A 72,089-nucleotide genomic window follows, 5' to 3' on the forward strand; every position below is an offset into this window, starting at 1 on the left:
TCTATTAGTTCTAAATTTGGTTATAAAGTACGGATCAACCACTTATATCACAAAAAATCTTGGTCCTGTAAGGAGTTGATTGATTGTATTTTCTTCTATAAAAGGAGCACCTTTATTTATAACATATGACAACAAATATTACTCTTTACAATAAGATGTTCTATTAGTTCTAAACTTGGTCTTAGAAAGTAATAAAATGATTAACTTACTACCACAAACTAAAACAGTCATTTTAAAAAGAAAATTAAACTAGAAAATTCTAGTGTATGTAAGCTGCTAGTTTATCCAATGACAACTTAGAACAGACTGGATTAGGAAAAATCATTCATATTCAACCCAATTTTACTTCCCACTAGTTCAACTTTCTTTCCAACCTTTTTTTAACTAATCAAGCTATGTGGCTGAGCACAGCCGCACAGATGCATGCAAGAACACACTGGTTTGACAAGAATGGAATCTCAAAACAAAACTGTAGTGCAGGTTAGCACAGGTGCACGCAAAATTAGATATGGTGATTATGATAATTAGACAAGATTGCTAGTTAAAGGTGAGAGGTTAAGCAGTGGCCGATAGAAAGCTGTGAATAGAACAAGGTCTTCAAAACTCAGTTAGGAAATTGTAAGGAATCATTTTCCTCATCTATCAATTTTGCGGTGATAGATACATCATTCTTTCTTCAATATTTCCCAAAGACTTGCTCTACATTCTTTTATATTGCATTTTGCTTCCTATAGATTTTCCCCAGGCACTTCAGAGAAATAAATGTGTATGATCATAAAAGAATAGCGTCCAGTCTCCACTTCCCTTTGATGCAATGCAATACAATTGTGCAATGTTGAATAAATCATAATAACTTTAATAAATTTTCTATTTTGTTTTTTTAATTCTGATATCCAACAATGCTCTTCCCTCTCTATTTTTCTGTCCTACCAAAATAATCATAGAGAGAAGGTTCAAAATTTTCTTTATTTTCTCTGCATCCAAACTATATATAGAATACACCTATTTGTTACTCTCTTTCCAAATTTTTCCTCCTATTTTCTTCTTGCAACCGAAAAAACCAAAAGGATAGCGAGCCAAGATTAGATTGAGTTGCAGTTGAACACAATATATTCGTGCAAATTCATATGATGCCTTAAACTCCCGTAGAATTCTTATCAACATTTTTATACATGAAAATTCTAAAAAATTGTTGCCCATGAAATTTCTAACCAAGAAAACCTTGTATCTTTGAATAAATAAAGATGAGAAAAGCAAGACTTTTATCTACAACCAATGACTTAAACTCCCGTAGAACTCTTATCTACATTTATATACATGAAAACTAAAAAATTGTTGCCTATGAACTTTTTAAACAAAAGAACCTCGTGTCATTGAATAAACAAAGATGAGAAAACCAAGACTTTTATCTAGGGGTAAATTTCTCTGAATTTCATGAAGTCTTATTTCCAATGCTTAAGACTAGAAAACATGCTATGCTTACATGAAAGTTCAGCAGTGTAAGTGCACAGTTGCAAGTTTGCATGTCAAATCAAGATAAAAAGCTTTGGAAAGAAGAAGTTGCAACTGCGAAGTTTTAGTTGAAAGACTCAATTAATGGACAGCCTCTCCTTAAATGAACTGAGAGATCCTAATATTTTCGACCAATAAGAAAAAAGCAAGAAATGTAGATGTGTATTATCTTTCTATCCTACAATACAGAGAAAGAGTGAAACTAGAGCACTAAAAGACACAATTAATGGGCAGCTTCTCCTTAAATGAACTGAGAGATCCTAATATTTTCGACCAATAAGAAAAAAGCAAGAAATGTAGACATGTATTATCTTTCTATCCTACAATACGGAGAAAGAATGAAACAAGAGCACTAAAGACACAAATGATCTATTCTTGAGGAGACTTCCCTGAAAAACATGATTACAAATGATTTCCTTGCACCACAGGCCAAATCAGAAAATACTTATGATGTTTTCTTCACATCAAATTACATGGCAACAATAAGAAAATACCCACAGCTAGGGGTGTTCGCGGTGCGGTTTGGGCGGTTTTGACGAAAAAAATCATCCGAACCGCAAGAGAAAAAATTGTGCGGTTTGGTTTGGTTCGGTTGGGTTTTAAAAAAAATCCGAACCAAACCAAACCAAACTAATGCGGTTTGGTTCGGTTGGTTCGGTTTTTTACAAATATTTTATTGAATCATACATATACATATAGATGACAACATAACTTTGTATTTAGACATTCATACACTATCAAATAACAACAAAACTCGTCATATTTTGACAACAACTTTCTATTTAATATGTAAAAATTAAATTAGACAAAAGTGAAATAATAAACATAAAATAATAGTATAAAACAATATAAAAATTATTAGAATGAAAAAAATAGAAGAGACGAGAGATTAGTGAATGTGAAAAAGAAAAAACAAAAGAGTTGAGAGATTAGAGAAGAAGATGTGCGATAAAAACGAAACTAAAATAGGGAACATTTGCATAAAAATGAGAAGGTGAAGAAGAAAGAATATAAGAGAGTAGAGATTATAGAAAATGAGAGAAGATGTACGTGGAAAAGAAGGCGCGATGATGCTATTAGAGATTTAAGAAGATCGGGACTAAAATCATATGTTTAAGTTTGGGTTGGATGTGAGATAAGTAAAAGTTAGGTTGTAACATAATGCGGTTTGATTCGGTTTGGTTCGGTTTACAAAATACAAACCGCAAACCGAACCGAACCGTGCGGTTTTGTTAAAAAATGACCCAAACAAATCCGAACCAAATGCGGTTTTTTGCCGTTTCGATTTGGTTTGGTTTGGTTTGCGGTTTTCTATTGGGTTGGTTTGGTTTTGATCACCCCTACCCACAGCTAGATTGACATAGAAGCTACATGGAAAACCCAATTCCTCTTGGGCAACATTATACAATGTCAATTTTCAAACATAAATATTGTCATTTAGAAATTGTGAACAGTCCTAGAAAAAAGTTTTAGATGCCATTTTTAGGTGGAGGGAGACGTGTTGATGAGATTCAAGCTAGGTGGATGAAGTGTAAAACATGTTCAAGTGTTATTTGTGATCAAAAGGTGTCTCCCAATATCAAAAGAAAGAAAATTATTCTGTGGTACTGAAAGCAAGGCAATAAGGCGTAGACAAAGCAAAATCTAAGTGTTGCAGAGATTATGAAGTGGTTCATGTGTGGACATACAAAGATCAAAACTGGAGTAATATATTGAGTAAACAACGATAGAATCTTGCCGATGATTTGGTCACACAATAAGATGAAAAGAAAAATAATTAGAAGCATTGAAAGGCCAAGACAAATCCAAGTGAAATTATTAAGGAAATATATCCAAAAAACCTTTACAGAGAATTAGCATGAAATATGAGGAGAAAATATAAGTGTGGATAAGGCATCCTTCAAAGTTTCAAAAGAAGCTATTCGAACATTCTAAACTCTAAAGGCCTCTCCAGGATTTACGTTTTCACCCTCCGAAAGCATTACATCCCTTCAATTCAACAGCTCAACTTAAAAAATTATCATGTACATTTTCATCTCCATTATATATACAAGAACATTCATACTTAAAAGGAAACCACACACACGGTCAAGGGTAGTCAACATGTTCACATTTGTACAACTGGTTCAAAACCAGTCAACTTGGGAACAGTTAGAGTAGTACGAGTACACTAAGTTCCCACTCACAATTATTGTAGAAACAAATTGCTAGAAGAATGATGAAGAACAAACACAAAGTTCACACTCACATTTATCATTGAAACCAAACGCAGTTGAAATCAATTCGACCTCCATAGATACAACTTCAAGAAGAAACACTCAACATAACCGCAACACAAAAAGCACGACGATACAAGCGACTAATGTACCCAATGAAGTAAGGTTAAGGTAGAGTACCTTTGGTGGCTTGAAAGGATAGTCAGGAGGAAAATGTATCGAAACAAGGAAAACACCGCCCGTATACGGACTATCAGACGGTCCCATGATCGTGGCTTGCCAGTGAAACATGTCTTCAGCCACAGGACCTGATATAAACAACAACAACAACAACAATTATACTTTTAGAGGAAACATAAACATTCCAAACCTAATTACAAAGAAAGTTACAACTTCCAAAATCACCAAATAACAAAAACTGCAGATAAATATATCATTAATGAAACTGATTATCGAAGAGAACCCTAACAGATTGGAGTTACAATCATGATTATAAATTAATTGAACAAATTCAAATAAAGTTTATCATAATCTTAGCTATAATTACGCTTTAAAATGAAATTTAACAGAAAATGAAACTTTGAAATTCGTTATACTAAAGATACAAAAAATTGAAAAGAAAAAAAAAAAGAAAGAGAAATGGATTGATGAAGAAAACCTGCACTGCATGATGTTGGAGGATCCTTCTGCAAATCCTTGAGCTCCTTCAAGATACGTTTCGAAGCCATGATAACCGAAACTTGAAAACAGAAAAACGCGATAAACGTTGTATAAGCAATAGATCGTGAGAGCGATAAAGAGAATTGAAGAAAAAAGATGATGAAAAAAGTTACCTGAGTCAGAAGCGTGGAAGAAGAACGAATGATTGAGAATGAGGGTTGAAGAAGAAGAAGAAGGGAAATGAGAAAATGAGAGATTTTAGAAAAAATCGGAAAGGAAATAGATGGTATTGAATTGAATGTTAGCGTAAGATGAACGTTGTGACGCTTTTTTTATTATTTATTTATTTGCGGTACAGAGAATAATGGTATAGTGAAAATAAAATGTCGTCATAATAACGTCACAAAAATAATAGTAATATATCGAAATAGAAATTTCATCATTATATAAATATTTTTATTTTAAATAAACTGTGATTTTATTGTATGTTTTCTTTCTATTTAAGGTTTCTTTAGGTATTATTTTTTATACATTTTAAAAAAATTTAGAGGACATAGAAGAAGATCCCTAAGATGTGTTTCGACGATAGTAAAGGTGATTTAGGTGTTAAGTGTTGTGTACAAGTGTGAGTTGTTAGTTTCACATTATTTAGAAAAGTAGAGGTTGAACACTTTATAAATGAGATGACTCACATATCTATCACCTTAAGATTTTTGGTGAATATGTGATGTCTTTTTCACTTGTGTGTTGCTCTTGCCCTAACGTAGATGCTCTTCATGATGACCCAACAATTTAGGTGTTAAGCGAGGGAGAGAATTTTATTTTTGTTCTTTTTGAAAAATGGAGATTGAGGTTTAAGATTAATCGGGAAATATGATTTAAGGTGGTGTAGGGTGAAGATCATTTTAATGATGGGTGGGAGGAGAAGAATACCTATTTGAAGGAAGAATTTGCAATTTATTAAGAAATATATTGGGTTGAGCTCTATTAGAAATTAGAAATAGAAGATGAAGCTGTGGAATTTTGTCTCTTTGCGGTGGATTAATACTTCTTGAGATTGTTTTATTATTTGTTATGTAATTTGATGTCGAAAAAATGATTATTTCTATTAAAAAATGATGTTACTAAATGGATGGTGACGAGGATACCCGAACCCGCTTGAGATTGGTTAGAGTTTTAATTCTTCACTCTTGTTAGAGATCGGGGCGGAGAACGAGGATTGTTTGGGTTTGGGGGAGGTAAAATCGTCTTCGTCCCTCCCTATGGTCATGCCTAGTGTGAAGTAGTATGTGGGCCTTCCATAACGTTTGAAAACTGTGATATCCCTCATGTGCAATGTGTACTGGCTTTTATGTTGTTAATGTGATGAATCATATCCACCAGAGGTAGGCTTTTTGATGTCTTATGCTTTTGTTGCATTACTCCTTTCCCCTTATTGTAACATTCAGCCTGTGCCATTATTTCAACCATGGAGACATCGAGATTCTAAGCGAGAGACTCGTTGAAATGTTTGGCTCTTAAACCGTTCTAGAATGCTTCCACGGACATCTCATAGTGTGAATGTATCACTTTGATAGTCTAATCGTTTAAATGGGCAAGGTATTCCCTTAATGACTCGAAGACTCCTTGGAAGACATTAAATAGGCTACTCGTTGAAACCTTTAAGTGTTTACTCATTTAAAATTAATGAACCAGTTTTCTTGAGAGGTTTTGATAGCTGGTTACTCAAAAGCATGAGAAGTTTATGAACCACCTCATGGCGGCCTCCTTGAAATTGTTGGGCAAGAGCTTGCATTTAAAGGAGTCAGAGGTGTCTATGATTGTCATATGAGTATTGATGTTGACTATGTGTTTCTTGGGGTCGCTTTTCCTATCAAAATTCACAAATGATGGTGGTTTGAAGTTTTTTGGTACTAGAGCGCCCCAAATATCGTTAGAAAGACTAGAGGAGGGGGTACATGACCTCTTCTTTGACCTGGATATCTTCATAAGTCTCTCTTGAAGGGTTATGATCTTCGCCTTAAAAGCTTGGTTGGAATAATGCAAGTATTCTATAACAACTTGTATCTCTGCTAAGGCCTCGTTGTCACAAGTGTTGCTAGTTGTTATGGTGCCTCGTCGTGTCACCGTGTTGAAGAAGATGATTGAGGAAAAAATCAAAGGTAAGTGTGACCTAGGTTAGTTTTACCAATGCCTCATGGTAGGCCCCATGCTTACAAAGGTGATAATAAAGAGAGAAGGAGACTGGTTCCCTCATTAATAGGAACCAAAAGACTAATTTTCCATGTTAGTGGGAGGAAGTAATTTTTCCCTTGTGAAAGTGACAAATAATGGTCTTTTCATGGACAGTGGTTTGGCGTAAGAACCAGAAGACTAACTTTCCATGTTAGTGGGAGGAAGTGGTTTCTCCCTTGTGAGAGTGACAAATAATGGTCTTTTTGTGGACAGTGGTTTGACGTAGGAACGAGAAGACTAACTTTCCATGTTAGTAGGAGGAAGTGGTTTCTCCCTTGTTAGAGTGATCAATACATGTCTTTTCATAGAAAGTGGTTTGACACGACCATTCAATTATTTATGAATGAGTATGTAAATGGGTTAGACAACCCTCCCTATGGATGCTATGGGTCGAAGAAGACGACCCATGACCTTGGCCTCAGGCCGACTAATTTATGGGTCATGCTCTTTTTAAACCTCAATCAAAGATCTCCTAGTCCACATCCTAAGCAGTTCAAAAGCAAACTAAACTTTTTTAAATTGGATCATTTTAAAAATTTCTCTTTTACATCAAATATGTGTTTCTCCCGGCACAATACAACCATTATCTCTTCTCAAAAAAGAAGAATGTGGCAACACTTCTTTCTCTATAAAACCCCATAGTTCTCTCTACCAATTACTTTTTGTTGAGAAATGTGTCCCCATTAAAAATTATCTATAATAGTCGTGAAAGGGACACTCAAACTAAAATTTCCAAACGCATTGAAAGCTATTACAAAACAACCAAAACTTTTGGATACCAAGAAATAATTATTAGCAGACAAATTCTTGTTTGCTATGGTTGAAGAATGAATAATACATAAAATGGTTTAAGTGATCTAAAAAGGCCAAGGAGACGAGTAATATTTATCATTTCATTAGATGAAGATCATAAATAATTGAACCACAACTTTAATACAGCACAATTCCATAACAAATCTAACTCAAATTCAATAACAGAGAACTTTTATATCCCATTGAATGTTACTTCCTAAAGAAACAAGTTCAATAAATCAATAATGTTTGTAACACAAGAAAAAAAAAACAGCATAGTTAATCATGGAGTTTGAACATTTAAATCCTTGGATTTATTCTCGTCAGAAGACGGTCGGTTGTTGTCCGAGTCAGATTGTCGAATTTCTTCAATCATTCTCACTACTTCCTCCATGTTAGGCCTCATATCTGGAACCTTGGCAACACAAGCCATGCCAATTTGCAACATTTGCACCATTTCTTCTTCAATATTTTGGTACCTCATTAGCTCCACATCGAAAACCTCGGCGGTCCATTCCTCCCTAACGACAGACTGAACCCACCTAGGCAGATCAACCATGTCATCGCGTACTGGAGACTGTTGTGGTGCTTTACCTGTAAGCATTTCCAAAAGGAGGACACCGAAACTGTAAACGTCTGATTTATGAGTGTGTTTCCGAGTTTCGATTACCTCGGGAGCACGGTAGCCTGCAGTTCTGGAAGGGGTCGCAGGAACGTTCATGATTGGTGTCAGGCCGAAATCTGAAATGCAGCCATCGTTATCTTGGCTTATGAGGACATTGGAGGATTTCACATTTCCGTGTGTGAATTTTGGACCGCCAACTGAATGTAAATGCGCAATTCCCCGAGCAATTCCGAGAGTGATTTTTACTCGCATGTTCCAATCTAAGCAAGCTCGTCCGCCTGTCCTAGTACCTGTCAACAAATCAAATTATAACAAATTTCATCTCTTAACTTTAGTATTCAATTTCATAAGCCTAAACTGAAACTAAGAAACAGAAATGCATACCATGCAAGAGTATAGATAGATTGCCATTTGGGAAATAGTCACAAACCAAAAGCTTCTCATCCTTCGAATAATAATAAGCGCGAAGTGGAACGACATTCGGGTGATTTCCAATGCTTCCAACAATTTCCATCTGCTGTTCAAATTCCCTCTTTCCTACCACAACTTCTTTCAACCTTTTCACTACAACTGTTGTTGCTTCCTCCAAGATAGCCTTATATGCGGTTCCATAACTTCCCTTTCCCAGAACCTCAGCCGAAGCTCTCAACAAATCCTCGAGATCGAAATTATAAGAACAGCCCTCAAAGAAAACCAATTTGTTTTTCTCAGATTCTTGCACGCCACTTCCAAACTCTTCTTTCGGTTTTTCTGTCCTTCCACCACCACCACCACTAGGTCCCTTCGCTTTAACAACTCTCGAGTTTCCGTTATCTTTTTTCTTTAAACAACAAAGAACAATGACAAGTACTACAAAAAACAACAGAACAGCTCCACCAACAGAAATTGCAATGATAGCTCCTTTACTAAGTTTTTTTTTGGAGTTATGTTTTACAGGAGCCGATGCAGGAGGCACCGATGAAGGAGGGACTGATGAGCACGACTTTAGAGGTAATCCACATAAAAGAGAGTTCCCTTCAAAGGATGAACTTGGGAAAGTATGTAGAGATGAAGGGATAGAGCCATTCAAATGGTTGTAACTTAAATTCAACTGTTTGAGATTGACATGGAGATCAGGTATCGGTCCAGATAACGAATTGTTCTCGAGGCTCAAATGGGTTAGTTGTGTTAAGTTTTGTAATGGCTTCGGAATGTTACCGGTGAATGAATTGTATGACAAAACAAGTGCATTGAGTTGCGATGACAACGAGGTTGGTATTTCACCAGAAAGGTTATTATGCTGAAGGTAGAGATATTGTAGAGACGGAAGAGAAGTAATATCCCGAGGTAGATTTCCACTAAGTAGGTTCGAGCGAAGGCTAATAGTTTTGAGCGAGTCAATTTTGCCGAGTGTATCGGCTGGAATGGTGCCTACTAGTCCGACTCCAGGGAGCCGGAGAGAAACAACACGAGTAAGGTTTGGATTGCAAGTGATGCCTATCCAAGATGTACATATTGAGGTAGTTAGGTCCCATTTAAGGTTCCGACGATGAGGGACGGAAGTAACAAAATCAAGAAGGGCTTGCTTATCAGAATTCAGGTCAGCAATAACTAGAGGAGAAAGAATTATAATGATCAAAATGAAAGCTTGCAACGGAGATGAGTAGAACTTCATGGAATGTTTGCTTATAGTAAGGTATAAGATATTGACAATTGAATTCAATGTAACCGCTGCCATCGTTCACATTTTCCTGCTTTAGCATCATAAACACAAATCAATGTGAGGATTCAGTATCATGAAGAAGTGAACACTATATCACAAAGTTAAAATATGGAAATTACAATAACAACATTTAAGAAGATATTTAGAATACTTTCAGTAAATTTAAAGGAGCATTCACATAAGCCAACAGACAAGTAGGCAGCTGTAACAAACATATTTATGATGAACAGCTTAGTTAAGTGCTTGTAGCATAAGCGCTTATCATTTAAGTGCTTATGTATAGTCTATTTATTCAACAAAAGATAAATTGAAGTCAAATTGTTTTTATCTAAAATATATGCTGTTTTCATAAGTTATCCCAAAGAGCTTATGGAAATAAGCTGAAACAGTTTATGAACATAGCATGAATAATCTTCATATGCTCTCCAAAATAGTCCTATAGGTGTATGTTTATATGTCAGCAGATAAGCTCAAATAAACCGTAAGTAAATACCGGATAAACTTATGTAAAACACAAAATATGTATAAGCCTATAAATTAATGAAGCTTTTCTATAAACGGCAAAAAATATTCCAAGATCTTGGCTAAGTAGGAAAGGAAAATAACCAAAAGATGATATTCAATGCAAAAATTAAGTCATAGGATTATGCAATTTTAGCATGCTTATAGATTCAATGCAAGCTTTTACCTTTCATAGTAACCCTTCATTAAAGGCAAAAGATGAACTACTACAATTTCAACATCAAAAACAGAATGATTGAACTAACCCTAATTTTTTTTCAAACAAACACCACAATTAATAGACTAAGTATACTTATAAATACTAATAACAATTAAAGTAATTCAAAAGTTAATTATTTTGTTGTAAAAAAGAACAGCTAAAAACAAAACAAAAACTCTCCACACCCCTAGATCCTTAAAAAAAAACATAACCCAAATGTTAAAAAATTAAACACCAAACCACAAAACCTAGAATCATAACTATGAAAAATTGAAAACCAAACACACAATGTGGGACCCATAATACAGTTAGAAACCCAGATTTCATCATTCATGAAAATCACTGTAAAAAAAAGCTAGATCTGCACAAGCTTAATTGAGTAGTCACCTGATAGGAAGCAAAATTGAAGCAGAAGGATTCATAAGAGAGAGCTCAGAAGCAGCTTATCCAAAAGTGCTTATTCACTAAATAAGCTACTATTAAAATTGCCCTTTTGCTTAAGTGGTTAGAATTCTCAAGTTTGAGATTCCAATGAATGTAGAAGAGAATTTTTGCATGAAATTAATGAGCAATTTTGAAGTTTAAGATTCCAATAACAGCAACAACAACTACTACAAGAAGTGAAGATAGAGAGTTCAAAAATTTAAAAATTACGTATTAAAAAAAGCTTGAGATTCAGGAAGTGAATTATTTTTCCTTTTTAAAAAAAAGAATAATAATTAGCAATGAGTGAGAAAACAAAAGGTTTAGTTATGAGAGGAATAAAGAATAGAGTGGCCAGCGAAGCAGTGAACGGTGTGAAGAAGTCAGAGGACAATGCAGACGTAATAAGACAATGATACTCTCTGATAATAACTTGTTTAAACGCTTAAAGATAAAAGTGATTCCACCTAGTAGTGTTTGGCTTTTTCTATAATTGATTCTTCTTAAAAACTAGTCAATTATACCATTATTTATCAAACGTCTATAAATCTCAATTATTATTTATTTTTGTCTAATTATTTACTGGTGAATTTTACTCTTTAAAATAAATAAATTTTTAGTTGGTCCTGTGGTTCACAAATACGATTTAGTAGGAAGCTCTTACAACTGCGATCGAGAGATGACTGAAACTACTTGATCTCAAAATTTATTATAATTGGTATTACAATATATTATCAAATATTTTTACTTATATAAAATAAATTCATTTCATATGCTAATTTTATTGTACCAATATATTTGTGCAAATACTTTTTTTTTTCTCTCTCTTTTTCTCAATCTAAGTCAAATTTAGGGGTCTTATGGTTCTACAAGGAAAAAGACATTCTGAAGTAGACTTTTTGGGTTTGAATTGCATGCCCTTGAAAATTCAATTTCAATTTCAATTTCTCTAATCAATTTTGTTTGGATATATGGAAAAAAGAAAAAACTAACTTTTAAATTAAGAGAGAAGTGATTGCTTTTTTATCTTGTTATTTGTATTTTTTTTTTCTTTCAATTATGAGCGTTCATTCTCTACTTTTAGATGGTATATTGAAGCCACATCCCACATGATGCCTTTATGTCTTTATTAAAGTCGTAAAAAATTGTTGGTACCTAACTGCATTGACGGATTGGTCACCACATTTAATAAGAAGAATGTTGATGTTTAAGCCATTTGTAATATTGATGTTTATAAAAATAATTTTTACCTTTTTAGTCTTTAAAATAGTCATAGAATTTTAAATATTGTGGAACAAAAAATTAGTGACATGTTGATGAAAATTGTGGTTGAAACTCTTCAATAGAACAATATGAGTTTTCAACAGGGGTAGAGGTGTACTTGTAAAATTAGCACTCAAACGTTCATATCAGCGAAGTTAGAGAGATGTAACTCGCAATAGTGAATAGAATCGTACCTTGTGTGATGTGTAATTGCTTTTAGGTACGTGTGATGATTAAAACTGTTCTCGATAAATGATGCATGGAATAATAAAGGTCGTTGGACTGATTCCAACAACTGCAATGAGGGTAGTATAGTGTTGTAGTGTACTGCCTATTGGTGAGGGTTTACCTATTCTTAATCTTTTGACATGCAGAACTATGAATTTGACCTTCGAATTAGGCTGGTTTTATTGGGTCGTTTAACTAGCCTGTAACTGTTTCTCCCAAAGTCTTTGCTATCGAACATCGGGCTAAAATTGTAATAAAAGTGTTAATATCGGTCTCCAAAATGCTCTTCTTCCTCATTTTAAGATTCCCGACCAGTTATGTGAGTTGGGGGAAAGAAATGGAGTGTATTCAGTACGAGTAGGTGTTCTCTGAAAAATACACATTAAATATTTGTCTTGTAACTAAAACGTTTTGCAATGTAAATCTTCCACATGGCACTAGGCTTCTAGGATAATGAATATTCTTTTTAGAGTGTTCGAGTGTTGCTGTAAGATCAAGGTCACATTTAGAATGTTGGTCATACTTTGGTGTTTCTTGGCTGTAGATCATATAGTCACCAATTTTGATATATATATATATATATATATATATATATATATATATATATATATATATATATATATATATATATATATATATATATATATATATATATATATATATATATATGAGGAGGGATATATTTACTCCAGGAGTAAGTTATTATAACTTACTTCAAATCTAGACCATTGATTATTATCAATCTAATGGTTAAAAATAATAAGTAATTAAATGTGGAGAGAGAAAATTATTACTTATTATTTTTAACCATTAGATTGAGAAGAATCAATGGTTTAGATTTTGGAGTAAGTTATAATAACTTACTCCTGGAGTAAATATAACCCTCATATATATATATATATATATATATATATATATATATATATATATATATATATATATATATATATATATATATATATATATATATATATATATATATATATATATATATATATATATATAAGGGTGAGATCAACCTTTCTTTTCATCTTCTCTATTTGCAAAGTGTTTATTCTTCTGCACTTCTAGTTGCTTTGAACCATCGCCCCTTTTTTCTTCTTCGCAAACTTTTTTCTTCCTCTACATCGCTCCTCTCAAAGTTCTGGTGATTTAATTTCTTCATATCTTGAAACTCGTGGGTACCTTAAGGTAACAATATTTTCTTTTACAACATTGTTTGTTTTATACTTGTTATCTAGCTATGGGTGCAATGGGTAAACCATATGTCGATACTGTCATGGATAGGGAAAGTGTTCATGTTGGTATTGACCTTAAATAAGTTGCTTCATTCTTTTCTTCCCTTACTCTGCCTTTAGCTAATCGATAATACGTAGATGACTTCAGGCAAGAAGGGAAAGCTTAAAATTATATTAGGGAACATATAAATGTTTTTTATTGTGATCCAACTGATTATGAAGTTAGGTGGTGGATAGAATCACAATTACATTTTATCTTTTGACAATAAAGTGGTAATAGACCGAGAGGACCAATAAAATTGTGAGGCTCATTACGTAGATGATTAACTTCTTTTGGTGGATAAGAGACGTTGGACACAATCTTCATCTTTTCTAATGACTGGGGCTTAGATAATGCCTTCACCAAGGTGGACCCTCCCTCTAATTGAGGGGTGTTGCCTCTTGATAGTTATAATAGGTTGTGTAGTCGAGACGTTGGGTGCGTTCTTCCTCTCCATGATTACTTATTTTCTTGGATGGGATTCTATCACCCCTTCAATGATTTAGGGATAACCCTTTCGTATCTACACCATGTGAGTTAGGATTATGCCAAAGTTTTTCCATACTGGTGTGAATACATGAAATGCTCTCTAACTTTAACACTTTTCTTCCATCTTATCAACATCCAACGTACTTTGGCCAACTTACATTAGGGCCAAGGTTTACTTTCTCTCAAGCAGGGTAAAAAGATGTTCAAGGTATATATAGATTGTTTGATGAATTTCAAGTATATGAGTTACCTAGTAACGCCCTTTACCCATACTGCTCGCGAGAGTGTCTATGAGATTCAGATCGGGGTCCCATCGATATGTGTTGATAAATTCCCTAAATCTTGGCGACAAAAGAACTTTTTGGTGGGACCGGAATCGTACAAATATTAGAATGATGATTTATCCCACGAAGAGAAGTATTTAAAGAATAAGTTCACCATTTTTTGGGAAGGCCTCGGCTTTGTTGATGGTGTCACATCTTCCAGCGTTAATTCCAAGAAGTGGAAGAGGTGGTACATTGAGACTCGTCTTATAGTTAAAGCATTCACTAAAGATGAGAGGTGTAACACCTTTGGTAAGGATGGAAACATCTTATATATATTCAGTTATTTTGTATCAAGGGTATTTCACTTTGTCTTTCCTTGCCTCGTCTTGTGCATAAAATGAGCAGCTTAATGACCATGCTTCAAATGAGGAGAGTGTTGAATAGTATATCTATACATTTATTATTATTATTGTGCAACGTCTAGGGGGTTCTTCTTGGGGAAGATTTTGTAGTGAAGATAACAAGTGTAATTTTTATTGTCTTCACAAGGATTGGTAGTGTTTCAAAGACCATTTAGTATATTCTATTTATTTAAGGTTGGTTTATCAGAAGATTGATTGTTTGGTGACTACTTGAAAAGTATAATAACAGAAATTAAACTTTCGGTGTTTCAACAGTGAGAACTTTTTTTTGGGGTTAAACCTAATTGACACGTTCTTATGAAGCATTCTTGACCAATAATATACAATTCTAATCAATTATTAATATTACCTGCTGAGGCTTTCATCACAACTCATTTCATAGTCAACGACGTGAGATCATTTATATTATGTTATAGATGATCTCTCAGCATATTAACCAATACGTCAACATTAAGTTTCAATAATAAATGCATATATTAATGTCCATTTCACCAATATCATTATTCGTGTTGATATTAAACTCAAATCTATGTCTAGACTTTAACATCCAACAAATGAAAAACTTGGATCTAGTAAAGACCAATAACTTTCGAATATCAAGTCATATCATGAAAACATATTTTAGATAGATAATCCAAAATAAGCATTAAGAATGAAGAATTCGTCGATATTAAAACTTAAGAAGAATTACACAAAACGCCATGGTTGGCATTAAAACATAAGTAACATGACAACTACATCTTAACGCAACAAAAGAGAGATTTAGCTACACTTACTCATTGTAACTTTAGAATCAATACCTAGAACAAAGAAGTTGAAAAAGATATGTTGACAATTCCTCGGGAAACGCTTATGCCCTTAATTTTCCTCTCATATTCTCTCATGTTCTGATTTATGGTGAGAATTAAGTTTCTCTAAGGAACCGCCTTACTCCAATGACTTCTAATCTCTCAAATAAACCGATTGGAATCCCTATTTATAGGGTTGTGAAAGGTAGGCTTGCTAAGTGTGTTGCTCAAGATCACTTATTGCGCCTACTTTATTTTAGATTAAGTAATACTAGCTATCATAGGCATATCCTTGTCACATATGCTCACCAAGAAAAATTCCCATCCTCGATCAGCCATCAAACCCTTCCTTCACCTTGAAGTAGCTTAATCCTGAAGTTTTGAACTGCCTTTGCCCGCTAAGTGTGTCGGTGTTTCTTGGCTTAGTGAGGATACACCCTTTCTTGCTAAGCACTCTTGTACTCTTGGCTTAGCGAGAGTTGATTTGTTGGAAAAGTCATTGGATTGATATCTTGTGTTGTTTTGGTGATTTGTAAATCCTTTTTTTTAATAAATGCACACGTAAAATGTCCAAACAAATTTTTTATCACTTTTCATTAATAAATCAAGGGTTTTTCATTTGATTTCTTGTAAAACAAGTAAATAAGTGCCTACGTATTTAATGTATTTTTGAAATTATCAAAAGGCCCTCAAAATCTAGTCCTCATAATAGATTTTCTACTAAAGTAACCTAGATAAAGAAGTATTTTCTGGTCTAGAGGTGATAAAGCACAAGAGTGTCCCTATTGATTTATTTATTAGACTATTCTTAGGCCTCTGCCTAGGGTATTTTCATAGGGTTCCCTCAAGAGGTCATGAGAAATAGGGCTAGGGGCAGATGGTGGGTTTACCTTTGATGAACCCTCATTTAGGAGACCACAAACAAAATGGAGTGCCAATATTTGATAGGTTAGATCTTTGAGGAAGTTATCATGCACTCCTCTTTGATAATCCTGGACCTATGACGACTATAGAGCTTCAATCTTGTTTCTGAAGAAGATTATGCACATTTTACGGGTAAAACGAGGAAAGTTCGTGAAGAGGAAATGGAGAAAATGTAATACGAGATGTGTAGGGCCACTACCTTGCTGGCTTTTGGAGTTGTAGGTAAAGGGTGGGGCTTTATCACCTGGGATTCTTCTAAAGGAGAAGGAAGTTCTCCAAGTGCGTCTTAATGCACTTTTATTGAAAGGGATAGACTTATTTATGAGTTCATTAAATCAACAAGACTCTAGAGAGAAGGGGCGATGAAGTGAAAATTAAGGGTGTTCATGGTGCGGTTTTGAAGAAAAAACTCATTTGATTCAAAGATAAAATTACCCACGGTTCGATTTAGTGGTGACTAGTTAAAAACTTTGATTCGATCTGATTCAATTTCACGCGCTTTAATTTGGATTGGTTTTGGGATATCAAAATTACAAATTACAATTTTTTAGGTTTGAAGAATATATAACATATAGTAATATATTAAAAATTAAATTTATAAAATGAGAATAATTGATTATGTTTGAAACAAATAAATTATTAAAAATAACTTAATAAATTAAACTAATAAATAGTATTAAAATCAATTAAATATCAATAAATAATATACTAACATAATATATCATACTAATAAAAAATAAGTGTTAAAATATATGCATGTGGTCCGGTTCTGCTTGAACCTATTTTAAAAAATTAATATGAAATCATATTTGATTTGAGTGGTTTTTATAAAAGAGAATTCAAATACATCTGAATTTTTTTTTTTGTAGTTTTTAATTTTTTAGATCGATTTGTGGTTTTTATTTGAATTGGTTTAGATTTGAACACCCGTAGTGAGATTGTACGAGTATCCCTCATTGATAGATAAGAAGATGAATGAGTTAAATTTGGAGATAAGAGAAAATATATGGTATTAACTGCTACTTAAAACACATTGTTTAATACAAAACCTGCCCAGGTCAATGTGAGTGGGACTCTGGATTCTTCTCACAAGACACATATGAATTTATGAATAATGTTATGTTTATTGGTGAAGTTAGAAAAGGCGTGATTGACATTAAGGGATCGAGTGAAAAGTGGTCATGGATCAGAAAGAGAACCGCAACGTGAATAATTAAAGAATGGTTGAGCAAGACTCTGACATATAAGGTAGAAAACTCAAAGTCAGCAATTTCAATGCCTCCAGAGCGATTATTGTAGTTTTGGGAGTCTAAAATAGAAAAAAAAAATCAGATGATTAGGATGTGGTCAATAAAAATAAGGAATACTTTAGGAGACTAATGTAAAAGGTTTGGAAAAAAGTAAACAAAAAGAAAAATAGTAGAATGGGAGGCGCAAAATTTTACCAACGACGGTTTATGGAGAGATTTAACCTAATGATTAGGCATGAATATCTTTAAATCAATTGATGAGATTAAAAGTACCATTGGGATAATCAAATCGGTATAAGTTGAGTATTTTTTCTACTCATAAGTTGAGGCTAGCTTTATAATGACTAGGTTTTTACTTTTACGGCACAATGATTACATTTTTCACATGCAACAACAATTATTTAGATTGCATCATCTCACAATTCAAAATTAATCTATAAAGCCGCAAATGATAATTTATTTACACTCAAAACAAAATAACTCGTTAACCAATATACAACTTTTCTTTATGCGGTATTCTTTCAACTGATTAAAAGTTAGGAGCATGCAAGCACAACCGAATGCAAGGTAGTCAATTTTTTCTCATAACTTTGAAGGTAATATGAATGTTTGGTTTGGATTAGTCAATATTTGATATAACTTGATAAGCGGACAATTTATCATGTTTAATATTTATAGGACTAATATTTAGAATAATATCTAAATGCAAAGAACCATGTTTTGAGGGAATTGGTCACACATAATAAATATGGGAGAACGATAAATACTAAAAAATAAGAGAATCGAGCCAAACATGGGACGCCATGTACCATGTAGAGGAAAAAACCACACACTACCTTGTATAAGGCAAATTTCTATAAATCACTCGGCCAATAAATTTAGTAATTTTATCCTATAAATATTATACTTCTAAAATTTTTTAACATACAAAATCAATTAAAAATAATAATTTATGCATTTTTATCTTTTAATCTTTATTTTTTTATACATTTCTTAATTTAATAGTTAGTGTCATCAATCATTAATTCAATCCATAGGCTATTGCTATACAATAAATTAGTTCTTCTTCAAATCAAATAAGCTTTACATAAACTCTCCTTCCATGTTCCCATAAAACATTGGATCCAACAAGTTTGGATTTTATAAGTTTTAAAAAAGCTTGGATTCTACTAACCAAAGTAATCCTGGTTTAATATTTTTAACATAAGCATTGGCTCATTTGTTTAACATAGTCCCATGTATACACTAACAATAGAAATATATTATTTATCTCCTTTCATGAAAAATAAATGACAATGCATTATTTATCCGAATGATGCTAGTGTGTAAGACAATCAACATCTAACGGCTCTAACTTTATTTTATTTTATTTTATTTTCAACTTCTACCCGGTTGTGGATCTAGATCGTTTTCGTCATAGTTTTGTTTGGTCACATGAATAGAAAGTTTTCAAAATAATAGCTCATAAATATTATAGTGTGAAAATCTGGACTCAAAACACACGAATTAGGTGTACTAGACAAAACAAATTAAATTAATAGAAATATAAGAAAAACCTTATAAATAGCCTTAAAACATAGTAGTGTTCAAATTTAAAGGAAGTTCTACTATTTAAGGGAAATATTTTATTGAAGTCAAAATATTTAGAGATTTTTTTTTCATTGGTAAAACTTCTTTTATATATAAAAATGGCATTTGAATTCTAATTATAGTTTAAATCTTTGTATTTGAAGGTGTCTTATATATATATATATATATATATATATATATATATATATATATATATATATATATATATATATATATATATATATATATATATATATATATATATATATATATATATATATATATATATATATATATATATATTAATTTCAATAGAACAAACGTTGCCACAGACCACTTTGGCTTTGTTAACAAGGAGACACTAATATCTTAGAGTGAACAATTATGTGTATTTTTAAACTACATAAAATATTAAAAACTATTAGATATTATTTCAAAAAGTTCATCATCTCAAGCTAGTATTCCATCTTTTCTCCACAACAATAATTTAATTTAATAATTTAAAATGAGCACATATTTTAATAAATGAAAATAAAATATTATTGTATAAATCATACATATTCTTAGCTTTTTTAAATCCACTTATCACTTAGTTAAAAGATAATTATCTATTTATGAATTAATTAGTTAAAAGAAAAATGTATTTTTAAAATTAAGGGCCATTGTAGCCCAATCTTCTAAAATTAACAACTAAAGTGAAAAGTTGGGCCTTTCTGTTACCTAGACTTTGAAGCAAAAAACAAGAAAATTTTTTTATAGACCAACTATATAGGATGAAAAGTTCCAAAATATTTTTTGGAGATGCATCTCGTAAAATATCTAAAAAATTGAGAATTTGGTTAATTCGAAGATGCTCTCCGAAAACATCCGAAAAAATTGAGATTTTAGTTAATTCGGATATGCATATCTGAAAAAATCCCAAAAAATTAAATTTTTTGAGATATTGATAAATTTCATGTTAATAATTACTAAAATTATAACTAATACACAACAATTATTATTATATAAAAAATAAATACAATATTTAATTTAGTGAAATAAATACTATTATAACTAAAATTGTCTTAATTTTATTTAATGAATAAACTATATATTTAATGTTATTTAATTTAAAATTTACTTATGAAATATAATAAAAATATTTTTCATTTATATAAGTTAGTAAAATAATTTTTAACTTTAAAATTATTTTGGAAATTTTGTTTATAAAATAATTTTTTTTAAATACAAAATTGTTTTTGAAAATTAATTTATGAAATGATTCTTTTATGTATCATAAAAAATAATAAATAAATAGTAAATAAATATATTTTTTATTATTATTATTATTATATTATTATTAAATATGTATATAAAAATAAGGTGTTGATTTAATTATTTATTAGGCTAATATTATTATTATATTTTGATTATAATGATATATATTTAATAATATATTTTAATTAATACTATTAATTATATTCATTCACCTTGATATTAATTTTTTAATAAGTAATGAGTTATTTCGGTTATGCATATCCGAAAAATCTCAACACCAAAAATTGAAATATTTCGGATATGCATCTCCGCAGACATTCCTTTCTAAAAAAAATTTGACTTCGAAAATGCTTATTCGAAATCATATTTTTTCTGAAAAAAAAGGTGTCTTCGAATATGCACATTCGGAATAATTTATTTTTTCCAAAAACAAAATACCTTCAGAGGTGCACTTCCGAAATATAGAATGTTTTGGAGTTTTTTATCACAGATTCCTAAGAAGGCTAAAAGGTCTATAAGAAAATTTCAAAAACAATAGTAGTAAGCAAATCTAATAAATTAATAATAATTAATAATAAAATAACAAAGTAACACAATCAAATAAAATATTATTATTTAGTTATTGAACTTGTATTTGATAAAACTCAAATAAAAATAAACCAATATACAAGATTGAAATGTAAGAAATAATTAATGGGCCTATAAAGACAAACCAAACCCAAATAAACTTAATAGGGGTCACAATAGATTGGGATTACTTGAAGGATATTCTCATTACTATGGATTTTAATAAAAAATGAAATGGGTGGATTATGCTTTGGGTAGAAACAATTGATTACTCTGTACTCTTAAATGGTAATTCGGTTGGTCTTATTAATCCTGGTAGGGGTCTGAGACAAGGGGATCCCTTATCCCTATATTTGTTCACCCTTTGCTCTGAAGGCCTATCAGCGCTCATCAAACAGGTTAAATCCAGGGGAGATATCCATGGGATCAAAATCTGTAAGAATGCTCCTCAAGTGTAATATTAACGCTTCTTTCTCGACCAACAAGGTTGGTACAGGTGCTTGTATTCGAGATGAAGACGGTTCTTTTATTGCAGCCCAAACATAATGGTATTCTCCCATCACGGAAGTAGCGGTTAGGGAAGCACTTGGGTTGTTGGCAGCTTTAAGGTGGGCTCAAATTCTCGACCAACAAGGTTGGTATAGGTGCTTGTATTCGAGATGAAGACGGTTCTTTTATTGCAGCCCGAACATAATGGTATTCTCCCATCACAGAAGTAGCGGTTGGGGAAGCACTTGGGTTGTTGGCAGCTTTAAGGTGGGCTCAAAATCTCGGCTACTGCAATGTTGATTTTGAGATGGATGCTAAAAGCGTTGTAGAAAGTGTGTATAATCAAAAGTTAAATCACACAGATTTTGGCTCTATAACGCGAGAATGAAACCGATTGCTATCTCAGTCTTTTATGAACTCTCATGTTAAGTTCGCCAGAAGACAAGCCAATGAAGTTGCTCATGTTTTGGCACGGGTGGCTCCATCTTATGCTAGTTTTCAAGATTTTACTGTTATTCCAACATGTATCCAATCTCTTATTATTAATGAAATGATATGAGTTTTCTTTTGTAAAAAAAAATTAGACAATTTCTTAATCCACTCCTTATACTCTTAGGCGCAAAGCGCAATTCCACTAACGCCTCTGCTTCCGGAGATACATATTAGGAAGTATCTTTAATTGGTCAAAATTTGATTTTTTTCGGAACTACATTTACGAAAGTTTTTTAAACTGGTAAACGTTGAGAAAAATAGCAAATTAATTCATTTAAGGGAAAGTTCCGTAGATGCATATCCAAAACCTTTGAGCACTAGAATTTTTCGTAGATATGACTCTGAAATTTTCTGCTATATTTTAAACCAGATATATTTCACTCCATAACTTCAATGTTTCCGTGCAACAAAATAATACATCAAAATATAGTAAAACAAAATAGTGATATGTCTACTCAATCTTATATAGTACATCAAAATAATACATCAAAATAGTCATATGTCATAAACATCAACAAAAAATAGTACATCAATGTTATAAAAAAATAGTACATCAATGTTATAAAAAATAGTACATCAAAATAATCATCACAGTCACTTCTGTGTGTGCCGGACAATATCTTCATCCTCTCCTCAGGCTTTGCCGCCTCCTCTGTGAATCCCACCTCCTCCGCCTCTACCATCTACTATCCCATTTGTCTTGGCGCAATGTTATGGTACACAAGTGCCCCTTGTGCCACCGCAATCATGTCATCCACTATACGCCTGCCACCAGACCCCTCAGGAAAGAAACCTGCCTCAATGCCCGCCCGCCCTATCTCCACTCTCTGACAACAGCGAGACATCACATCCTGAGTGTGATCTTACTGAGACTACTGTTCCTGTAATATCTCCTGATGAGCTGGTCTGGACGGTGATCCCTCTACAGTGGGCACCATGTAGGGGTGTGAGACAGTGAAGAACCACATGATGTAGCCAGCAATGCAGCTCCAGTCTCTCTCCGCTCTGGTTGTCGAGCCTCGTCCGGTACCATGTGGTTCTGATACTCAGCAAAGATCTCATATATCTGCCTATGGGTCAAGTCAAGAGGAGCGGAGATAATAGGGTATCAGGGTATCGTCTGAGTATAGTCGAACTACCGTATGAAGCGATCTATCAGATATGGAATAGTGATGGTAGAACGACATGCCAACCATCCAGAGAATAGTGAGATATCATCAAATAGGCATGTCGCACGGTGAGCAGCATAAACGTCGTAAGTCGTAATGGGTGTCTTCAGTAACTATACGATCCAGATAGACTCTGTAAGAATCAATCACCTGATTTCCTCTGAGGAGGATGAAGGCAGGCGTGGTTAATTCATTGATAGTTATTATATATTTAACTGAAAGAAATTGTTTTCCTGTGCTCTTTCATTATTTTGTATCCATATATGTACAGTTATCATGTGTCACTAATATAGAAGGTATTAACTATACATCAATGATTTACTTAAAATGGATTAGGAATGTATTGCCTATTCTATGAATGGAAAAGATACAGATGTAATTACAAGAATATTCTAACAAATATTCTGGTCTATCACACCCCCGCAGTGGAAGCGGGAGGTTCTCGTACGCTAAGACTGGTCCGAAAATCATCAAAAAGTATGCGCGGGAGCCCTTTAGTAAATATGTCAGCAATCTGATGACGCGACGAGACATGAAGAACTCGAGCGTGACCGCGAGCTACCTTCTCGCAAACAAAGTGAATATCCATCTCGATGTGCTTTGTGCGTTGGTGTTGAACGGGGTTGCCGGAGAGGTATGACATTGTCACAATACACCAACGTGGCTTTTGGGATCGGAAAATGTAGTTCCAGAAGAAGATTTCATATCCAGCATGACTCGGACACGACATTGGCTACCCCTCTATATTCAGCTTCAGCACTAGAGCGGGAGAGAGTAGGTTGTCGTTTAGATGACCATGAGATAAGATTATCACCAAGAAAGATACTGTATCCAGATGTTGAGCGTCTTGTGTCGGGACAACCACCCCAATCCGCATCAGTGTAGGAAGTAAGATTAGAGATGGATGAAGGGTACAAATGTAAGCTGAAATGCAGAGTGCCTTGTAGATAACGCAGAATGCGTTTTAGAGCATTCATGTGTTCTGTTTTTGGAGCATGCATGTGGAGGCATATCTGCTGGACAGCATATGAAATATCTGGTCGAGTGAATGTGAGGTACTGCAAAGCACCGACAAGGCTCCGATAATGAGTGGGGTCCTCAAGCGGAACACCTGATGAGACACTGAGTTTTTGTTTGGTGTCAACAGGTGTGGCAGACAGTTTGCAAGATGACATGCTGGCCCGATCAATGATCTCTGCTGCATAATTTTTTTGACAAAGAAAGAGACCGCCTGTATGTCTGGTTACTGCAATGCCTAGAAAATAGCTGAGAGGACCTAAATCCTTCATGGAAAATTCAGAAGCAAGGAGCATCATGATGGATTTCCAAAGATCATCAGTGGATGTGGTGAGAATGATGTCGTCGACATATAGAAGAATGTATGCCATGTCTGTGCCTTTGCGGTAAATGAATAATGAATGGTCGGTTATGCTGTGATGAAAGCCTATGGTGGAGACATAGTCAGCAAATCGTTGGTACCACGCTCGAGGAGCCTGTTTTAGGCATTATAGTGATTTTTTTAGAAGACAAACATAGTCCGGATGAATAGGATCACGGAAACCCATGGGCTGATGCATATAGACTGTCTCATGATGATTGCCATGTAAAAAGGCGTTCTGGACATCTAACTGATGAATAAGCCATGAGTTTGATAAGGCAATACTGAGAACCGTCCGGATAGTTGCTGGTTTCACCACAGGGCTGAATGTTTCATCACAATCTACTCCAGCTTTTTGAGACCTGCCATCACCAACAAGACGAGCCTTATAACGCTCAAAAGAACTGTTAGATTTCTTTTTATGACGAAAAATCCACATAGAGCGAATAATATTAACATCACAAGGCCGTGGAACCAAATCCCACGTCTTATTTTTAATAAGAGCATCAAATTCTTCTTGCATGGTAGATTTCCAATGTGGGTCGGACAAGGCTAAATGTGGATTTTTGGAATGGGAGAGGGTAAGAGGTCATTGGCCGAGGTAGATAGGTTGAACAAGCGTTTGGGTTTTGAAATGCCATGCATGCTGCGGGTTGTTACGGTTCTTACGGTTTGGTGATTTGGCTGGTCATTTGCTGGAGGTGAGTCGGTTGAGATGGTGGTGTGCGGAACATGGTTATTATTTGAAGAAACAGTTTGGATTGTGGCAGGAGGGTTGGCTGTAATGGGTTGCAGATTTTGATTTTTCCACTGATGTATGCGGAAAGGATGTAAAGTATCATCTAAAAAATTATATGCAGTATTAGAGGGTAAATGTAACTTAGTAAAAGGAAATTGAGTTTCATCAAAAACTACATGTCGGGAAATAATTACTTTTCTGTTGAACAAGTCATAACATTTATATCCTCTATGATTGGACGGGTGGCCCAAGAAAACACACGGGGTAGAGCGAGGTTGTAATTTATGGATACCGGTGGAAGGAAATAGTGGATAGCATAAGCAACAAAAAACCCGAAGGTGTGTATAAGTGGGATCCCGGTGATATAAGATTTGCGTAGGTGACTTGTGATTCAGAGATTTATGTGGGAGGATATTTAACAGATAAGTTGCCATTTGAAGAGCATGATGCCAAAAAGATGTGGGCATGGAAGAATGGACAAGGAGAGTGCGAATCATGTTATTTATGGTGCGTATTTTTCGTTCCGCTTTACCATTTTGAGAAGAAGTATACGGGCAAGAGAAACGAAAAATAAGACCATTGGCATCGCAATATTTTTTGAAAGATTCATTGTCAAATTCGCGTCCATTGTCACATTGAAAACATTTGATGGTTTTATCAAATTGGGTTTTAATGAGAGTACTCAAGGATGAAAAAATAGAGTAGACTTGTGATTTTTTGTTAATAGGAAAAGTCCACAAAAAATTAGAGTAATCATCCAAGAATAAAACATAATATTTATGCCTAGCAGTACTTAAAATAGGAGAAGTCCATAAATCGCTATGCATAATGTCAAAAGGTATTAAAGTAAGAGATTGAGAAGCATAAAATGGCAATTTAATCTGTTTCCCAAAAACACAAGAGTCACAAACAGAATTTGAAATTAAGATCTTACAATCAATGAACTTATTTTTGCTAAGAGATCGCAATACAGATGAACCCGGGTGTCCTAAGCGATGATGCCATAAATTGAAAGTAAGAGCTGTAAAACTGGATGGATGGGAGACTGAGTAATTATTTGCGATGGGATAGAGATCCCCACTATTTTCACATCTCATTAGTGGCATCCCCGTCTGAAAATCATTCACAGAGAATCCAAAAGGGTCAAAAGAAATAGAAACATTATTGTCAATGGTGAGACGTCGCACAGAAACAAGATTTTTAATAATTTGTGGGGCATGTAAGACATTTTTTAGTTTTAAAGGTTTTGTAGGCGTGGAAAGGGTTGATTGTCCATAACCACGAATTGGAATTTGTTGTCCACTACCAACAATAATATTTTGATTTGAATTACTCATATTAGAATAAGACGATAGATTACCTTGTGATGCCGTAATATGAGAGGTTGCTCCAGTATCCATATACCACTGGCCATCGGGAGGATTGAGGGACATGGTGGCGGCTTTAATATCTGTGGGTGCTAGAGAAGGAGTGCTGGCTGTATAGGCCTGCGAACGTGGACCTAATAGCCCTGGTTGCTTTGGAGGACCATTCAGACGAGTCCATTGAGAAGAAGGATATGGGCAAGGAGGGAGTCCCCATGGTGGTGACATCCAGCCCCATTGATACTGATGCTAAGGAGCAGGAGGATCCTGCCACGGTGAGGTGTTGGCTTGTAGCGATGGTTGACTACCACCACGTCCGTTACCACGTTGACTACGTCTGCAGGTTCTACCGTAACTGTTGCGGTTTTTATGAGCAGAATGCCGGCTGTTATTCTTCTTGCCGCCACGGTTATCTTTATAGGACGAGGGTTCAGTAGGGTCCTTTGGTTGTGTCGCAACCATGGCAGCCTGTGCGCCGATAGCCGCCATCTTAATTAAACCGGCTTCTTCAAGAGTAAGCATAGAGCGGGCCTGATAAAATTTTGGAAGAGGGTTGCTTTGCCGAATCAGTGTACCAACCCCTTTGTATGCATCAGTGAGGCCGGAAACAAGTTGGAGAACGAGTCGCTGATTAGAGATAGGGGCTCCTACATTCTTCAATTGGTCAGAAAGTGTTTTGAGACGCTGACAGTAGGCGGAAGCGGTGGGAAAATCTTCCATGCAAACGGAGGAAAACTCCTGCTCGAGAGTGACTGCACGAGCGTTTTGATTGTCCTGGAAGATGTTGGTCAATCGATTCCAGGCCTCCATCGCAGTGGAGTCTGGTTCAATGATGGTAGCCAAAAGATCACTGGAGATAGTGGAATAGATCCACTGTAGAACTGTTGCATCAAGAGTTGCCCACAGGTCTTGCTCATCATCTGTTTCAGGTGTCTCTTTTCCTTGCCTGGTGCTGGAGGAATGATGTGATGAAGGACCTTATGAGATCGAGCATGGATTTTGAAAAGTTCAACCCACATACCAAATTGAACGTTTTCCATCTCAAGAATAACGGGGATGTGGTTCTTGATGTTGGTTATGGCGAGAGCCAGATGGAAAAGGTTCTTTGGAGAAGACCCTAGGTCTCTTGATACCATGAAAGAAATTGTTTTCATGTGCTTTTTCAGTATTTTGTATTCATATATGTACAGTTATCATGTGTCACTAATATAAAAGATATTAACTATACATCAATGATTTACTTAAAATGGATTAGGAATGTATTGCCTATTCTATGAATGGAAAAGATACAGATGTAATTACAAAGAATATTCTAACAAATATTCTGGTCTATCATTAACTCTTATATTCGATAGTTATTATACTATCTTTTTTGTTGTTGTGAAATACTACTATATTTTATAGTTATCAAGCAATCATTCATATTGCAATTCCAAGACTCATGAAAACGTATGTATTCACATTTTTTCTTTGCCACACAAACAACATAAGAAGCATGAAAAACAGAAAGCATATATAATAAATACAGACTGCATTATATATAGGAATTTGCTTCACACACAAATACAACTAAATTAAAAAAATACTAATGCTAAACATCCTCTAGTAATAACTAGTTACAAACCTAAATAATTTAAAACACTATATTAATTTTAATAACATTATAAAATTTCCACTTCACACAAAAATAAAATAATTATTTAAGAAATGGAGAATCTTCTCCTTCTGGGCTTTGTCAAATCCACCGCATCATCAATATTGGACGTATCCTTAGACCCATTCTTAAACGGGTTAAACTTACCCAGTTTCTTTGACACTGAAGAGAAAAACGTTGACTTTTTGACTTCCTTTTTAGTTCCAGAAGACGACGTCGTTCCGTTCTTTTGCATATCCGAAACGTACATTTTCATCCTAATCAGCTCCGTACGCAACTCCTCGTTCTCTCTCACCAACGTTACGTCCGTTTGTAACTGATTTCTCTCCGCCGCCGCGTCACGCTCCTCCGCCGCACCGCTTCTTATCTTTAACTGATCGTAGTATAGTGCGTGTAGCACGATCTGAACCGGTAACCGTTTATTTTGCGATGCATGTACACGCGCCTCGTAAGAGAGTTTCAGCGCGTCCATTACACTGCACACCTTCTCCTTCTCTAGTTCATCGAGATTCGGGTGCACCTGCAATAACACACGCGCTAAAGCGTTAGATTCAAATCTCACTGTTCTACGATAGTGTCGTTTTGTATACGGTTATTCCATTTTCATACCTTAAGGTAGATATCGACGGCGCGGTAAAGATCATCGTCGAGTTTTCGCGCGCCTTTTGGAATGAGAATAGCGATTCCGTTGAACTTTGAAATGGTGAGTTCGTTGTAGGATGCGATTTCGGCGAGATATGCGTCGACGGTTTTGGCGACGCGTAGCATAGCGGGGGAGCAGTTTTCTCCGAAGGTGATACCTGCGCTAAATACAGTGGTGCTTTTTTCCTTTTCGACGAAAGTGGAGATGATTCTGCGAATGCTGTCGAGATCTAGAAGCCTCTCGCCGTCGTAAGTGAATGATAGGACTAGGAGATCGTTGATTGATACGTGTTCGAGAATTTCGGAGATTCGTTTCTCGAGTTCGCGTTTGCATGTACTTGAGGCGCGGAGGTAGATCGCGCAACGGAGGAGGGAGCAGAGGAAGTTGATTGGAAAAGCGGCTTTCTCTGAGGGGAAGAGAGGGACGATGGACTGTAGAATCTCGCGTTGTTCGGTTCTTAATTCTGAATCGGAGTCATTTGGATCTGATGACCGGATTCTTCCACCGCCACCGCCGGATTGATCACGGACAAGCTCACGGAGCGCACGTTCTGTGTACGTAATCAACGCTCCGGCTAGAGTTAGGCATTTAGCGCCACGTTGTTTCATGGCGTTGATCACGTTTCCGAAGGAATCAACGTCAAGGACGGCGAGCTCCTCCGTCCACCAATTCGGAGGCGAGCGGCTGGGGAAGTTTGCTTCATTGCACACCTTTAAACTAACAACATCAACACAGCGTTTGACAATGTTTAATTCGTCGGCGACAGGTAGAAGCTGACGGCAAGACTTTAAAACCATGACTGCGCCGGTAAGATTAGTGAGCGCAACCTGAGAGAGGAAACCTTCTGTTCTACCAGCGAGGTTTCCGTCGCAATACTCATCCGTCATCTGGAGGAACACGGCGGCACAGTGCAAAGGAGCCACGTTGTTGACTGTTATCTCGAAGTTGACGCCGTAACAGAATTTCGCTGCTTTCTCAAAAGCTTCTTGGCCGCCGGGTATGTCAGATAAGTCTAAGCTGGTGAGTTCACTCTCGTTCGATTCCAATATCATCTTTCTGATATAGTTGCTCTTTGCCACCAACATAAACTGTTAATTTCAATTTGATTAGTTAAAAATTGAACTGTTATCAATTTCATAGGCAGACAACCAAAATTGACATGCAAAATGAATTTTTTGGTACCTTATGGAGAGAATAAGAGGCTTCTCCAACTGTAACTATAACATCACTTGGGATTTCTTGAGAGAAAATCCTGAAAAAATGCAAGTTATTAATTGATTATAAAATTGTACTATGAAAATTATGGGTTTGAAAGTGGAAGAAAAGAGGAGAAAAGGAGGGTAGTGCTGATTACCATTGCCCTGTTCTCTCCATGGCAAGGGAGAGTCTGCTAGGAGTAGGATTATCCATGAGCTGATGTTTTCTTTTGGTTTGAATTTGTTTTGGGTTTTGAGGAAATGAGTGCTAATAGTTTACATGGTGATGGTGGGTTGATATAATAGGAGATTTAGACTTTAGAACCCCAGTAGATTAACTTCGTTGTTACAAATTAATGATTTTTGTCTTTGACATGTAAGTTTGTTGTCACTGTGGTCCAAGGCGGAAAGTTGATATGTTTCCTTATCTATTAATAATTGCAATGTTGCTTTTAGTAAAGTGATTTTCTTTTTAAGCTAGAAATACACTTTAGGTCACTTATCGCTTGCTCTATTCTACCACTAGTTGCTTCCACATGTTTAGGGATGTTACAATTCAACGTTGAGAGTAATTGGCTTCACTGGGTCTACCGGTGTTTATCTTGTCCTTGACGTTTACATCAATCTTCATTTTATGTTTTTAACCTTAAAGAATTGATTTAAATGTTTTTGAATGAAAAAAAATCAGTGTTGTTGAAATTTTAATGTAGCAGTGATTTTTTTTAGGTAGAAAATTTGTTTAACAGAAAATTAGATCATCGCCTACCTCTCTCTCTTCATCCATCTCTCCCATGTTTTATCTATTCTAATGACTAAGAATTAATAAAAATTATAATAACCAAGTCTTATCACATTAAAAATTGATAAAAATTAATTAAATAAAAAGATGTTGTTTTGAAAAGTAAGAATGAAGATAGATGAATGCTTAAGATGATGGTAGAAAGACTACAAATAAAACATTGTAGAGGATCCATTCCATTTAAAGGAATGGTGATGGCGTCCAAAATATTATTGGATTTACGGTTCATAGAATTAATTTTGACATAACTTTGATAGAATTGATTTTAAAATAATTAAATTCAGTATAATTGATTTATGTTTAACTTTCATGGCTTGGTCTGGTAGTTAAGGTTTGGGTCTTGAAGTATTTAATGTGTTATTTGATTAATATATAATTTGCATAATTTTAAATTATGGTCTCCAACGGCAATTTCTACGCAATATTGCCAATGTGGTCGTTTTTATAATGGTATCGAACTGCAATTGTGGTGTGAATTAAAATTACGAATTCGATTGCATCAAAACCATAAACATTTTAAATGTTCATTTCTTCTTATTAAAAATGAATATTTTAGAATTACAAATATCACTCTTCTTAAATGTAATGAAAAATCCTAATTTTAAATACTTTTTAAAATGTGTATTTCAAATATCTTTCATTAGGTATCCACGCTGCAATATGTATCACAACAACTACATTGATCACAATTGCAAGATTCGTTACCACATTTGCAATCGCAACTACAATTTAAAATTATTTCGTAATAGAACTATAGTTGATTAGAAGAAGTGGATCCATTGTTTGTTATGGTGGTTCACGACTTCCGAAGATGGAGAAAGGGTTGACCTTCACAATTCTAAACCTTTTAAATGTTTATTTCTTCTCATTAAAAATGAATATTTTAGAATCGAAATATACCACTCTTCTTAAATGTAATGAAAAATCTTAATTTTAAATACTTTTTAAATGTGTATTTTAAATATATTTCATTAGATATCCACACTGAAATATGCATCGCAACAGCTACATTGATCACAATTGCAATTTCAAATTGTTTTGTAATGGAATTAGAGTTGATTAGAAGAAGTGGATTTATAGTTTGTTGTGGTGGTTCACGGCATTCGAAGGTGGAGAAAGAGTTGACTTGCAAGATTGACACTTCAACGCTTAAGAGAGCGAAAACTGAAACTTTAATAGAAAATAATTTAAATCTCTGTGAAGTGACACACTTTCCTCTTTAAATAGGTGAGATGGTTGATAATTGCACACATGTGCTGACCACTGGCGGAGCCAGGGTTCTAGAACTCTGACTAGGAGTGTAAATTATTTTGAATAATAAATTATAAGGTACAACTTGAAAAATAAAAACCAATATTGTTAAGATGAATATTTTGTTTTAGATTCAAACCTAATATTTGATAGTTGTGTGTGGGAGCTTCTAATAATTATTACTACTTTATTTAGTGATAAAAAAATAAAAAATTTATCAAAAATAAATTGTTAATATTAATGAGTCTATTGACAATTTATATTGTTTTATAAGTTTATTCTTTAAAAAGAGTTTTAATCATATTTAATACTAATTATATGTAAAAAAATATAAATTAATTATGGATATATTAGTAAAAAAATTATTATTTTTATTGAATTTTTTAAAACAATACTTATTAAAAAAAGACAGAAAATTTTCAAGACAAGCTTAAACTTTAATAAGAAAAGATAGTAAAATTATAAACTCTAATATATATATATATATATATATATATATATATATATATATATATATATATATATATATATATATATATATATATATATATATATATATATATATATATATATAAAGTACATACCTTTAATTTATTACAATTTTTTTAGGAAAATACACTCACTTTTATATATTTAAATTTATAAGAATTTCATATTAATTTAATAAAATCCACCTAATCTTTTACGGAAAAGATAGTGTAGAGGTGTATGTTGTTAACACTCCTTCTATTTAATATTTATTAATGAAATCTTATTATCAATTAGATAGTGTACTTTATTTCCTTATATAGATATTTCTATTGAGAAAAAATATTGAGGATTTACTTTGATTCAGCAACAAAGTTTTTAATTGTATACGTAAATAATGAGGTTGAAATCCTAGCTACATACCAAAAAGTCGTTTTATTATAATATTTTATCATGTAGTTAAATTTCAACTATTTTAATCTAAAATCATGTAATACACTTTGTGTCGGACCTTACTATTCTTACAAACTATCATAATGATAAAATGGTGAATATCAAACGGTTCATTTATACTAGCTTGTGTGTGTAGTGCAATTAATAATTGAGCGAGACTTAGTACAACATGCTGCAATTCTAAAATTGAAGGGATTATTACAGTAGTAATTAGTTTAATTTGAAAAGTTGAGGGGGTGTAGTTGCATCTCCTAGAGACCATGTGGCTCTGTCTTTGGCTACGACGTGAGATTCAGTCAACCATTAAATTAGTCTGGGTGATTAGTGTCACATTCTCGTAAGAGATATTTTGCGACACAAAAGAAAAGGGGTATACCGTACCCGTCTTTAGTAACTTGCTACTTTATAATTGGACCCGCGTCTTTTGGACCTTGTGGGCGGTCCAGAACATTTTCCCCTAACCCTTGTCTTTACTTTGCAAGGTGAGGGTTTGTGACACGCATCATTACTCGACCATAGAGTTATTAAGCGTGGAAATCCTAGATGGGATGTTGATGTCTATCAGGAATATGCGCATTAAATAACTCTTTTATAAGCTATAATGTAACGCCAAGAGTGACTTACACGCTTTATTCGCTAACTACCAATGGTGTTTCTCTCTATTTAGAGTACTTGAGGGCTTACAAGTTGTTTTTGAGAAGATCTCAACCATTGGTGGTGCGGGGTAGATCGTACGTTCCAAAGTGCTTGAATAGAGTATAAAGGGTTTTGGAAGCGTTTTTACCCTTTTGTTGTTCACTAATCTGCGAAGAGAGTGTTTTTGTTTCCTTTATCGTTCTCCTTTGAGAGTGTTTTGTTTTGATGTTGAGTCAAGCTCAAACAATTTTGTTAGCTGACATTGGTTTTATACATTGGATTGATCCTTCTTTTGAGTTCCGAAGTTCATGTTCTCTTTTCGCTCTTACTTCTCTTTTTCTAGGGCTTCCAAGATAGCGATCGCTTGAATTTGTTTGCTTTATTGTATCTGCATTAGTTCTATTTACAACATATTTTACCATTGTGATAGTATCAACTTTGACCAAGAAAGCTGGTAAGAATATTTCAAGAAACTTGGTGCATCCAGGTATACTGAGGATTGTTTTCGCTTTTGATCACAAAGGTGTTTATTATCAAGCTTTAATGGACGTGTTCTTGTAACTGACTAGGCGGTGTTTCCGAAGAATGAATTTTTTTGTGTTAATATTTACTTTTCTGTTTTCATATTTAAATTCATTCAAAATCAAACTCATAACTTTGGAAACTGTTGAACGGCAGTTCAATGCACTAGTCCCTGTGGAGACGATAATTTCCCGGATAAATATTTCCAAATCTTTTGTTGCTTGCCGCTTTACCGCTTCAACACGTCACCGACGCGTGAAGAAACTGGTCGAAATGGTGCATCCAGACCCGCTGGCTGGTGTATGTCAAACTGAATGAGAAAATGTATAGAATCTTTGGAAAGTGGCCATGGGCCTTATCTTTCTTGTTTCATTTTCTTGAACCTTCTATGGTGTCTTTTTTCTTAATCGGGCGGTTGTTGCTTTGGTTGGAAATATGAGGACTTCTTTTGTTGGGGGAGCTTCCACTTTGAGTATACCTGCTGGCATGCCTTATGGTCAGGTTATCGGGCAGGTCATTTTGATAGATGCTCGTCCTTCTCTAGTGGAAATTCAGGATTCCTCTTCCCGAGTCGTGATGGATGAATTCTTATTATCCCTTCAACCGATAGGAAAAGGAAGGTTGGCATCTTCCTTAAAGTTAGGAGAGATTTAGGTTGAAAGGCCTCCATATAAGTTTCATCGACTTAAAACTATAGAAAGGAAGGCTTCTGTTCACTTGGAGTTAAATCTAGTGTTGCTAGCTCGTCCTAACCCGAGATCGATCAAAGAATTATGTTCTTCATTTTCTAATGAAGGTTATACTTATTTCCCAGGTTTATCTAAGGAAGCCCGACAAAGAGAATTTGCTGAATAAGCTTTCCATATTCAGGACTAAGGGAATGAAAGCATGTGCCATTTGGGACTTAATGACTTTTTGACTTCTTCTGGATCTCTTCTTGATTCAGGAATGAAGGTTTTATGCGAGTTCACTTCCTGCACAATGTTGTTCTTCGGATTGACGTTGTATGAGCTTTCTTCACTCTGATTAAACCTCTTCGCAAAGACCTAGGAGTTTTAATGTTGTACCATTTGATAATTGTTATTTAGTAGGTCATTGGTTCCTTGAAAATCGGAAAACATTTCTTGCACGAACACTGTAGACAGTAGTGGAGGTACGAATAAAGGGACACCTAAGTAAAATTGCAGTGTAGATATGACAAATGGAGGAAGTTGAAACGTTCCTTGGTTTTCCTAAGGTTGGATAGGATTTTGCGGCGGGGAACAAGTGGAGCGCTCATCAGGACTTAATCGTTTGTCCCTTGAAGAGGAAGCTAAAGATTCTTGACAACATTAATGGAAACGACGACTTGCCATTGGACGACATAGAGAGTGCTCTTTGTGGCTTTGGAAGTCGCCATTGTCAACGAATCCAATGGAGGATTTAGAGGTGAGATTTTGAATCTAAATCTGACAGGAAAATGAGATATGTGCTTCGACTGAAGGAGATCTGGATTTCTATCAGAGGAGACTTGAATGAAATAAGAAAAGTTAGATCGTGGAGAAACGTATTAATCAGAAGTTGGTTCATATAGATAGTGTCAATGTTCCATATTGGAACTAAACTTGATCGAAAGGAGTGGATTCACGGTCTATTGTGGTGGTTTTGGGATTCCTATGCGGCGGAGATAGGGTTGACCTGTAAGGTTAACCCTCAATTACTCCAGTTAGTAAGAGAGTGAAATGTGAATGGAAAAGAATTTGAATATCTCTGAAGTGGCGCACGTTCCTTTTTTTATTCATGTTGTGTTGGCCACAATGCCAGTTTCGATCCTAATACCAGAGGGCTGAAGAGCATGCGTTCAAACCAACCATCCACCAGGTGAAACTGGCGACGTACGTTCCTTTTTAATTAAAAGAGATAATGGATGATTGCACGTATGTGGAATGACGTGTTGGGAAAATAACTACTAACATAGAGAAAAAATATGAACACAATAACAACACAAGATATTAACGTGGAAACTCCAAAATCGAAAAAAAAAAACACGATCGTTGTCAAATGACAACCAGAGAATAACACTATGTAAAAATTGTTACAACACATAGACTATCCTTAACCACCCCAAGGCCCCAATACACCCGTACTCTCCAAAGCAAATATTTAACTACATCTCACATCACTATAATACAAGAGCATAAGAGAACAAAGAAAGTGAAACACAAGTTTATAGTGTTTTTGACTGATGTATCTTGTAAAGAAAAACTTGAATACTATATATAGCTTTGGACTCCCTCTTCCTTCATTAAACTAAGCAGTATGAGACTTCTTCAACAAATATATTTTCAACCAAATCCAACAATCTCCACCTTGATTGAAAATAATACATTAACTTTCATTAGCTTCACCGACAATCATACTCCACCATAAAGAGTATACGAAAATTAGATTGAAACTTTATGGACTCCTATCCCCAGATCGAACCAAAAGCTCTGATACCAGTGTTGGAAAGTCCGGGTGAGTCGGAAGCACCAATGGAACCAATGCTCCAGGACCACAAGAGAGGGAGACACCACATCTCAACCCAAAACCTTAAGGTGTTAGGTAATTGAGTCATCTCTCTTATAAATCCAACTTTCCACTCATTCATAGGCAATGTGAGACTTTAACCACTCACACTTGCACCCAACATTCTCCCCCACAAGTGTGAGTCCCCCACATCCTATAACAAGATCCTACACCAGATCTAGCTCCTGCTCACCCACCGAGCCGAACCACAACTCTGATACCACTGTTGGGGAGTACGGGTGAGTCGAAAACACCAATGAAACCAATACTTCAAGATCAGTCAACCGTTAAATAAATTCGAGTGATTAGCCACCCATTTTCATAAAAGATATTTGGCGACACAAAAAAAAAATGATCCACCCTTCTTGTGTATAGTTATCGGATATTTTGTAATTGAGTTTTCGTCTTTTAGATCTTGCGGTGGCATGGAACAAAAACCATGAATCTTTGTATTGTTATGGTATTTTCCATAGTGATTTCCTAATAATATTATCCATTTTTGTTTTTACCTGTAAACCGTAGACAACTTGTACATAGTGATTTCCTAATAATATTATCCATTTTTGTTTTTACCTGTAAACCGTAGACAACTTGTACAATTATTTTCAATTGGTACGCACTATTATCCTCAACTTATATCATGTACCAATTTGCTTTATGTATAAATATAGTAACAGATCTGATTTCCGATCTGTTGTTTATCCTAATTAAGAAAAAAGGGACACCATTGAAGGAGACAAATAACGACCAAATACACGAGCTAACTTCAACCCTGTGCTGTCATGTTCACGGGGCTCATGAATATGTAGAAAATTTCACCTCGTGAATTCAGGTATTCTTTAGACCAAATAATTGAATTTAAATTAGTGTGTCAAAAATGAATTTAAACCATGCTCTTTCTAATTCGTGTATGTATGTACAGTGGCTGAATTTGTGTATACACTATGTATAAAGGTAACATAAATCATGTAATAAAAATAGAAGTAAGCTTATGTTTCCAGTAGATTTATTTATTTTGCTGCATAAAGGAGAGCTTAGAATAAAATAAATTGATGTTATTTTAAATTCAAATTTTATAATTAAAATGTATCTTTATTGCAATTTTTTTTGTATTTTAATTTCAATAATATAATTTTTTATGAATATATTAATAATATTTATATTTTTTGTTGATTCATTTTATCAGGGCCGGTCCTAACATTTTAGAGGCCCAGGGCAAATAATAAAATGGACCTCTAATAAAAGACTAAGCAATTAATTTTGAATTTTAAATTTTCTTTTTTGGGTTTTATTTTTAATGATTATATATAAATATAATAACGCCTCAAAGAATTTGATTACTTTGGTTGGTCATAGTAAAACTTGCATTTTTCAATTGAATTTGTTCGATTCTATTTGATATTATTTATAAAGTCCTCCATCATTTCTTCTTTCAGATATTCTGTTGAACGAAACTTTTTCATCATCTTCATTCATTGTTCGAATCATATATTCTTTTTGATGAAGTTTTTTTTATTAGCAGACGATGATTCTTTGAAAGATCATTCATCTATTGAAGTTGTTCTTTCAAACGAAACCATCAAGTTGATTTCACTATTTCTTCAACAACAAAAAATCTCTTTGAAGAACTTGATGATGATTCTTTTAGGTTTCTTAAAGTCATTCATTCACCTTTCAATATTTGAATTAAAATAAAATACACTTTGTTTATTTTAGAATCACAAATTTCTAAAAGATAATTCTAAGTAATTTATAAAAACCTTAAATTGCTATGTAGGTTAATTTTTTATTTTAAAATGATATCAAACTTGAAGCTTTTATTGAACCAATTTTTTTTGAAATAAAATAATTAAATCATATAAAATATCTTAAAATAGTTAATGATTTTATGAGAACTTTAAAAAAAAAATTAGAAGTTATTTTCAATTATTTTTTATAAATTAAAAGAATAATTATAAAATATAATTAATTAAATATTTATTATTAAAATTTGTAATATAATCAAAACCACATAATTTTTCAAAAAATATATATCTAAAATATAATCGTTTATTGAAAGATTATTTAAAATAACATTCAATTTAAGTGATATTAAAATTAATTACACATAAAAATATTAAACGGTAAGCTTGAAACTTTTATAAGATCAATTAGAATAATTGAATTGCCAAAAAAACTACAGCAAGGAATCGATCCGATTTAGAATAATTGAATTGCCAAAAAAACTACAGCAAGGAATCGATCCGATGCCACTGATTCTAATGTATTTCACGTTAACCGCTGTGTATCCACCAGGCCATTTGTTTGTCTTGAAATATTGTTGTAATATAGAACTAGTAAGAGACCCGTGCTGCCGCACGGGTATTCGAATATTTCATGTAGTATATTTTGCATAATATGAATAATATGCGTAAATGCAAAAAAAAAGTATGATCCATGATAATGAGGATACAGGACACAACAACATTAAGATTATTAAGATAATGACCCGTGAGATAAATTAAAATAAGGATTTTGTCTCTTAAATTAAGATAATGATTGATTAAATTAAAATATACATTGTAGTGATAGTGTCCCGTGAAATAAATAAATTATTAATTTTATTAAAATTTAAATGCTAATTGAAAAATCGCATTAATATATGTGTGTTTAGTATTTATTCTATGAGTTAAAAGGCAATGTAAAATAGTTTTACACTGTCATCCAATAGGGAATCATGAATGTTCCATGTCATTAAAGTTTTTTTTAAATAAAAATATGTTTTAATTGGATGCATGGTGGTGATTGGTTGACAGTGTAAACATATTTTACACTGTCAGTGCATGACCCATTTTCTCTTATTCTATATGTGTTTTGAATTTGAATTAAATTATGTTATTTTTGTGAGGTAACAATTAGACGTGTTCAGTATACACGTTGAATGTTAATTATACAATGAAAACAATTAGTACAAAATACATGTAATATATTGACAAATATATGAAGAGTAATGTCTTAGCCAAATACATAGACAAATATATAGATGTTTAAACCAGAAAATACCTACACATTTTTTCATATATACATACATACACAAATACATGTAATATATTGAATGTTAACATATGTAATCTACATCAAATATAAGACATTTCCTTCAATTTGTAGAGTGAATTGTTCTCAGCATGAATCTTGTAATCAAGCACCACGGGAGTCAAAATCTGAGCATTTCCAATCAAATCATTTCTAACAATCACAATTGTTACACCAGGGACCTACATTCTTCTGAGCACCAGCATAGATCAAACCAAACTTTGAAACATCAATAGGCTTAGAACAGAATACCAAATGACTGTCATCCATTTCTGAGAGAAATCATTAAAATAAATATATGTTTGTATATTTAATTAAGAGAAATCATTAAAGATATATTCAAATATGAACATTAGAGAAAAATATGAGAGGATGATTAATTAAAATAATATTTAAAAATAAAAATTATGTCTCTTAAATTAAGATAATAATTAATTAAGTTAAAATAAATATTGTATTGAAAGTGACCCGTGAGATAAATAAATTATTAATAATTAATATATTATACTTAATAAAATATAATACTAAACTAAAATATAAATATTTCAAATTCCAAAAATTAAATTTTAACAGTTATCTTTATATTTATATATTAACATAGAAGCGTTCTAAACATTAAATATTATAAAAATATATATTTTAAATTATTGTATTATTTGTTGGAATATTTTTGCTATTCTGTTAACTTTAAAAAGTGCAATGTTTAGTCCCACATTACTAATACTGATAGAAAAGATGAAATATTTGGTTATAAAATGAATATTGTGTGAGTGTTTGAAAAAGCAACAGAGCTATTAAGAAGGGGGACACCTTACATTAGAGATATTAATATAATGGTTGAACTTGAAACTCGATAAATAGCAGTAGTTTGGCTAAAAGAACCAGAAGCTAGCATCCTAGTATGAGATGGAGAAAAAGCCGATGTCGATATTAATATAATGGTTGAACTTGAAACTCGATAAATAGCAGTAGTTTGGCTAAAAGAACCAGAAGCTAGCATCCTAGTATGAGATGGAGAAAAAGCCGATGTCGATATAATACATGCATTAATATAGACTGAATCATATGAGTCTGTTTGTGTTGCTAAATTTTCTACAAATTTTTTATATCTTGGCTTTTAAAATACAAAGATACAAAGAAGAAACTATTGTGTTAACTATATTTCCAAATCAAGATACCCAAAAATATATAACTCAAAGCAAACCTCAAGCAAGAAAACTACAGATTTTGTTAGACAAGTTTATATTAAATTTCCATATCCTCTGCCATCATAATCTCCATATTCCGTGCATCTCACTTCAGAACACTTCCAAGTCTTGCTATGGCATCCATCTGCTGGTGTAAAATCAGTTATTAGAGAAGAGCATTGTAAAAACTTTGCATCAATATATTGTTCTTAAAGTTTAGAATTCACACTCCAATTTCCTATACCTACAAGTGATTTTTTTTATTTTCCTGAACCTGCAGCCCGATTTTCTCCTGATACAGATGAGTATCACATTACAATCTCCACAGCAAACCAAATATACACCACACATGACACACAATAAATCTCTACCTATAGCCACTAATAACACTACCGGCAACACAACAAAAATAACAAAAACAATCTGAATGAGTCTCAACGCCTACTGCCCACACAGCTCTGCAACAACTAATAAGACATGCAGCATCTACTAACATCAATGTCCAAAGAAACGACAATGACAGACATAATCCGACCGTACTTCAGCTAATTAAAAAGACATGATTATTATACTCAAATTCAGCTAATTAACAGTACCAGAAAATGAAACATGAAGTGTAAAAATTGAAGTGTATTTGTCTTCCATCTTGGTTTAGTTAGAATACAACTATCCTATAAGAAATACTAAATATTCTATGTAGTGAATTGCATAGAGTTGACATAAAAAAGAATGAGTCACTTAAATTGAATATAATAACTCTACCAAAGGAAAATATAATGCTCCAATATACCAGAAGTAAGGATATCGGTTCCAATAACCGCTTTTATTCTTTAATGGTTTCTTTTAGTATCCAAGATTAAATAAACCAATAAAAGTAAGGGCATCAGTTCTAATAATGGAGTTGAAAACTAAGTATTTTCACTCTAACCTTATTTGTAGATTCTTCAAAAAGCCCTGAAAATGTGATAAAGGAGAAATCCTATTTGTAGCTACATAAACCTGCAGGACACAAATAAATTAGTGTTTGTTGTTTAACCATGGAGGCTACAACATCGAGAAAACCTACTGAGTTCAAAAAACTGAAATTATAAAATATGATGGAAATGTAGTATTTGGTCCTACATGTTATCCAAGACTGTTACTTATATTTTAGATACAAATAACTGACCCTGCTATATCAAAACCATTTTGTACATAGAGACCAAGAATATAAACTATGATGCTACTTATATTTTAGCATTTTCAACATTTATATGTTGTATTCAGAAAAGCTTGGAGTCACCTATATATTTACACATTTATCTATCAGTTTCTACGCATAAAAATAAGTATTAAGCTGAAAGAAGACAAGACATTCATTCTTCCATATTGATGTCATTACTTAATATTTACACTTAAAATCCTCGACAAATATATGATTTGATATAATAGAGATGACTGGACCAATTTATCACCTCCTACAAGCACTGTTAGCTTAATATATCTTTGTAAATGTGAAACAATTAGAAAAAACATGAAATCAAATTCATCTATAAACTTTGATGAAAAATCATCAAAAACTTTATACAAAATTAATACCTTTGTTGACCTAACATGCTTTAGAGATGAATTCAATTGCCTTTCAAGCTGCTCAAGATCTTTAGAACTCAGTGGACCTAAATCTTCCCCTAAAAGATTTCTGAAATATTGCAAACACATACACACAATTTATAATCAAAATAATTGTAAATGTGAAACATTAGAAAAAACATGAAATCAAATTCATCGATAAACTTTGATGAAAAATCATCAAAAACTTTATACAAAATTAATACCTTTGTTGACCTAACATGCTTCAGAGATGAATCCAATTGCCTTTCAAGCTGCTTAAGATCTTTAGAACTCAGTGGACCTAAATCTTCCCCTAAAAGATTTCTGAAATATTGCAAACACATACACACAATTTATAATCAAAATAATTGTAAATGTGAAACATTAGAAAAAACAAATAAACCACAGATCTAAAAATATTGCAAACTGTAATACGGTGAACTGACTTTTATAATCGAAATGTTGCGGATAGCAAGAGTCGCCACCGACTTTTATTTTATCCAATTAGGAAAGGCTAAAAGAACAGGAAAGACCTTTTGAAAAGATTTTGGGTTCGGGGGGTAAGTTATACAAAGGGAAGGTGTAAGGCACCCTTTGTATCCATGGTTATCCATGGGCTCTTAATTGCTTAGCTCACTTGTTTGTTTGTTTGAAATGTTTGAAGTGTCGTGTGTGAATAAGAAAAGATTTCGTTTAAGGACTTTAGCTTGTAAATAAGCGTAGCCTTGTTTGAAATTGTTTTGAAAGGAGGTGCGAAAAGTATTTTGAATTTGAAATGATTTTCGAAGAAGAACTTTAGCTTGTAAATAAGCGTAGTCTTTTTGAATTTGATCTAAAAAGAGTGAGAAAATAGTTTTTGAATTTAGAGCAAGCAATTATTAGCAACTACCCTAAGTTTGAAAATTCGTTCTTTTAGCTTTTCGAGGCGAAAGGTTCTATCCATACCATAAAGGGTAGGAAGTCTTTCAATTGGATGTGTAGGGGTCATCGAGAAATCGTTCGCCATAAGACTGTCCCTTGCCATAAAGAGGGCAGGTAATCTAAGGGAAGGATATAATAGTCATTAATCTTTTTAGGCATCATGCGAGGATACCTTAGCAATAGGGACAAATCATTTACCGAGGCAACATCGGGGGAGTTTCAATAACTTTGAAGGCGACAGGCAACATTGCTTTAGGTATCCTCGGGATCGAGGGACTTGACTATTTAGTATACTTAGAGGCAACAGACTTATAAGGCAACAGGCAACGAAGGCAACCAGAGGGATTACCCTAAAGGTGCGTGTGTGGCACAATCAGGTGGTTGATTCAGATATTTATCTTGTAATTAGTTATCTACTTCTGTTAAAGGCTTGCACTCCCTAAGATTACTAACCACGCAGTTTAAACGGCAGAAAATAAAGGCAAAAATTAAAGTTCCTACGCTATTACAATAAACACCTGCGGGGATGGGGAAATTTAAAAGCAGAAAATAAGACGGATCAATACTTAATATAAACATCCTTGAGTGCCTTGATCTTCCTTGAACCTTGATAGACTCTGAAAATTAAAAGGAAGATAAACAAGGGAGTGAGTGTAATATCAGTTCAAAATTAGGCACAGTCGACCTTAATCAATAAAAGTAACAATAACAAAAAAAAAGGTAAAAGCCACTTAGCTTTGATTGATGAAGGTTGATGGGCAGAGGTTTGCCTTGAGCATTGACTCTGATTACCTGAGGAATGTAAGACATAAGTGTAGAAGGATTCCATTGACAGCGGGAATCAAACACTAAAAATGAATAAAAGGTAAAAGAAAATTTTAAATAAGAAAGAGATCATGGCTTAGCTTTTGGCTTGACATAGCGCGTAATCGGAAGGCACCTGAAGACAAACCCTGAAAAGGATACAGGAAAATATTTTTTAGTGTAGGTATGACCCTCCGTAAATCCTGAATAGGGTACGATTTACATAAGATTAACAGGATGAATAATCAATTTAATTAATTATTGGTATTCTACCTAATTAATTAAATCGGTGAATAATAAAATTATGATTAAATGTTTAACCCAATGAGTATTTTAATATTGATAATTAAACAATTAAACAAATTAAATTAATTTAAACATTTGAACGTTTAAATCAAATAATAAAAAATATTTAATAAATAAATTAAATAAACATTTTTTGTGAAGAATGAAAACATTTTAGAATGGTTTTTTTTTTATTAAAAGGGGATTTTTAATAAAAGCAATTGAAATATATATATCAAATGTAAATAATTAAACAAAGGATAAAATTGAATTAAAATAAATAAAATAAGAAAACTTAGCTGGAATATTCCGGTGCGGCGCATGTTTGGATCCCCATGGTGGTCCCTCGCCCTTATGTGCGTCAGATCCATACAGTCTTTGATCCGACGGTGGATAACTGTAGGTGCATGGCAAGCCATAGGAGGGAGGCATATTGAATCCTGCAGGGAATATTTTGAAAAAACATATATCTGGGCTAGGGATCGAACCACCTCCCCTTCAGTAACAAAGGATGTTTCTCACCGCTTGCGCCAACTTTCATTTTTGTTAAAGTAATCAATTGAAAGAATAATATATGCAATAAATAGTTAAAACGAAAATAAAAAAAAGAAAAAGAAGCCGCTTTCGTTCCTTCCTTCTTCCTCTCGTTGACATTTAAAACAGATGATTCTTAAACCACAGTTTCTCAACGTGGCCATGGAACTTCCTCCTGGAACCTGCATTTAATCGGCCAATAAACACCAAACAATAGCCCGGATTGACTATTTACTACATCACGATTCCAATGGAACACCTAGTTTCGGCCAATTTTTTGTATATCCAGAATTCCCAATTCCAAACTCATAAACCCTGGCCATGGCACAATTAGCAATCCGAAACTAAACACAAATTAAATGATACATATAGTTTCTAAACATCATCACGATTCAAAACATGTGTTCATATGTAATTTAGGATGAGTATACAAGCGGAATCGAATTTGAAACGAAAGAAACCAAACCGTGAGTCTCTGCGAGGCGAGTATACGCGCGTGAGTTCTCTGGAGGTGTTGCCGGCAGCGTCGGATTGTATCCGAGAATTGAGTAAGATGCTTCAGAACGGCCACGATCGAGCGAAGATACCACGGCTGCAAGCTTTTTTTTTCACGTTCCTACAGTTAATTCCTTTTGGCCGAATCCTCCCTCTGCATCTGAATATGTTCCTCTCTTTATAGAGGACCCATTAGGTTAACATTTTTAGAAGGAATTTGATTGATTCTTATGATTGAAATTTGATTCGGATATGATTGAATTTGATTATCCAATCTTCCTAAATTGGTCCAATTCCATTCTTAATATCTTCTCCACGTTTTGACTGATCCTGAAATAGATGTGAATTGATTGAGAATAAATATATGGTCTTTTAATTACCAATTTATGATTTATTTGATTTAATTTGTATTTAAATAAATAAATCCAAGATTAAATAATAATAAAAATCATAAAATAGATAGAAAAAGGTTTATGGGCTTCTCAATTTCTATTTGCACCTAAAAACTAAAAGAAATAGAATAATATGTAAATATAATAAAATGATTTGTTAATTTTAATTAAAATTCAACTTAAATCTAAATTGAATTTAAAATTATAATTGTAAGCCTAAAAAGGGGTTAGTGAACCAAAAATATTGTTAAATCGTAAAAGCGACCAAAATATGCAAAGATGAACGTATTTTCAAAAAATTGCAAAATTGAGTTACTTTGCAGATGATATGCAAAAGCATACGCTTAAAAAGAATCTGGAGGGCAAATTTTGGGGTATGACAGCTGCCCCTGTTCAATTATCTTAAACCTGAAGATGTAGAGTGGTTTGTATGTCAGTCGGTATCTGAAGGTGGAAGATGATTGAACACTAGAATACCCAGGAATTTGCCCTAGCTGGAGTAGGGACTTTTGTCGGAGATGGGCTAGAAGATGCCATCAGGTTTTTTTTGAAGAATTGTCCGAGACAGGCTTAAAGATGCCATCTGATCTTGGATAAATACAAAATTCAAGATAAGTCGTACGTTAGACTATATCCGAGCTTGAAGTATTGAGAAATGTTTGTTGGAGATAATGATAAGAGAATTCCTGTCTTTCGTTCGATGATATTCAGCTGGGGATTTATGATTTCCGCTTGGGGATGAGATTGATTTTAGTGATCTGATCCTGATGTATCCTGGGGACAAGAGAGATGAGTATACTATCCGACCAGATTTCTGAGCGGTAACTTTAATGGAAACAACGAGTTTGAATAAACCATGCTAGAGAAGAAGATTATATCAGAGAGCCGACAGTATCAGAGGTATAAACTCTGTTGGGGAACCACGCCTTTGTTAGGAAGTGATCGCTTGAAGATAACTTCTTAAGGGATGTTATGTGGGGATATATTATGAGAACTTCTCTATGGGGAGGGTTCCCAGAGATCTTCAATTTTACATTGCCCCTTGTCTTTGAGTGCTTGTTGTTGAAAAACACTTGTGAGAGCATACCTGCCCCTGTAATCAATAGCTTGGTATGCTCGATACTTGAATTTGGAATTAGAACTTCAAAGAAGAGACAGATACTGACATTATCTGGTGCTAGTAGCTAAATAGCATTTGTTGAGATTTGTGACTGATGTGACATGCCTCCTGTGATGGACTAACTTCTCTGGTTTTTCAGTGCCTCTAAGATGTTCTATGAATCATGACTAGTTTTCCCCTAGTAGATGGGATAATAATACACCGTGCCCCTTGTGTAAACAAGCTTTTAGCTGATCGAGTCATGCATACGAGACGTCTCTGCAAATTTATCTGTCGGGAGGACTATTAGTCATTAATTATGCCCCATGCAGATTCTTCCTGATGCCAAACATTTGAAATTACATAGACAAAATTATTTTATAATGACACTCATTAAAATGCAATGCATATGTCTGTCTTGGAGTTTAAAAACAATTTTTAGTAAAACAAGATATGTAAGAAAGTGATATTTGTAAAAACATGATACCAACTCAGGATTTTTGGTAAACTTTAAGGAGTCAGGATACCCTTTTTGTGACAGTACGCTTTCGAACTAACCATGCTTCAGTTAGGACTTTCAAGGGTTGTAACGTGGCTTGGTTCACGGTTTAAGAAACAAAAGATAAAGGCTCAAAGTTTATTTGTACCCATCCCAATCTTCGTGATGTTCTTCGATCCTATGCTCAGTTAACTTTGCATTTAAGTTCTAACAGGTCTTGAAGTCGTAATGTTGACATTTGATGATGGTTGAAGCACCGAAAGTTTATTTAAAAAGGCAGTCATCCTTTTTTGTAATTTTTTCTTTTGTCGAGGATTTGTAGTAACCTCTTTTTGACTTTATTATCCCTAACTTTTGCCTGAACTGTTGGTTTTGAGATTACAGTCAGCGGGATGTTTTGATTTTTGATAAGTCTTATTCATAGGTTTTGACTCAACAGTTTTCTTTTTCTTTTTTGGATATTGACTGCCTGACTTGAGAATTACGGGAATCCATCACTTATGTAAAGCACCTGGTATAATTAAGTTAACTGAGTAACTACCCTGCCCCAGGTTATGATGAAGGGTTTTAATCTGTATGAGAAAGAAAACTTCTACTCCTTAGGCTCAAAGGGGTTGACGAGGGATTATCATCCTTATATCTCCACTATTTAGGAATTGAAACAATGCCTGTACATCGTCAGCATAGTCCATTCGAAAGCATACTGTATGAGGTTGCGGTATCGTTTTCGTCATCCTCCCTCAAAAGGCTTACAACTTTAGTGAGAGTTAAATATCATAAAGAAAACTAAGTAAAAACAAAGTTTAATATAGAAATAGGAAGAGAAATAAATCAAGACAAACATATGCAATGCATTAATGATTATGATAAAATAAATAGAGTCTGACATAAGACGAATGTTTAAACAAACAGGAAAGAAATTGCGAATGCGAGTAAATTAATGATCTAAATAGCCATCCTTTAGACTTTGTGTGGCTTCTCTGGTTGCCCAAATTCAACGATCCCTTCTTCAATCAAGTCTTGAATTTTATGCTTCAATGGCCCACACTCTTCTGTATCGTGACCAGGACTATTTGAATGGTAAGCACATCTTGCATGATGCTTGTACCCAGGGACGGGATTAGCAGGAGCTGAGTATGGAGGCAGTAGAGTTATCAGACTCCGATCGAGCAAGTGTTGCAAAGCTTGAGCCAATGGCATGTGTAGTGGGGTAAATGACCTCTTGGGTTTTGATTTCCAAGTACGTTGGCCACCTTGTTGCTTGCGTTGATCTTTTTGTTGTTGTTGTCGTGTTGGAGCCTGACTAGAGACCAGGACTGCCCCAACAGTGTTGGATTCATTCTTCTGATTGTATGGCTTTTTCACAGTACCAGAAGAAGTAGCCACCTGAATTTTTCCGCTTCGGATACCACTTTCAACACGTTCTCCAGTCAGTATGAGATCGGTGAAACCAGACGAGGAGCTTCCAAGTAAATGGCTGTAGAAAGGACCAGTCAGTGTATTCATGAACATATCAACCAATTCTCTGTCAGTCAAGGAGGGTTTGACTCTTCCAGCTAGATCTCTCCATTTTTGAGCATACTCCTTGAAACTTTCCTCGGGTCCCATAGACATTCTTTGTAGTTGCATGCGAGTTGGTGCGAGATCAGCATTGTATTGGTATTGTTGGTAGAAAGCAACAACCAAATCTTCCCAGGTACGGATGTTGGTACTTTCCAATTGATAGTACCATTCGAGTTGAGTCCCAGATAAACTCTCTTGGAAAAAGTGGATCCATAGCTTCTTATCAGCAGTATGAGGTTGAATCTTTCTCACATATGATTTTAAGTGCAACTTAGGACAGGAGACTCCATCATACTTAGCAAAGGCAGGAGTTTTGAATTTTGGAGGAATAACGACCCCAGGAACGAGCCCAAGCTCTTCAAAATCCAGTCCAGGTACCTTCTGAATTTCCACGCTTCTCAGGCGCTCTTCTAGTAGTCTATACTTCTCATCAGCATAATCCTCGTCTTGAGGATACTCATCTTCTTCTTCTTCTTCTTCCTGGCCATCAGAACCTACATGGCTTCCCTGATTGTTCTTGACACTAAGATCATCTCCTTCCTCTTCCTCTTCCTCATCTTTAGGAATTCCAGTTTCTGCAGCCTTCTTGGGACGACCCTTGAATCTTCTTCCCAGGTTGATCATTCCTTTGGGCTTCTTGGTCTTTTTCTCCTTCTTAGTCAGAAGGGTTTTCAGCTCGTCTTGCCCCTTGGATAAGTTCAGGATCAGATCTTGAAACTGGGCATTCTGAGCTTGAAGGTCTTTGACTGATTGCTCGAGATTCATGATGCTGAAATAAACAGCGAGGAGGTAAGAAACCTGTGGTGGGAACCTGTGATGCAATGTTATGAATGCAGATGCAATATTTTCAAGGATCTCTGGAAATTTAGTTAGCAACGTCAAAAACAATTTGGTCGCTTCATCGTTTGAAAAACTCTGATTTTTGGATGTTCTTCTATGGGAATCAAGCTCACCATATCCAGTGGGTCATAGCCTCTGATTCGGGGACTTCTGAATTTGAAGGTACGTGGCTAGAGGAAAATAAATCCTCTTGCCCCTTGATAGGTACAACGTCTCTGAATTGGAAGGTATGTGGCGAGAGGAAAGTGAATCCTCTTGCCCCTTGATAAGAGTTCAATCCTTTATAAGAGCACCTGCAATTGTGCCTCCTAAATTCCTAAGATCCTTGAAAGGGTTAGTCAAATCATGTTATGCTCATGATGTCATGATGTCATGAATGTTATGTGAATGCAGTGCATCAGGCAAAGCATAAGATAATAAGGGCAAACAAGTCAAAACCTGCAGGGAAACAAAGGTTAGTATCAAACGCAAACAAGTCACACAATTTTGCCTTATGGTTAGGCTTGCACGTGGTCCAAAGGTATGTACCCTCCCCCCTGAAGTTTAGTCGGTTCAACCTGTCCTATATAAGGACCGGGTTCTAGGGAGCTCATATCATTGACCATTCTCGAAGGCGCTTATCTCAGTTCGGCGATCGAATCGCCAACCGAGAAGGTCCCGAAAGTCCAGTCCATATGAGTGTAGCTTCGAGTATCAACCAACTTCAGTCGGAACCAAAGCCAGCCATCTCGCTACTTTCTAATAGGCCAAAGTCAAGTTCAACTAGGGTTCTAGGGGCAAATTAGTGCTTAATGACACCACGCAGCAGCCAAGTGTTTCCTCAAGTCGGATCCCAAGGAACACCAGGACAAACAAATGTGTCACACTAACGATGGCCACCATATCAACCACATCAGTATACGCTGTGCAGTCTCCTTGGTCTCATGCCATTTACCTAAGGTTCTCAGATCCGGGTTAGGATCTTGCACACAAGTAAATACCCAAAACAGCCTTTGAAATATAAAGCAGACAAATCAAACAATTAAAGTGAATCCTAAACTCTAAGGTAACCCCTCTTTTAATCGAAAGCATCCCCAGCAGAGTCGCCAGTTCTGTAATACGGTGAACTGACTTTTATAATCGAAATGTTGCGGATAGCAAGAGTCGCCACCGACTTTTATTTTATCCAATTAGGAAAGGCTAAAAGAACAGGAAAGACCTTTTGAAAAGATTTTGGGTTCGGGGGGTAAGTTATACAAAGGGAAGGTGTAAGGCACCCTTTGTATCCATGGTTATCCATGGGCTCTTAATTGCTTAGCTCACTTGTTTGTTTGTTTGAAATGTTTGAAGTGTCGTGTGTGAATAAGAAAAGATTTCGTTTAAGGACTTTAGCTTGTAAATAAGCGTAGCCTTGTTTGAAATTGTTTTGAAAGGAGGTGCGAAAAGTATTTTGAATTTGAAATGATTTTCGAAGAAGAACTTTAGCTTGTAAATAAGCGTAGTCTTTTTGAATTTGATCTAAAAAGAGTGAGAAAATAGTTTTTGAATTTAGAGCAAGCAATTATTAGCAACTACCCTAAGTTTGAAAATTCGTTCTTTTAGCTTTTCGAGGCGAAAGGTTCTATCCATACCATAAAGGGTAGGAAGTCTTTCAATTGGATGTGTAGGGGTCATCGAGAAATCGTTCGCCATAAGACTGTCCCTTGCCATAAAGAGGGCAGGTAATCTAAGGGAAGGATATAATAGTCATTAATCTTTTTAGGCATCATGCGAGGATACCTTAGCAATAGGGACAAATCATTTACCGAGGCAACATCGGGGGAGTTTCAATAACTTTGAAGGCGACAGGCAACATTGCTTTAGGTATCCTCGGGATCGAGGGACTTGACTATTTAGTATACTTAGAGGCAACAGACTTATAAGGCAACAGGCAACGAAGGCAACCAGAGGGATTACCCTAAAGGTGCGTGTGTGGCACAATCAGGTGGTTGATTCAGATATTTATCTTGTAATTAGTTATCTACTTCTGTTAAAGGCTTGCACTCCCTAAGATTACTAACCACGCAGTTTAAACGGCAGAAAATAAAGGCAAAAATTAAAGTTCCTACGCTATTACAATAAACACCTGCGGGGATGGGGAAATTTAAAAGCAGAAAATAAGACGGATCAATACTTAATATAAACATCCTTGAGTGCCTTGATCTTCCTTGAACCTTGATAGACTCTGAAAATTAAAAGGAAGATAAACAAGGGAGTGAGTGTAATATCAGTTCAAAATTAGGCACAGTCGACCTTAATCAATAAAAGTAACAATAACAAAAAAAAAGGTAAAAGCCACTTAGCTTTGATTGATGAAGGTTGATGGGCAGAGGTTTGCCTTGAGCATTGACTCTGATTACCTGAGGAATGTAAGACATAAGTGTAGAAGGATTCCATTGACAGCGGGAATCAAACACTAAAAATGAATAAAAGGTAAAAGAAAATTTTAAATAAGAAAGAGATCATGGCTTAGCTTTTGGCTTGACATAGCGCGTAATCGGAAGGCACCTGAAGACAAACCCTGAAAAGGATACAGGAAAATATTTTTTAGTGTAGGTATGACCCTCCGTAAATCCTGAATAGGGTACGATTTACATAAGATTAACAGGATGAATAATCAATTTAATTAATTATTGGTATTCTACCTAATTAATTAAATCGGTGAATAATAAAATTATGATTAAATGTTTAACCCAATGAGTATTTTAATATTGATAATTAAACAATTAAACAAATTAAATTAATTTAAACATTTGAACGTTTAAATCAAATAATAAAAAATATTTAATAAATAAATTAAATAAACATTTTTTGTGAAGAATGAAAACATTTTAGAATGGTTTTTTTTTTTATTAAAAGGGGATTTTTAATAAAAGCAATTGAAATATATATATCAAATGTAAATAATTAAACAAAGGATAAAATTGAATTAAAATAAATAAAATAAGAAAACTTAGCTGGAATATTCCGGTGCGGCGCATGTTTGGATCCCCATGGTGGTCCCTCGCCCTTATGTGCGTCAGATCCATACAGTCTTTGATCCGACGGTGGATAACTGTAGGTGCATGGCAAGCCATAGGAGGGAGGCATATTGAATCCTGCAGGGAATATTTTGAAAAAACATATATCTGGGCTAGGGATCGAACCACCTCCCCTTCAGTAACAAAGGATGTTTCTCACCGCTTGCGCCAACTTTCATTTTTGTTAAAGTAATCAATTGAAAGAATAATATATGCAATAAATAGTTAAAACGAAAATAAAAAAAAGAAAAAGAAGCCGCTTTCGTTCCTTCCTTCTTCCTCTCGTTGACATTTAAAACAGATGATTCTTAAACCACAGTTTCTCAACGTGGCCATGGAACTTCCTCCTGGAACCTGCATTTAATCGGCCAATAAACACCAAACAATAGCCCGGATTGACTATTTACTACATCACGATTCCAATGGAACACCTAGTTTCGGCCAATTTTTTGTATATCCAGAATTCCCAATTCCAAACTCATAAACCCTGGCCATGGCACAATTAGCAATCCGAAACTAAACACAAATTAAATGATACATATAGTTTCTAAACATCATCACGATTCAAAACATGTGTTCATATGTAATTTAGGATGAGTATACAAGCGGAATCGAATTTGAAACGAAAGAAACCAAACCGTGAGTCTCTGCGAGGCGAGTATACGCGCGTGAGTTCTCTGGAGGTGTTGCCGGCAGCGTCGGATTGTATCCGAGAATTGAGTAAGATGCTTCAGAACGGCCACGATCGAGCGAAGATACCACGGCTGCAAGCTTTTTTTTTCACGTTCCTACAGTTAATTCCTTTTGGCCGAATCCTCCCTCTGCATCTGAATATGTTCCTCTCTTTATAGAGGACCCATTAGGTTAACATTTTTAGAAGGAATTTGATTGATTCTTATGATTGAAATTTGATTCGGATATGATTGAATTTGATTATCCAATCTTCCTAAATTGGTCCAATTCCATTCTTAATATCTTCTCCACGTTTTGACTGATCCTGAAATAGATGTGAATTGATTGAGAATAAATATATGGTCTTTTAATTACCAATTTATGATTTATTTGATTTAATTTGTATTTAAATAAATAAATCCAAGATTAAATAATAATAAAAATCATAAAATAGATAGAAAAAGGTTTATGGGCTTCTCAATTTCTATTTGCACCTAAAAACTAAAAGAAATAGAATAATATGTAAATATAATAAAATGATTTGTTAATTTTAATTAAAATTCAACTTAAATCTAAATTGAATTTAAAATTATAATTGTAAGCCTAAAAAGGGGTTAGTGAACCAAAAATATTGTTAAATCGTAAAAGCGACCAAAATATGCAAAGATGAACGTATTTTCAAAAAATTGCAAAATTGAGTTACTTTGCAGATGATATGCAAAAGCATACGCTTAAAAAGAATCTGGAGGGCAAATTTTGGGGTATGACACAAACACATACACAATTTAAAATTACACACCTTTACACCTTCAGCTCACAGATCTGAAAAAATGCATCCAAATGAATGAATCACAACAGAAAGTCAGAAATCAAATAAACCACAAAACTTAGAAAATCCTAAATCTAAAGCTAAATCAAACACAAGCGAGTAAGACGTAGTATAGCCACAGCAATAGCAAACAAATCAGTATTCGGAGAAGCTGGATCTGGACAAAGGAAGAAGCTGGATCTAGTTCAAAATGATGTTGTGTGTATTTGTACCCGGTGAAGATGGTCATGTTTCAAGGAATCATTTTCAACAACATCAAGAAAGCGATTAGAATAATTGAATTGCCAAAAAAACTACAGCAAGGAATCGATCCGATTTAGAATAATTGAATTGCCAAAAAAACTACAGCAAGGAATCGATCCGATGCCACTGATTCTAATGTATTTCACGTTAGCCGCTGTGTATCCACCAGGCCATTTGTTTGTCTTGAAATATTGTTGTAATATAGAATATTTAAAATACTTTGCCTTAATTATCAAAAGCCATTAACTCAAATTTGGAGGCCCCTTCTTTTGTGAGGCCCTGGGCTATGGGCCTGCTTGCCCTGGCCCAGGGCCGGCCCTGCGTTTTATAAATTCTATTGCACCAATAATATAGGTTGTTGTTACATTATGAATTTATAGGAAAAATCTCCTGATTAAGAAAATACGATTTTTACACCTATGTAATTTGTATTTTTAATTATTGTTTCTCTAGATATAGGCGATATACTTGTAAAAGATACTCTCATGTTTAAGTTAGATATTTCGCTACCATGTAGCATATAAGTCATTTGGTTGTGTGATTAAACTTTATTGTCTCTCAAGATTCTTGAAAAAGAAATATTAGATTTTGATGAATTTTTAGGGTTTTCAAAGCAGAAAGATTCAATGGCTTATCCAAGAATGATGGTTTATCAAAGAATTTATCTCAATTGTGACCACCATTTATGATTGTGGCATGATCAATCATCATTTTTTTCATCCGTCTTTTTATCAATCTGTTTAAAGAGAGAAAACAAAAGGGTTTAAATAGGTGCTAGAGGTAAGACTCAAAAAGATGGAAAAAGAACAATGTAATTTGAGTCAAATCATGAGTAATTATGATTTGAATCAAAGAAAGAATGAAGTGAATCAAAGGTAGTGAAGGAAAAAAGTTTGATATTAGAGATTGGTATCAAGTATGGATGTGTGATTCGAGTCAAACAATATGTGATTCGATTCACACTTAGTTTTAAATAAATTTAGATGACTTTGATTCAAATCATCAATTCTGTGATTCGAGTCAGGAAGCACTCTAATTTGAATCACAACCTTTTCTGATAAGAATTAGACTGGTAAAGGCAAATCCCTCACTTCCAAGCATATTCAAGATTCAAATCATAATATGTTTGATTCAAACCAAGACATTCAAAAACCTTGATTTAAGACTTATAACTTAAGATTCAAATAACACTTAATATTTTGACATATATCGAATTGTAAAAAGCCAAAGCACATTTACATGGACCCAAATCTAATGGATTAAATATAGAGGTATTTTATGATACATATCCAACAAATGAAGCATTAAACATAAATTACAAACAAATAATACAAGCTCGATAAATTAAATTACAAATACACAAAGATTAATATATAGAACATAGAAATAATGATACCAACTTTAATGCAATTTCAATTTTTTTTTTATGTTTGGAAAACTTGGGATATTATTGTTATTTAATTTGAGCAAATGTTGAAATTTGTAATTTGTGATCTAGGATGAAATGGATTTCAGAGTTATTATACATCGCATAACAAATGATGATACCCTCGTGGAATCTTGAGCTATCTAGCCCCCATGCATTAAACACTTAATGTGCATAAATATCACGATAATATTGCAACCCTTCTCCCTTTTAACAAATATAAAAAAGAGATAAAGGAAAAAATAAATACGACACACATGGATGAATTCAAAATGTCATACAAGCCTATATGAAATCCCATACAATAACAAACCAACTTAAAACTAGAAATAGTGCATTTGAACATATAAACGCACAATCAACACAGTTTTAGACAATGGACAAGGTAAGAGATAAACTAGCAGACACCATGATAGATAAAAATCAACAATATCAAAATGATGGAAAAAATATGCCACACAACAAATTATCCATAATACCAAAATAGTAATCATATCCAAATTATCCAAGGAAGTTTATAGGAACAACATAAAAAAATAGAACACAAAAGATGAAAATGAAATGCATGATATGATATGTTAGGCTATGGGAGGTTAGATGGAAATGGATCGAGGGAATGATCAAAATCAAGATCAAGGTCAAATCCCGAACCTGAAGAGACTCAAAGACTTCCTTGATGCTTCCAACCAAAGAAATCATCCGGTCTTCTCTAACAATCATTCGATCTTCTCTGGATTTAGCTTCAGCATCAAGACGCGAAATCAAGCGCTCCTCTCTGATATGAGCTGAAGTCTGAATCTCATCTACACATACATCAAAATACACCTTTATTGTATGAGGAAATGCATTTGAAGGAGAAGGACAGACATATAGACTGGAGGAAGCAAAGGCCCTTCCAGGAACATAACCATATGGTTCATGTTCATTAGCAATGAACTTGTAATCATATACCTTTCCATGAACATTCAAACATAACAAGCCATCTTTGTCTATATAATACCTCATCAATTTCACAACAGATGAATAAAAAACTCTTGGAGCATCAAGCATGTCTTTGAGAACATGGCATATATTATGGGAATCAAGGATAAGTTGAACGAAAGAAGTGTAAAACAATAGATGCTTTGGAGTAGACCTACAAATGTTCATTTGATCTAGGATAAATTTTGCGCAATTGACTTCTTTTTGCGTAAGAAGAGGCCACATGATTTAAAGGTCTAGCTCACCAACCCTATCCTAGTTACTAGGTTTCATTTACAACCCCTTAAGAACTACTCAGTGCAACACCCACGTTGCACATTTCATTTGACTAATGTGAAAATTAGTTGTGTCTAGAGGACCATTCACAAATGTCTTGCAGACCATCTTGACAAATTTAGTACAGTTGAAGCTAGGGACATTAGACACACACACACACACACACACACACACACAGATACACTTCCATTCAATTATTTTTCAGTCAAAAAACATTTTTAAAAGCCTCAAAATCGAATTTAATCAATTTTCCATCAAACTGACGGTGAATACATGAAGTTGTAATTTCCATACGGCAATAAAAAACTTTCACATTATTAGGGTTAAATTTCCAGTGAAAACCAATGAACTTTAACAATTTTTTATCTTAAAAAGGTTTAATAAAATCAATATCGATTTCCCTTTCACCATCCTTGTCCATATAATACTCAGGTTCGATTGATTTGTTGAGAAAATGAGTGACAAACGCGCCTTATACATATGATCATGGACTAAATGATTTACCTTCAAGCACAATATGGCCAAATTTTTTCTATGATCATTGTCTTTAGGAATGCAGGTGGGGTCAGAACATGAGGAAACTTAGATGATTAGGAATAACTACTCTGAGCAAGAATCTTGACTTTAGGAGTTTGTAGGCTTACATCTCGATTCTTCTACCTTTAGGAACTTTTGGATGCTCTGAATTGGATTTTCTCTTTCCTTGTTGCTTATCAGATAACATTCGGTTGTTCCCATTGATGATGATTTGAGAAGATGAGATGGAGGTTTGATGATGAAATGTGTTTGGAATGTTTGAATGAACATGATGTAATTAAAGAGAAAATGAAATGGAAATATAGTGGAAAATGAAATGAGAGAAAATATGATGTGAAATAAATGTAATTGTGAAAGGGAAAACTAAAAGACTCGCACAAAACAAAAATTTAGAACATTCTAATTCGAGTTAGAGATCTATGATTCGAACTAAGAGGAAATATTCTTGGTCTTTGGTTCGAGTTATACAACTTTATGATTCGAATCAGGGTCACTGGGATCACAAGTTTGTGATTCGAATCAAGAGATGGTGTGATTCAAATCAAAGTCACAAGGATCATAAGAGACTTTTGTGATTCAAATTAAGATATGTTGTAATTCAAATCAAACGTCAAGGGGCAATATCACTTGAAAAACTTCTAAGTTTGATTTGAATCAAGGTCTTTTATGATTTGAATCGAAGACCAAAAATTTTGAAATTTTGAAAAAAATTAATTTTTAATGCATGATGAAAATATATTTATTAAATGAAAAATTAACACATGAATTTTTAAATGAAAAAAGGTTAATGCTTAAGAATGAACATTTTATGTTCATGTGAATAAAATGATCAGATACATGATATGCTCGGATGATTTATCTCATGCATACAATCACACAGACATAGAACAAACACAACATACCTAGCACATACATAATTAGGGTATAATACAAGAAGAATAAAGGAGATTGGAACGAGCATACCAATTTGACGACCTAGACTTTAACTTGCTACAAACAAAACAATTTATTAAATAACAACAAAAATAACAAAAGTAAATTATGATCAATCATATAGAGCTGGATACTATTTTCTTTGCACGTCTAAAGAACACTGTTAGACACTCCCTCACGAGGTATCATATGAAATTCAATAGCAGATGATAAAAATTTCTTTGATCATTATTATATTAGAAAGCAAATGATAATCTACTTCACTGCTTGAATAAATGTCTTAATAATTTTTTTTCAAAAATCAAAGTTAAAACACGAAAGTAAACTATAATGAGCGCAAGCAAAATGTGGTGATTGGATTCAATATCATATGTTTCCTTACTATCATAAAAACAAGAATTCAAACAATATCAATAATTCAAGTATACTTGAAGTGACTTTAACTAGAAATTTAAACTCATAAACTTAGAGTCAATACAAACTTAATTCAAGAGATGAATATTCTTCAAATTAAATGCATCATCTCTCTTTTCTTGCTTGAGAAGCACCAACCAACAATGTCAACAAGAAACAATCCTTTATCCTGACACAAAGAGCAAGACTTCAAAAAAACATTAGATTACCTAATGTACCTCAATCTATCTTTCACACTTAATCTTTAGAGTTGAGACCTAAAACAATAGTTTCTTGGTATAAGGTTGAAAATGATGAATAATGTCTAAAGGATATCACAAAACACAAGTGTATGATTCTCATACTCTCAACTTTCTATGATGTTTCTCACAAGGATGAATTTCAGAGATAGCTTATGGGTGAATGAAAAAGTCTTTTCATGGTTTCTCTCAAGATTCTTGACAAAGAAAGATTAAATTTTGATAAATTTTCTGGATATTCAAAGCAAAAATATTCAATGGCTTATCAAAGAGTTTTTCTCAATTGTAATCACCACTTATGATTGTGGCATCATCAATCATTACTTTTTTTCATCCCATTTTTTATCAATCTTTTTAAAGAGAGAAAACAAAGGAAATTTCTTTGGCTACCTCCCAACCTTCTAGTCCACCTCTGGTGAAAAAACCAAACTACCCCTGAATTCGGAAATGCATTTCAGAAATGCAAGAAAAAGGTGTTTTCGGAGATGCATCTCCGAAAGCGCCTTTTTTTTTTTGAAAAAATTGTCTTATTTCGGAAGTTCATTTCCGAAAACAGCATTTCGGAAGTTCATTTCCGAAATACTGCGCGTTTTGCAGATTAAGCAAAACAGCCCCCCTCCCCCAATTCATTTACCCTAATCTTCTTCCAAACTCAACCCCAAAGAGATTTTTCTGCAAACCACTTCCAAGCTACATCAAAGGCTCCATCTACTTGCTCTACTACATTCAAAAGTCCTCCAATCTATTCAATCGGTAAGCATTTTGATTTTAAGATCTATGATTAAAATTTATATTAGGGTGTTTACAAATAGCAAAAAATGTATTAGGTTAGGTTTGTACTGATATTTAGGATGTTTAGAATGTGTAGACATATGTTTGATTTAGGATTTTGGGGTCTGCCATTGGAGGTTGCAGAGAACTTCTGCGCAGGGGTGTTTCAGAAGTTCATTTCCGAAAACACCTCCATTCCCAGTTTCGGAAATGAACTTCCGAATTGTATTAGAAGTGCAATTTTTTTTAGTTTTTTCTGTTGTCTCGCATATTAATCGATTTCAACTGTTTACAGGAACATGTCAGACAACCAACCAGCACGCATCAGACAGGGTAGAGAGACCCAGACTGCATCGGCTAGACGCGAGCGGGCGGCGGCGCAGCTGGCATCGACACAGGGACGGGGGCAGGGCCGGGGACGACGTGTGCGAGTTCCCGTGGAGATGGGCGAGGGTACCTCCTCATCTGGATCTAGGAGTAGGCTGGCTCGGGTATCTTCTTCCCGCCAACAAGAGGAGGAGGAGGAGGAGGACGTGGCAGTGCCATACCACGAGGCGGAGGGGGTATCGGATGTTGACCCTCCACCCGGGGAGGAGGATGAGCAGGAGGACAACTACCCGGGAGGGCCCATTGACACTTCCGTGCTGATATCCTACCGCGACCATGTCGCTCGGCGGATCTGGGAGGGAGAGGTATTTTTTATAATTTGCCCGACTACATTATTTAACCGTTTATAATTTAGACGTTTATTCAATATTTTATTAACCGTCTATTTAACCGGTCTATGTAACATACTTTTTTATTTGTTTTTTTGTAACAGGAGAGAGATCCGTTGAAAATGGTGAACCATGCCCGAAAGATTTTCAGTCTGTTTAAACCGACTGCCGAGTGGTTTAACGACGTTGTGAGAGGTTCAGGGCTCAGTGGGCTCTGCATGACGGGGTACACCACCATCAGCCACGGCATGCAGGGGGCTTTTGTGGAGCGGTGGCACAAGGAGACGTCTTCTTTCCACTTACCGGTTGGGGAGATGGCGATCACCTTGCATGATGTGCAGTGTCTTCTCCACCTGCCGATCAGGGGGCCACTGTTGACCCACTCCCAGATCCAGAGGGTCGTAGCCACTGAGTGGATGGCGCTTTATTTGGGTATGGAGCCCGAAGCTGCTGACTTTGAGTGCGCCACGACATCTGGGCCTCATATCCGGTTCACCACACTGAGCCGCTATTTCGAGTACCACCTGGACGCGGCGGCCGGTGCCGAGGAGGCGGGTGACGAGCTATTTACATAGTATCACCGTGGCTGCGCTCTCCGGTGCTGATACATGCATGTGGTAGGCGCTACAGTCTTTGTGGACAAGAGTGCAAGGTACGTCGACGTGACCTACCTCCGCTACTTCATGGACCTGAACACCGTTCACCAGTGGAACTGGGGGGCAGCTACTCTGGCATACCTATACCAGAAGCTGAATGAGGCCTCCAACTGGAGGACGAGGCAGTTGACCGGATCCTGCACACTACTCATGGTACGTTTCATTTTAATTGTTCCGTATTTATTTATGTTTCGTATTTACTTATGTTTCGTATTTATTTATGTTTCAGAGCTGGATCATCTCCTATTTCTCCCGCATCCACGGCTTCCACATCGATCCTGCGTACGTTGACGCCATGCCCAGGGCCGCTAGATACGTTCTCCAGAGGGGGAACAATACGGTGGGACCATACCGTGGGTACTTGGACCGCACGATGCACGACGACGTCACCTGGAGGCCGTTCAGCGACTACACTCAGATTGCCCCCTTTGACGGCATATCTCTATATTCTGGTTGGTTGGCATGCGAGACTACCATCATGGTCCGGTATCTCCCTGAGCGGTGCATGCGGCAGTTCGGATTTGTGCAGATGATACCCAGGTCACCCTTTGAGGCTGCTCCCGACACAGTGACCAGAGTGCAGCTCACTGCCATGTTTGACGATTGGGAGCATCATGTGGTACCGGAGGAGTAACGTCGCATGCGGGTCACCCAGGACTGGCACAGTGTGGAGGGATACGTCACATGGTTCTATCGGGTGTCACATCCTCTGCTGACACCCGACGCTCCCGACGCTCCTAGGCCAGCACACGAGGAGATCCTAGAGAACCAGCAGGCCGAGGATGACCACGCCATTGATCTCCTGCCGATCTGCCAGCGGATAGAGATGCTTGGGCGGGACGCGTTGGATCGAGGTGTCGTTCATCAGGGCGGTCCAGAGGCAGTCGCCGTGATGGAGATGATCGTCACTGATGCGGGCCGTGCGGCGGCATACAGGCGGCAGAGGAGGGCCCAGGGTGAGAGGGTTAGGCATACCCAGTAGTGGCCGGGTTTATTTTTTTTTGTTTTCGGATTGTATCTTTCGTACACTATTATTATTTAGATTTGGATCGGATCGGTTTGTATATATCACTTTTCTTATCATATTAGTGTATTAGTATTTTCTGTTTATATATCGATTATTTTATTTGCCGTCTATCTTTAATTCCAAAATCATAAAAAAAAAAAACACAGTTTCTGCATAATTCGGAAGTTCATTTCCGAAACCCCCAAAATCTGAAAAAAAGTATTTTCGGAAGTTCATCTCCGAAAACACCCCCCATTTGGTGTTTTCGGAGATGAACTTCCGAAGTCTGAAAAAATTTTAAAAAAAAAATTACTTCGGAAGTTCATTTCCGAAGCAAGGGTAAACTGGGTTTTTCGCTGGGGGTGACCCCCATAGGGAGGTGGGTAAAGAAAAATTCAAAACAAATGAGTTTAAATAGGTGTTAGAGATAAGACACAAAAAGATGGGGAAATGACAATGTAATTCGAGTCAAATAATGAGTTATTGTGATTTAAATCAAAGAAAAAATAAAGTGAATCAAAGGTAGTGAAGTGAAAAGGTTTGTTACTAGAGATTAGAATCAAGTTTGGATGTGTGATTCTAGTCAAGTAATGTGTGTTTTGAATCACACTTAGTTATATAGAAACTTGTATAACTTTGATTCGAATCACAATATTCTCTGATTAGAATCAGACTGACAGAGACAAATTCTTCACTTCTAAGCAAGTTCACGATTCAAATCACAACATGTGTGATTCGAATAAAGACTTTAAAAAATCTTGATTTAAGATTTCTAACTTGAGATTCTAGTAACACTTAATACTTTGACTTATATCAAATTGTAAAAAGGCAAAACACATTTACATGGACTCAAATCTAATGAAGACGTGTTTTATAGTACATATCTAACAAATAAAACATAAAGTTACATGAAAATTAAAAACAAATAATACAAGTATAATAAATCAAATGTTAAACATACAGAAATCAAATAATTGACAGAACCTCTGATTAATAATACCGACTGTAATACAATTTCTCTAAAACTATCTTTGTATATAGTACACAAATCTTGTGCAATATTTTCTCTTGTCTGAATATATTAAAACAACTTGTCCACCCTGAAAAATATCATTCTATTCCCTTTTTGTGTGGGATGTTGTGAGGGTTTGTTTTCATAATTAATGCCCCTTTATTGTATCCTGGTTAGTTGTTACTTTAAAGAAAATTTTCCCCTGATTTAATAAAGAAAAAGATGTTCACCAATAATATGATATTTGAACATTGCAATATCATGCAATAAATTTTCACATGACACATGCTGATTACATTATATATGAGATTAAATTATACATGCTGATTATTGATGTTATAAAAAATAATGGTATGTTTCAAATTATCGTTTAATTAATTAATTAATTAATTAAATTAATTTATAAGAATTTGTTTCATAAGAATATTAACTACTAATATTCTTAAAATGATTAATTAAAGATAATAAAATTTTCTAATATTTTTTATTTGAGTCACAAGAGCATGCTATTTATGTCTAATATATTAAAACAATTCTTGTGGTTGAGAAATGTGGCAGCTGTAAAACAAGTATAGACAATGAAACTTGGTGAACTTGTCGTTGACCAAGAGTACATGCATTGTATGAAAGAAAGATGGCGATGAGACCTGAATTAAAGTGCATGAGAGTTTAGAAAAAAGCAAAAATGCATGGGTAGTTGTTCATGGAAGTGGGGCTCTTGCTGTGTTTCAGCCACTCAAAGAGACGAGTGGTTCTCAATGATTCCAACATCCACCGCAATGTATACTAGGATATTGTTCTGCCACGTCATCTAATTGGCTTGAATCAGTTCCATGCCAACTAGGATTGACATGCCATGTTTCTTGGCTAGTGGCTACCCCAACAAAGGTACATAATCTACACTCACTTTTTCACCTTTTCTCAAATTAAGGCGATTGCTGTATTGGAGAAGTGTCGTATGTGATCTAGGTGGACCAATGTTATAAATTCTTTTTGACAATTGTCCCCTATAATTAAGCTTGTACATTAATGATGATGATAACTAGATCGATGTGATTTATTTAACAAACCAATCTTGATTATGAGCTTCTACTTATGATGAGTAACATTGGTTGGTAGGTGTTAGAGTTTTAAATCTTGTTTAAATATTGATTCATCCTAAATTATGTGGAACTTTTTTTTTTTTAATCTTTGACTAACATTTGTTTGTTTGTAAACTAGTAATGAAATCGGGCGGGTTTTAAAGTGAGGAAGTGTCTCATATAGATAAAACTTGCAGGGAATTATTCTTATCGAGAAGTAATATGTCCATAACGGTTCAACCTAGCACGAATCAATGAGATCGGGTCCATTTGCTTTGAGTATGTTGAACTCTTAGAAAGTATTTATGGTGATGTATATACTGATGAATTCGACCTCGAGTCACATTGACTATCTCGCCACGATAAACTATGAGGATGAGATCAACCAACCAAGAGTTTGGTTTAACTTTGGGGACAAACAATTGACATTGCCACGAATCATGTATATGTAATTGAGTCCTAGACAAAGGAATACGACAATTATGGCCATGAAGATGCAACGATCATAATGGATATGAACGTCCATACTTCCATCTTACTGATAGTTAGTTGTCTCCAATTGAAGAAAGAGATTGAGCATCTCATCCATTAGGTCATTAAGAAATAAGAAGATGTGCTTAAGTAGTGTCATACAAAATTGTTCAATTGAGAAAAGGAGAAGGAGCCTGAAATTCGCGAGAATGTACCACTATGAGACGCTCCTAGAATATATCTTTTTAAACGAGCTTTTTGGATGAGACACTCAACAAGCTTTTTAAAAAGTTATTTATTTATTAAAAAAAGTAAATATTTGGATTCCAGAGCTCTCCCAGTCAAAGCAGATAAGATTCAAAATGTTTGGTTTTTTCTTCACCCACCTCCTAACCTTCTTGCCCACCCCTGGTGAATTTACCACAATACCCCTTGTTTCGGAAGTTCATTTCCGAAACTGTACTTTTTTTCTTAAAAAAGGTGTTTTCGGAAATGTATCTCCGAAAACGTGTTTTTTTTAATATAAAATATTGATTTCGGAGATGCATCTCCGAAATAAAGTTACTTTTCAGAAAATGTGGTGTTTCGGAAGTTCATCTCCGAACGCACCCCCCTTGGAGAATTCGGAAATGAACTTCCGAAAATATGTCTGGACAGAATAAAATGAAAAACAACAACAATTCGCTTTATTTAATCGGGTGAAGATTACAACGATAATATTACATAAAATTAAAGTTACATATTGTTGAACACGGGTAGGTGGGGATGAGAGAGTGGTGGGGAGAAAAAAAGGCTTCCAAATTTCAAAAGGTTTTTTTTATTCTTTTAATAAAAATACGTACTACTGTAAGTAACAAATGACGGAGGAGGTGTAACCGGGGCCGGAACATATGACGGAGGAGGTGGATGTCCGGAGGAAGAAGAACCGGAGGTACGTCCACCGCGAGACAAAGGAGCCAATCAATGTAAGCTATAGTTTATCATTATCATCAGGGGACGTCATTACAAAAAATTGGGAAAAAAATCTTATTATTTTTAATCTTGATTTTTTAGAAATGACGTCCCCAGATGATAATGATAAACTATAGCTTACATTGATTGGCTCCTTTGTCTCGCGGTGGACGTACCTCCGGTTCTTCTTCCTCCGAGCATCCACCTCCTCCGTCATATGTTCCGACCCCGGTTACCACTTCCAAAAACTAACATGATAAATCCAATACAAAAACACTGTGCGATACAATCCGAAATCAGAACAAAACAAAACAAAACACGTCAAACAAAACAAAAACATGTTATTCTGCCCGACGAGCGTTACAGAATACACATCAAACAAAATAAAAACACGTTATTCTTCCCGACGAGCGAACTCCTCCGAATGAAGATAATTATACCAATCCTCATCCCACTCAGTATCAGAACCATCAGCGTTGATCACGCCTGAAGGCTGAGCCTGCACGTCCGAGCCATGGACCCCTAGGGGACGAGAAGCAGAACCAGTCAAAAGCTTCTTCTTCTCCTTCACCTCCTTCACCTCCTTCACCTCTTTCACCTCCTTCTTTGAAGAACCCTTTCTTCCCTTAGCGCCCTCTTTAGAAGACGCAGTCCTGCGTGCTGGTTGGTTGCCTGACATGTTCCTGTAAACAATTGAAAACGATTAATATGCATAGACAAAATAAAAAACAAAAAAATTTGAACTTCTGATACATTTCGGAAGTTCATTTCCGAAAACTAGGATGGAGGTTGTGGACCGTCCTTTCGGGCCATACCCCTCCGTGGGTGGGATACGTGAACTGACTCTTTTTTGTCGATCGGACGCTTTCGCGTCACTTTTGAAAAAGTTTACAGAGTCGCCACCGACCTTTTATTTTATCCAATGAAGGAAAGGTTTATAAAAGAAACAGAAAAAAGACCTTTGAGAGATTCTGGGTAAGGGGGTAGGTTATACAAAGGGAAGGTGTTAGCACCCTTTGTATCCATGGTTATCCATGGGCTCTTTAGTTTGCTTAGCTCATTTGCTTTACTTTTCAATTGATTCGGAATGCTTTACCTGTGTTTTTGAAATACCTTTGCAAATAGAATTTGTAATGATCCTTGTGCGGATATATACAAATGCTTGTTTATCTTTCGAAAGATGTTTTGAAAAGATCGTTAATTTTGTAATGATCCGTGTTTGGATGTATACAAAATATTGTCTTTTGGAAAATTCGTTTTAAAAAACAACAGTGTATGAGAATTTTGTTTGTTTTGATTTTGAGCAAGCAAACTAGGAGGTCTACCCTGAGTTAGGAGGTCTTTATCCTTGTTCCCTTTAAAAATCTATCCATTCGTCGGATATAAACAAAAGGTTCGATTTTGTACTCGAAACAGTAGAAATGTAACTTTGATTTTGAAAAGAGTGAAAAGGGGTTACCCTAGGAGGTGCAAATGTGATTGTGATTGAATTCAGATATTTATCTTTGAAGTTAGTGATCTGACGGTTCAGTTTTATCTTTGACATACACGCAGTTTATATGGGTGCTGGAAATTAAAATGCGGAAATGTAAAGTGCAGAAAGTAAATCTACGCTATTACATCGATTGTGCGGGAAATGTAAACTAGCCTATTTACATGAATTTGACATCCTATACATTTATCTAGGAATTTTAAATTGCAAGAAATAAAAGGCATATTTTTGTATTTTTGTGATTTATTTTAAATATAATTAATGCATTATTAATTAATTTAAAATAAAGAAAAGACGGAAATATGATTAAACCTAGCAAATAAGTTTAAAAATATGTACAAAATGTTTGTTAATTGATTTTAGAACAAAACTAATTTTTTTGGAATTTTTGAAATTTGTTTTTGGATATTTTAAGTTAATCAAAACATAATTATGCAAATAATTACACAAATAATTAAAACTTAAAGAGAAAATTATCCTAAATATGTACAAAATTAGTTTATGATATATAAACAATATTTAACACAAAGAACAATTTTTTTTATGATTTTTTGACTAATTAAAATAATTAATAAGCAAATATACAAATACATACTAATTAATTATGAAAAATATTGAAATTTTGAAGAAAAATAAAATATTTTTGTTTCATAAAATAATATATTATTTTAGAAGTTTAAAATATTTTTTGTGGAATTTTTGGAAGTTTTTAACTATTTTTAATTAATTTATCAAAGAAACTAAAATAAAAATAGAAAATAAAATTAAAAATATAAGGATACTGATCTGGTGTGGCAATTAATGAAGGAGCATGGTGAGCTTGCATGTGTGAGGCGTTGGATTGGCTTTGAGATTGATCCAAGGGCACAGATTTGTAGGTGCATGGTATGATGGTGTACACTGAATCCAAGGGGATTCAAAGTCTTTGCAGGGGCCCACGCTGGATTGACCAGCGAATAAGATTTGAGGGAAGGGCCACCTTGGCGCGCTGAAAAGTCAGACGAACCACGCTTGGACGCGTGGTCGTCTTCAACCTCCAGAAGTGAGGTTTTCAGCTTCAAATAGCGGGGGTTTTTAACCTCCCCTATTTGGACGTTAAAATTCCAGTTTTTTAACAACCTATGAACCTGCAAAAAATACGAGTTAGCAATAGAAACAAGTGACCCAGATCCACTAATTAGAGTGTCCTGAATCCAAATATGTCATTTGTTTTAAGGTTTGAAGCTCCTAGCTATGGATACGAAGAAGATGAAGCTTAAACACTCATGGACTCGTTTTAATGGTGGAGCCTGATCCTCACGTTGGAACACTCATGCTAAGGCCCAGATCACACATATAGGTCCCCATAAGGATGTTAGGGTGGTTAGTTTGCAGTGAAATTAGTTGCATATACAAAAACGAAAATAAAGCTCATATGTACATGAAGAGCTTTAAGTGCTTTATACGACTCTCATATGTCTATATTTAGAGCTCAATCTTACTCTATAATGTTTGAGGAGATGATTAGAAGTGTTTATTGGTATTGATATTGATTGGAAATTTGAATTTGAAAATTACAAAGTATATGCAAATTTTGAGAATTTTTGTGATATTTCTTGCTATACTCTTGCCCTATTTCGTGTGTCCTCTTTTGCTGAAGTATGATGCTTCTTTTATAGCCCAAAGTTGCTTGGAACTCAAGCTAAGAAGCTTTGTTGTCTTTGTTGAAAGTTTGATTTTTAAAATATTAAAAATCTTTGAATTGTTGACCAAGCTTGACTCCATTCAATGCTCTTGTCTTGCTCTTCAATTCTTGCAGAAAAAATGAAGATTCCTTGAAGTGAGTCATACTTGGAGGCCAAGCAACCATTATCCATGCATTTTCCTTTTAATTTTAATCTTAAAGTAAGATAAAATTATGCAAAAAATGGCCAATAAAGATGTGGGCTTTGTCTTGGTCGTGGGAGGCCCATAGTAACATGGCAAAGATGTTTGGACCATAAAAACTTGGACTCATTTGGAAAAAAAACATTTTTGAGCAATGTTGATTTCATGCATTTTCCCAAAATTTAGCCAACTTCAACAAGGTGTAAATCCTTCAATTTTTGTCATATGAAGGAGATCTTGCACTTTTTGGAAACCTCAAAGAGTCCTCTAACCAATGTCTTTGGTCTCATGTCAAAATGATTTTTGGTTCTCCTTGTGTGTCCTTTTGAAAAAAGTGTCTTTTTGTTGACTTTGAAAATGACCTGTAATGTCTTTGGCCATATTTTCCAAATGGTGAATGCAATGACCATGGGATCAATTGCATTTGAAAGATAATTGAATTTCCTTCAAAATGAGCTTTGGTTGACATTTTTTGGATGAAGGATGAGAGAGTTATGATCAGTCAAAGTTGAGTTGACTTTTCAGGCAAAAACCCTAATTTTGAATCTTAGGGTTTTGTTGATTTTTGATCTTTCCTTGATGAATTGTGATCATCCAATGATCAAATGTTGAATCCTTTGACAAGATATGGACTTTGACAAAAAATTTCATTTTTGACTGTCAGTTGACTTTTTTGGTCAAACGGGTCGTCTGTTGACTGTTTGAGCTGCTGACGGTGCGTCTGAGTGAATTGAAGTTTGAAAATTTGTATGATGGTACTTTGAGATGTATGGATGTATATGAAATCCATTTGAGCTCTCAAAACTTGTTGCTCCTGTTAAAACAAGAAAAACCCTGATCAGGGACTGTCTGTATAGGAGGCAGTTAAGCGTACCTGATTTTTGTGCAGTGTTGAGTTTCTGCTAATCATGTGATATTCAGAAGACTTCTAACACAAAAATCTTGGAAATTTGAATTGTGAATGATTGATTTGATTGATTGTACAAAACACTGAGAGTTGTACTGTCTGCAGTTTGTCTGTCAACTGACTGTTCGTGTACTGAAGCAGCAGTTAAAGTGAAAAAGTCAACTGTCAAAGTTAATTTTCTTTTCTTTTTTGTTGTTATTTTTGTCTTTGTTTTGTGTGAAGCATGAAAATTTATTTACATGACTTGTTAGAAACAGAAACATAATAAATAACTGATATTTACGGTATGCGGGCAAAATTACCGATAATAACCTGAAAATTGTTTACTGCACAGAAATAGAAATATTTGACTGGCAGAAAACACACAAGTTAAGATTTGATTTTTGAAAAAGAGATTTGAAAAGATTTTGAAAATAATGGAATATAGTACAAAAGTTAGTGGGAAACCAAAAACAATTGTTACCAGTATAGTGTGAGTTTCCTGCTTCTGCGCCTGCAAAAAGATTTAACCCTGCATGAACTGTGTTAGTACTATTTATCTGTAAAATAAATAAATAGTATTTGTGAAGTAAGGAACAGTATTTGGCGTTTGCGTAAGAATAAATTCCACTGTAAGCCAAGTTACTGTGTAAGAAAAATTCTGAAAACCAAGTTCTTCATATGTCAGGATATTTTGAAAAAATCCATGTTTATATGAGACTCTTAATTTTCATATTGAAACTTTCCTGAAAAAAGAAGTGGGCAAATTTTGGGGTATAACAGTTGCCCCTATTCAATCTTCTTAAACCTGAAGAGATTGTCTGAAATCTGAGGGTAGAAGATGATTGAATAAATAGATGCCCTGAAAATTTGCACTTACCTTGATCAGCAGAGATGTTGGAAGTTACATTTGAATGTTGTCTGTGAAATGTTGTTGGCAGATTGAAACATTACCTGAGATGGGCTTTCGGATGCCACCTGGACAATGTGTTGATGGTTTGTTCATCAGAATGAATCTGTTGATTATATCTTGATGAAGGATTTGAAAGTTGATCATTGTGGAACCGTTTGAGGTATCACTTTAGATCTGCAATGTTAGATCGTCCTGGAACCGTCTGAGGTTTCGCCTTAGATCTGAAATGCTAGATCGTTCTGGAACCGTCGGAGGTATCGCCTTAGATCTGAAATGCTAGATCGTTCTGGAACCGTCTGAGGTATCGCCTTAGACTAGCAATGTTAGATGATAAATGAGTTGAGAATGAGAGTTCTTCAGAGTGAATCTTTGGTTTGATTGTATCTGAAAGGACTGCTTGTCTGAATAAGA

At 34.7% G+C, this 72,089-nt stretch overlaps 3 protein-coding genes, 1 long non-coding RNA gene and 1 pseudogene across 6 annotated transcripts in view; all 5 read right to left on the minus strand.

Annotated features, from left to right (window-relative positions):
* Window positions 1-4,716, minus strand: part of LOC131620836 (ubiquitin-conjugating enzyme E2 28) — a 5,399-nt gene extending 683 nt beyond the window's left edge. The window contains exons 1-3 of the mRNA XM_058892017.1: window positions 4,562-4,716; window positions 4,387-4,467; window positions 3,909-4,036 (exon numbers count right to left, since the gene is read on the minus strand). Of these exons, the coding sequence (XP_058748000.1) occupies window positions 3,909-4,036; window positions 4,387-4,456 (198 nt within the window). The 5' untranslated portion in view covers window positions 4,457-4,467; window positions 4,562-4,716. The remainder of the gene's footprint in view (window positions 1-3,908; window positions 4,037-4,386; window positions 4,468-4,561) is intronic.
* A 2,780-nt stretch (window positions 4,717-7,496) lies between these two features.
* LOC131620837 (probable inactive receptor kinase At5g58300) lies at window positions 7,497-11,285 on the minus strand. Of its 2 annotated transcripts, none has more exons than XM_058892018.1 (3): window positions 10,851-11,285; window positions 8,425-9,770; window positions 7,497-8,330 (listed from the first exon to the last, which is right to left on the minus strand). In XM_058892018.1, the coding sequence occupies exons 2-3, from the start codon at window positions 9,755-9,757 to the stop codon at window positions 7,699-7,701; spliced, it is 1,965 nt and encodes a 654-aa protein (XP_058748001.1). In that variant the 5' UTR covers window positions 9,758-9,770; window positions 10,851-11,285; the 3' UTR covers window positions 7,497-7,698. The 2 variants fall into 2 exon arrangements, with proteins under 2 accessions (XP_058748001.1, XP_058748002.1); XM_058892019.1 differs by having other exon boundaries at window positions 8,425-9,773.
* A 15,782-nt stretch (window positions 11,286-27,067) lies between these two features.
* LOC131619348 (uncharacterized) lies at window positions 27,068-28,199 on the minus strand (annotated as a pseudogene).
* Window positions 28,200-28,305: 106 nt separating this feature from the next.
* LOC131620838 (root phototropism protein 2-like) lies at window positions 28,306-30,704 on the minus strand. The gene is made up of 4 exons (XM_058892020.1): window positions 30,470-30,704; window positions 30,298-30,367; window positions 29,082-30,203; window positions 28,306-28,992 (listed from the first exon to the last, which is right to left on the minus strand). Exons 1-4 carry the CDS (start codon window positions 30,523-30,525, stop codon window positions 28,519-28,521), a joined length of 1,722 nt encoding a protein of 573 aa, XP_058748003.1. The 5' UTR covers window positions 30,526-30,704; the 3' UTR covers window positions 28,306-28,518.
* Window positions 30,705-42,072: 11,368 nt separating this feature from the next.
* Window positions 42,073-55,065, minus strand: LOC131620839 (uncharacterized). 2 transcript variants are annotated; one of them, XR_009289307.1, is made up of 4 exons: window positions 54,778-55,065; window positions 43,061-43,160; window positions 42,825-42,924; window positions 42,073-42,245 (listed from the first exon to the last, which is right to left on the minus strand). It is a non-coding gene; the product is annotated as an uncharacterized LOC131620839 (long non-coding RNA). The 2 variants fall into 2 exon arrangements; XR_009289306.1 differs by lacking the exon at window positions 54,778-55,065 and having other exon boundaries at window positions 43,061-43,205.
* Between the last annotated feature and the right edge of the window lie 17,024 nt (window positions 55,066-72,089).

This window comes from Vicia villosa, linkage group LG7 (genome assembly GCF_029867415.1).
Source record: "Vicia villosa cultivar HV-30 ecotype Madison, WI linkage group LG7, Vvil1.0, whole genome shotgun sequence".
NCBI lineage: Eukaryota > Viridiplantae > Streptophyta > Magnoliopsida > Fabales > Fabaceae > Vicia > Vicia villosa.

What these genes read in the sequence shown, in the direction of transcription:
- LOC131620838 (XM_058892020.1), bottom strand. Translation starts at nt 30,525, where the DNA reads ATGGATAATCCTACTCCTAGCAGACTCTCCCTTGCCATGGAGAGAACA. An exon ending in CCTCTTATTCTCTCCATAAG is followed by an intron (nt 30,204 to 30,297) that starts GTACCAAAAAAT and finishes TGAAATTAACAG; the next exon opens with TTTATGTTGGTGGCAAAGAG. An exon ending in CCGTCGATATCTACCTTAAG is followed by an intron (nt 28,993 to 29,081) that starts GTATGAAAATGG and finishes GTGTTATTGCAG; the next exon opens with GTGCACCCGAATCTCGATGA.
- LOC131620837 (XM_058892018.1), bottom strand. Translation starts at nt 9,757, where the DNA reads ATGGCAGCGGTTACATTGAATTCAATTGTCAATATCTTATACCTTACT. An exon ending in TCTATCTATACTCTTGCATG is followed by an intron (nt 8,331 to 8,424) that starts GTATGCATTTCT and finishes ATTTGTTGACAG; the next exon opens with GTACTAGGACAGGCGGACGA.